Source organism: Natator depressus, chromosome 1 (assembly GCF_965152275.1).
Source record: "Natator depressus isolate rNatDep1 chromosome 1, rNatDep2.hap1, whole genome shotgun sequence".
NCBI lineage: Eukaryota > Metazoa > Chordata > Testudines > Cheloniidae > Natator > Natator depressus.
This window is the reverse complement of record NC_134234.1, coordinates 209,773,212-209,845,300: the sequence shown is the minus strand read 5'-3', so window position 1 is coordinate 209,845,300 and position 72,089 is coordinate 209,773,212. Positions and strand designations below refer to the sequence as shown.

The window sequence follows — 72,089 nt, the reverse complement described above, 5'->3', positions numbered from 1 at the left end:
TGTTTTTTTTTTCCTCTTCTGCTGGTAATAGCTCACCTTACCTGATCACTCTCGTTACAGCATGTATGGTAACACCCATTGTTTCATATTCTCTGTTTATATAAAATCTCCCCCCTGTATTTTCCACTGCATGCATCCGATGAAGTGAGCTGTAGCTCACAAAAGCTTATGCTCAAATACATTTGTTAGTCTCTAAGGTGCCACAAGTACTCCTTTTCTTTTTGCGGATACAGACTAACACGGCTGCTACTCTGAAACAGATTGAGTAGTAAATTATTAGCAACTAATAGACAAAACAGTAGCTACACTGAATTGTTTGCAAACAATCCCTTGGTCACAAAATCGTGACTAGGTTACATTCAAAATATTAGACATAGTCTTAATGTGAATGAACAGATTCAGCAAGATGGAACTCTATATATGGATTATTTGCAAAGAGTAGGAGAGGCTAAATGTGCTGAGTAAATTGTCCACTGTGAGCAGTTTAGTCAGGTTTACTTCTACATAAATAGTTGCAATTATTAGATGAAGCATTAATTTGTTTGTAGTCAGTTGCATGGCTCTTAGTGTGTGTCCATGGTAATGAAAGTCAGTAATAGAATCCAGCCCTGATTTGCATCCTTCAGAACATAGCTGAGCCTTGCTGGATCAACAAATGGAAAGAAAAAAACCCCCAAACAAACAACAACAACAACAACCTATCCTTCAGCATTTTTTTCTCTCTGTAAAAAGGACAAAGGCTGTGTTCTAGCAGAGAAGTACCCAGGATCTAATTTCTTCTCAGACTAGTCAAAGCAGAATGGCACTACGGTCAAAGAGACATTTTTCTAGCCAGGCACCATCACATCTTCTGGAACAACATCTTCCCCAGGAGTTTCTCAAAGTTACTAGTTGTACATTTGTGGTGAAGGATCCATGTGTCCTGAGTTTTCTTTTCCCCTTTGTCCAACAGTGTGACACAAACTTCAACTCTCTACCAGGCCTACCAAGTCCACCATACTTTCCAGGAGGGATGTAGGATTTATAATGTGTGTATGTTGGGTAAAGGATATGCAGATTGCTATTTTTCAGGGCTTTAGTGTGGGTTTAGCAAAATCTGAGCTTTTTCTTAAATCGTCAGTGCTTGAAGCCTTGTGAATCTACCAGAAGTTCAGCTTTCATTTAAAATAAAAAGTTTCTAGCTCTCAGAGTTGCAAAAAATAAGCTTGAAACTGAGAAACCTAAATATTCTAAAGCCAGAAGGCAAAGAAAAGAACACTAAAATGGATTATTATTAAAATGTCATTGGTTTTTGAGCATTTTGGATTGGAAATACTGGGAATAGTGTTAATAATTTTGATAGGCTGATGGGTGAGGAGAGTCCATGGGTTATGATTTTTAATTGTCTACTTTGTAATGTTGGCTAATATTTTGACTTGTATATACACCGAGGCATAAAGAAATGACAAAAAAATTAAATTAAATGTTTATAGGCAGGAAATTAGAGGTTGAAAAAAGTTAATGAGTGTTCATGCATTAAACCAACTTCAAGCATTGAAAAGTCATGAGTCAAATCCCCAGTAGCATGAGATTGGGTTAAAAGTTATCAGATTTAAAAAGAATACTTTTTTTTAGTTTTGGGCTCATGTTTTCAAGTTTTTATTTGCAACCATGAGGGCTAGAAATTTACTCCAGACAAACAAACACCCCCCCAAAATCAAACCTGAGATTCTCATGTAATCACGTGACTCCAGGAGCTGGGGCTTCAAGATAATCATCAAATATTGTGAGCCTCATTATAAAATTATGAGAGGAGACCACACTGTCTTACATACTCCCACAAACACGGATATGCCCACAGGCACTAAAATGCGGAAATTAGAGGGGAAAAAACCCACAAAACCAACGAAAACAACAGCAAGGCCAAAGAGAAGCATGTGGCAGTGCTAGGCAGAGGAAAGTTAATGAGCTGTGAAGTCCCTGACCCGAGTCAGTTTGGAGACTGCCTGAGTCTCTTGCCTTCCCTGGTTTTACTAACCATGGAACATGGCTCTTTTGTTCAGAGACTTGCATTCTCTCTCACCACATACTCAAATTGTGCTTTTATTCCCAGGTGATTTGCAAAGGCAATAAAATGATGGGTTTGTGCTTTTCTTTGCTTCTTTAGGATTAATAAAGAAGGCCTGTAAGACTGCTTGTTTGAACTTTTTTAACACTACATTTTTTCTCCCACATCTTTTATTTATGTATTTGGAGGCAGAGGCATTAGAAATTCAGATCTTCTGCGTCCTGGAAGGATTTATGTTAACTAGACACTTGCCCTCATTATTGATAGTTGATACTATGCTGATAGTTTTGCTTGGATGCAGTGCTGATATAGGCTGTACTGAATCACTGTGGGAGGTTTATGGACTTCTATGTTGGGTGTGCAGGCAAAACACATCTTACAAGGGGGCTTTAAAAGTCTTTGTTATTCAGGAAGAGGCAAGGAGAATCTGTATTGCCATTAAACAATAGTGAAATTTTTGATGTTTCTGTATTCACTGCTCACTTACAATGACTGGTGAACAATGTTGAAGAGCTCATAGGCATCTGCTGCACCTTCGGAATATTTATAAAAGCAAAGGTGAGGTATTCGGTGAGGACTGGAATGCCTCACTTTTGGGATTACTGCAACTACTGGCTTCTACCTTTCAGCTGTGGAAGACACCTGCTGCCAGACCTTAGAATCTAAATAGTGAGCACAGCAGATGTGCATCACAGGCCAAAGATATTCTGTTCTTCCATTTTGTACTTATTTATTGCATTTTCAATCAGTTCAACCAAACTTGAAATTGTATGTCCATATCTTTGCATTGCCTGATGGGAATTGTAGTTCAGGCCCCAATTCTCTCCTACAGGCAGGGCTCCTTGGAGAACTATATCTTCCCATAATTCCCTCTGTGCTGTGTGTGACACTGGCAAACCAGATGCCAACTTGTGTCTAGGTCCTCATGTCACACCTGGATATTGACAGTTACATAGGGTTAGTGCTGTACCATTTTATTGATGCTTCAGGGTTGTTAATGCTGAGAGTGCTGCTGTTCTTGGAACGCTAATGTCTGCTGCACTAGCAGACAGATCTTGATGTTATTCATAAGAAATACCACAGTTCAGTGGTGAAGGCACTTGACCAGGTTTTTTGTTGACAAAGCACAGTCCTGGAAGCTACGGGTACACTAACACATGCATGCCTGCGATAAGGTACCGCTTCAGTCAGCCATCCCCAGACTAGTACAAAGTTTCCCCTCCTATGATTTTACATTTTATATGTTGATACAACCAAGTTACATATTGCACTCCAGATGCTGTTAGTTGCCACCTGCTAGTTCGAACAAAACATCCTCATTATCCATTATCCTGTCATCCCATCCTTATCTTTACAAGGTGTCAGAGTGTTCTTGTACCATCTCTTAGGAATGTGTTTATGTAGTGACCTGAGATATGTGTGTGTTTTTGTACCATCCTCTCTGGTTAGCAATGTGCTTACTTGGTTAGCTGACACCAAGCGTGTTACTGTTCTGCCAAGGCCAGGCCTCCTCTGGTTCACAGCATTTGGTTCATACTGCTAGTTACGCCTAGGGTCCAGCAGTGCCAACACATAGCTTGTCTGGTTCACCTGTTAGTATTATTAAAATGGTTATTAGAGTTATAAAAATGTGCTTAGTGTTTAGACTTTATTGAATGCTTGTAAATTGCTGCATGCATTAATCTCATTTATAACATTTGTATCCCATTGTGACATTCCCCTCTGGTGTTATGGTGATTTTGTGCGTGTGTTATTCTTTTTTTTTAGTTTTGGGCTCATGTTTTCAAGTTTTTATTTGCAACCATGAGGTCTAGAAATTTACTCCAGACAAACAAACAACCCCCAAAATCTGGAGGATCTATGATGAGTGCTGCATTGGTGGGGGGGAGGGGTGAGGCTGTGTTGTGAGCTGGTGGGTGTGACATTCCCTTCTGGTGTTATCTGGACCAGTGATCTGCTAGGTCACTCCAATTCTTAACTCTGGGAGCCAGCCTGACCCTGCCCTGCTCTGCTGTGAGAACCCCCACTCCTGGGCTGTTCACGCACAGCCTCTAGCATGTAAGTTGCTCCTTGGATTGTGCAACTGAAAGACACTAGCCACTATCTCTGGTCCCAGACACAACCCTACGAACCTCCGTCTTGCAGTGTCCAGTTATGCCCGCTGGACGCTGCAAGCTTATATGAGTTTGTCAATTTAACAAAGAAATTGATATGAACCAGGCTTGTTATCCCAAGGGGAGTCTCTGACGTGCTCCAAACCAAATGCACTGCTTCAGGTAGAATAAACAAACAGATTTATTAAGTACAAAGATAGATTTTAAGTGATTATAAGTCAAAACATAACAAGCCAAATTTGGTCAAATGAAATAAAAGCAAAACTCATTCTAAGCTGATCTGAACACTTTCAGTGCCCTTACAAACTTAGATGCTTCTCACCACAGGCTGGCTGGTTGCCCTTCAGCCAGGCTCTCCCCTTGATCAGCTCTTCAGTCACTTGGTGGTGATGTCTGTAGATGGATGTGGAAGAGATTGGAAGAGCATGGCAAATGTCTCCCCCTTTTATCATGTTCTTTCTTCCTTCTTGGCTTTGCCCCCCAGAGTCAGTGGGGTATTAACGCCTAGGCTGACAAGGCCAAGGCCTAGGATGGCAAAATTGCAGGGGTGGCAAATTTATAATAGCAGCCAGAGGCTGCTTCCCCTGGCGTTAGTTCGCGCCCTCTGCCCCCGGCCTGGCCCCACCCCAACTCGCCCCCTTCCTTGCCCCTACTGGTCCCCTTCCCCAAATCCCTGCCCTGGTCCGGCCTCCACTCCTGAGTGCACTGCATTCCCCACACTTCCCGCCTCCTTTGCGAACCTGTTTCATGCACAAGCACTGGCAGGGAGCGGGGAGAAGCAGGACCTGGCGGCGTGCTCAGGGGAGGCGGTGGAGGTGGAGTCAGAGCAGAGGTGAGCTGGGGCGGGGAGCTGCTGGGGGGGGTGGCAATTATTTCAGGGCCTAGGGGCGGCAAAATCATTAATCCGCCACTGCTCAGAGTCAGGTGAGCATTACCTCATCCCATTCCCGAATTGATCAAACGAAATGGGGTGACTCACTGGAGAGTCCAACATATCCTTTGTTGATGCCTAGGCCAGTGTCCTTTGTTCCTGTGAGGCTGGGCTGGGTTTGTCCCATACAAGCCCTGACGAGGTGTGAACTGCCCCTCTGCTCTTGGGGAGTTTTCACCCGGGCTTGCTTTAAGCCTCAAGGACTCATTTTCAGCCTCATAACTATATACATGAAATTACAACCTATAACATTACTATAACAATGATTACTACAACAACAATGCTAAGTACATCATGAGCCTTCTGAATACACCTGACATGACACACTTTGTGTTACATACCACACAGTCATATTATAAGGATTAACATGGGGGTGTAGTGTGTTCCTACAAGGTACAGAACATCACACCCATATTGTAAGGTAATATTTGAGCATTTGCATTGTAAGGCTTTCTAACTATATAAATCACCAGAGGGAAAAAAGACAGTAATTAGTGTGGAATGCTAGCCTACAGTAAAAGGGGTTATGTTCTGCCCCACAGATAAGGCCCATCAACACCAGCTTGTGGAATATCAAAGAGGACAAAAGACTTTGCTGATTGCTTTCTCTCCCCTGCCTCATGAAGAGAAGTGAATGTTAGGGGGCTTATTCCTTCACCCACTTACTTCCCTGGTTCTTCTCGCATGAACAGAGAGCAACAATACCCGAAGTCCAAAGGTGCAAACAATTCAATGTTTATTGGGGTGAACTTCCAGCAAGCATGATTCCAGTTTCCTTCCTTAGTATCCTCCTTCCCAGCTCTGACACCACAGAGCCTTACACCTGTGTCCCTGTTCCCATTTCTCCCTTTAGCCAAACAGGATTCCAGTTTCCTTACTCCCATTCCCTGTTCCCATTTCCCCTTTAGCAAAACATGGTTCCAATTTCCTTACCCTCATTCCCTGTTCCCATTTCCCCCTTTAGCAAAACATGGTTCCAATTTCTCCACCCCCATACCCTGTTCCCATCTCTCCCTCACACACACCCACCCCCTCCCACCAATGCCCACTCACTTCCTCATTGACTACAGATTATATAGTAAAACTTCAGTTCTGCTTAGCTATACCTTAACCAATCATTTTCCTGAAATTTAACTAACCAATCCTAACATATTGTAACATGATTATGTAACCAATTATATCCCACCACCTTAATTAGTTTACACCCAGCAAAATTAATTATACAGCAGACAGGAACAATCACAGAACCAGACAGAGATTATACAGACAAACAATAGCAAAGTGGGAACTATAATGACAAAACAATACAGAAGTGAGGATTTCACATCCCAGTATTGATAAGTGAGTTCTTGCCAGACAGGATGCTGTTTCCTTTTACATTTTCTAGGCACTTCCCTTTCTCTGGAGGTGATAGGCATTATCAGGACAGGATTGTATTCAGGACAGGATTGTATTCCTAACAGCCCAATAGCACCTTATTTCAATGTGACTAGTTTGGAATGTGAGGATGTGACCGTTCGCTTCCTAGCTTATGGCTGCCTCTGCTGCTTAGCCAAAGGCCTTAGCCTAAGCACAGGGCCTCAGACTGTCACAGTAAGAGAAGGCCCTTACACCAGCAGACAGTGATTTTGATTCTTTCTTTTATACTTCTAGAACTAGCCAAGTGATAAGAATACCCCTAAATTCTTAAAGTACAGGCCTTTACAGACAGGCCTGAATATCTATATCCTAACAGTGAATTCCTCCCATCAGCTGAGCTGGCAGCTCAGAGAAGGGGCGGGATGGGAATAAAAGTCCTTGACAAGGAGAAACTGTATGTTTCTGCTTCTTGGCCTCTGAGAGGCAAGGATTTAATAATTTTATTAAGATAATGTAGAAATAAAAAGAAAACGGTACAGAGTTTAGGCATAGAAGTTTCTGGTTATCAGGGAATAAGGTACAGATTATCAAGGGGTGCGAAATTCGGTTTAGGAGCTGGTGGCATAAGGAATACATAATCTGCAATCTCCCTGATTGGGGTTAAAAGTTTAACCGGTCAAAGTACAGACATTGAGATATGGGAGTATGTTGTCCATATAATGGCTATGTTCAGGTGTGGAGTATAATGAGCGGATAGGATGATAGGGATGGATCTACCCTCATTTGGTGGGATTTAATGTTCAGTGAGTTTATGGTTCCAGTTCATACGGTCCAGTGGAAAAAGCCTCTCAGTCCCTTTCCCATAGTGGATGCACGATGTCGTACCAGCTCACACCTCCCGGTATTGTCGGTGGCCGGTGATGGGTTCAATGTAGATGTCCCTGGACCATCGAATGGTGTCCGAGACCATGAGGCGCCGCATGAGCCGTGCGTAGCGTCGACCTATCCCACAGGTCCACAGCACACACTCGTTGCAGGGGTCCCAAGCGCCCAGGGCTCCAACGATCAGGGCATCCATCTGCACCTTGTAGCCCTTTGCTCTCAGGGTGTCGGCCGGGGGGCGTATTTTTCCAGCTTACGAGCTTGGGCTTCGTGGAAGGCCGGGGTCCTGTTCTCAAAGGAGACATGACGTCGACAAGGATGATCTTCCTCTGGGCCTCGTCGGTGACTACCACGTCGGGTCGCAGTGGGCTGTCAGTATCAGGGATGGCGCCGTTCACAGCGATCTCCCCCAGGTGCGGTGCGATGGCTTTCACTAGGCGGTTCTGGATGGCATTGTGGCGCAGCTGCCAGGCTCTGGAGTGGGGCTTGCAGCTGCACAGGACGTGGGGCAGGGTCTCGTTGGAGTAGCCGCACTTCCTGCAACGCTTGTCTCGGTTCCTGTGGCGGACTGCTCCGTTGAGCAGGACGCAGTTGAGCCGGGCGCGGTGGATGAACCACCAGTTGGCGAAACGAGTGAAGCCGCCCCTGGCGAAGAAGTGGTTGCTGGCGTCCCACTTGCTGGTCAGTTCGAAGGCTTTACCCTGGTCCGGCTTACGCTTCAGGGCTTCCATGTACAGCCAGTGGATGGCTGCCTTCAGGGTCCTCTCCAGCATGCCCCTGGCGCTTGGAGTGACGATGGTGTTGTCCTCAGACCTGATCTGTGGCACCAGGACTCCCAGCTCCTGGCGCTCCTCGCACCACTCCCAGTGGCAGCTGATGCGCTTCCCCAGGCGACGCGTGGCTTTGCAAGCGCGGACCACAGTGAAGCAATGTCGCGCCCATCCCATCCGAATTCGCCATCCAGGGAACCGCTCAGGAAGCTGGCGGTGTCTTGGTTGGAGGGGGCTCTGCCGATCCGCTTCTTTGTTGCGTCATGGAGGGTGTTTGCTGCGATGTTCCTTACCATGGCGTCGGGACACGTCAACAGGCGGAAGGCGTGGGTGATCACTGCGATGTCGCACAGGTCATCCATGCGGGGGACATTGGCACCGCCATGCCTGTGGGCGATATAGACCAGCTCATTGCTGGCTCTCTGGGGAAGGAACAGCCACTTCTTCACCAGCTGCCGGATAATCTTGTCTGCCTTGTTGAGGGGTACCTTCGCCACGGCGGATCCCCGTAGGACAAACGAGATGCGGGGGATCAGGAAGGTGTTCAGGGCGTTTATCTTCTGCCACAGTGCTAGCAGGGAGGCGTCAATCTTGGCGGCATCCTGCAAGATCTCCTGGATGGTGTCCTCGGGTGTCTGCCGAACACGTAAATCCGTTGGTGTGCCGAGGTGCCAGTAGGCCTGCCCCTCTGCCAGGGGGATGACGGGCTCGCCCTGGATCTGGAACCCTGTCGACTGCACCGAGTCCCTTTTGCTGCCGTCAATGTGGAGAGATGCACACTTCTTTGCATTGAAGTGGAGCCCCATCCAATCGGCAGTTCGACTGGTGGCATCTAGCATACGTTGGAGGTTCTCTGGGTCGTCCGTGGTCAGGACCAGGTCATCCGCGTAAGCCAGGATGCTCACCCTCTCACCGTGGAGGTTGAAGCCATCTGCATCATTGGAGATTGCTCGCAGCAACGGCTCCATGGTGAGGTTAAAGATGATGGGGCTGAGGGGACAGCCCTGCTTAACTCCACTCCGGATCGGGATCTCGGTGGTCTCCCCTTCAACCGAGCGAATGGTGGTGCTGCATCCCTCGTACACCTCTCGGATCACACGGAGGAAGTTCTCTGGCATCCCAAACTCCTGGAGCGTGGCAAAGATGTGGTGGTGGGGCATGGAACCAAAGGCATTAGCCAGGTCGAGCCATGCTACCGTGCATTGTCTCCGCGCCCTTCTGGCCGTTTCGATGATGGTTTAGAGGACAAAGTTGTGTTCATAGCAACCCTCACAGGACATGAAGCCTTTCTGGGTGGAGCTGATGGCTCCCCCGCTCACCGACCACTCCGTGGTCCTCGATGCCAGGCAGCTGGCATAGAGCTTGTACATCGTGGAGCAGAGGAAGATGGGCCTCCAGTTGCTGGGGTCATCCCGCTCACCCTTCTTGTACACCAGTACCGTCATGGCCTTCTTCCAGGAGCTGGGAGTCCGGCAGAATCGCTTGCACTGGTTGAAGAGCGTGGCGAGGACCAGGCAGCCGGGATCTCGCTTTTTCAGGAGGCTGTAGCGGATACCGTCTTTCCCAGGAGCTGTGTTTTTTGTTTTTGAGAGTCTGGCCATCACTTCCTTGGGCGTAAAGTCAGTTTCCAGGACACCTGCTTCGTCGACACGGGGCAGGGGGTGGAGGCACTCTGGGCGCTGCGCGTCATTCTGGGCTATGCGGTCGAATACATCCTTGAAGTAGCTATAGAGACGCTCAGATGGGATCGTGCAGTAGGGCGAAGGCCCGTCGAGTATCTCCCTCATGGCTTTGGAGCAGTTTGCCCGGTACAGCTTTTGGATCCTTGAAGCCGCTGCTGGATCTTAGCGGCGGCTGGCGTCTCTGCTTCTGGCTCCCCTGGTGGTGGTGCTGAGGTTTGGAGCAGGCGTTCTGTGGGCAGGCGGGGCGTTCTCCTGGTTGGAACTTCTCCTGGGAGTGGTTTCCGCAGACAGTTCTTGGGTGAGCCTGTCTACGAGGAGGTCGAAGTCGTCAAAGGAAGCTGTCGTTTGTAGCTCCTCGGTCCAAGCAGTCTGCGATGGAGTGGCAGCCCTCACCATCGGCTGCTGGCCCTCATGGTCCTCGACCTCGTCTGGTGCAGGCTCAAAGCCTGCATGGTCGGCCTGCCGTAAACATAAGATAAAGATCTCCAGTGCTTAAGAACATAAGAATAGCCCTACTATGTCAGACCAAGGGTCCATCTAGCCCAGTATCCTGTCTTCCGTCAGTGACCAGTGACAGGTGCCCAAGAGGGAATGAACAGAACAGGTAATCATCAAGTGATCCATCCCCTGTTGCTCATTTCCAGCTTCTGGCAAACAGAGGCTAGGGACACCATCCCTTCCCATCCTGGCTAATAGCCATTGATAGACCTATTGTCCATGAATTTATCTAGTTTTTTTTTTTTAACCCTGTTATGGTCTTGGCCTTCACAACATCCTCACAACATTATCTGGCAAGAAGTTCCACAAGTTGACTGTGCGTTGTGTGAAAAAATACTTCCTTTTGTTTGTTTTAAACCTGCTGACTATTAATTTCATTTGGTGACCCCTAGTTCTTGTGTTATGAGGAGTAAATCACACTTTCTTATTTACTTTCTTCACACCAGTCATGATTTTATAGATCTTTAACATATCCCCCTTAGTTGTCTCTTTTCCAAGCTGAAAAGTTCCAGTCTTATTAATGTCTCCTCATACGGAAGCCATTCCATACCCCTAATTATTTTTGTTGCCCTTTTCTGAACCTTTTCCAATTCCAATATATCTTTTTTGAGATGGGGCGACCACATCTGCATACCGTATTCAAGATGTGGGGGTACTATGGATTTATATAGAGGCAATATAATATTTTCTGTCTTATTAGCTATCCCTTTCCTAATGATTCCCAACATTCTGTTTGCTTTTTTGACTGCCCCTGCACATTGAGTGGATGTTTTTAGAGAACTATCCACACTGACTCCAAGATCTCTTTCGTGAGTGGTAACAGCTAATTTAGAGCCCATCATTTTATATGTATAGTTGGGATTATGTTTTCCAATGTGCATTACTTTGCATTTATCAACACTGAATTTCATCTGCCATTTTGTTGACCAGTTCACCCAGTTTTGTAAGATCCTTTTGTAGCTCTTCGCAGTCTGCCTGGGACTTAACTATCTTGAGCATTTTTGTATCATCCACAAATTTTGCCACCTCACTGTTTGCCCCTTTTTCCAGATCATTTATGAATATGTTGAATAGGACTGGTCCCAGAACAGACCCCCAGGGGACACCACTATTTACCTCTCTCAATTCTGAAAACTGACCTTTTTTTTTTTACTCTTTGTTTCCTATCTTTTAACCAGTTACCAGTCCATGAGAGGCCCTTCCCTCTTATCCCATGACAGCTTACTTTGCCTTAAGAGCCTTTGATGAAGGCTTTTGGGAAATCTTCCCCAACAAATTATGTTCATCTGTGTGTCTGACAATTTCATTCTTTACTATGGTATCAACCAGTTTGCCCGGTACTGAGTCAGGCTTATCAGCCTATAATTGTATCTCTGGTGTCCTTTTTAAAAATTGGAATCACATTAGCTATCCTCCAGTCATTTGGTACCAAAGCTGGTTTAAATGATAGGTTACAAAACCACAGTTGGTAGTTCTACAATTTCATATTTGGGCTCCTTCAGAACTCTTGGGTAAATATAATCTGGTCCTGGTGACTTATTACTGTTTATTTTATCAATTTAGTCCAAAGCCTCCTCTAATGACACCTCAATCTGGGCCAGTTCCTCAGATTAATCACCTAAAAAGAATGGCTCAGGTTTGGGAATCTCCCTCACACCCTTAGCCAGTCAACCTCAGAGTTCTTACTATTCTTCCTATCTTTTCTTTTCATCAGAATACTTTGCTGTTGTACCTTTAATATTGCCTCTTTGAGAAATTGCTAACTCTCCTGAATTCCTTTTCCTTAGATTTTCTTCCCATTGGACCTTACCTGAGTCTGTGGTAGTCTTCTTTTTTAAAGTCCATTTTCCTTATTCTGCTCCTCTCATTTCTTCATTTCCTTATAATTTATAATTTAATGATCACCTGCACCCAAATTGCTTTCATCCTTAAGATTTGCAACCAATTCTTCTCTCTTACTCAGAATCAAATCTAAAATGGCTTTCCTCCAGTTAGTTCTTCTAGCTTCTGAAACAAGAAATTGTCCCCAGCACATTCCAAGAATTTATTGGAGACTTTTGTTATGCCACATTACTTTTCCAACAGATGTCTGCATAGTTAAAATCCCCACTTGCTACCAGGTCTTGTGTTTTGCATATTTCTGTTGTTTGCTTTAGTATGATGACTGGAAACAGTCAAGGAAAAGTTGCAGTTTTGTTGTTTTCTGTTTGCTTATTTCAGGTGAGGGAAATAGAAACAGTAAAATGTAAAAATGAGAGATGATGAAGCAAAGGTAGAGCAGGCCAAATTGAAAGCAGCAGAAAAGAAAAAGGAACGCCAGCGTCAGAAATGGCAAGCAGAAATGAGACTGAAAGCAGAAGCAGTAGCCCATAGAAAAGCCAAAATGGGACTGAAAGCAAAAGAAATGGAGCCGAAAGATAAAGAGGCAGCTGCTGCTCTGGAGGCTGAAGCCCAAAAGCAAGCCAGGGAGACTGAAGAGGCAGCGCACAAGAGAGCCATGGAACTGAAAGACAAAGAGGCTGAGGAGAAGGAGAGAGAGAGAGAGGAGATATCAGAGGTGATGTTTGTGAAAAGTTGATGCCTTTTTATTCTGTGTACTGCACATTTATGTGTCTAAAACCTCTACCTATCTGCAGAGTTCAGCATCCATATTGTTCTCAGAGATGGAGCATCCTGTGCAAAGGAAACACACTTACTGTGCTCTATCGTGTGGAGACTTTACTTTTGTTCTTTCTTATTATTTTCCTTAACTGAAAATAAAATCCATCCAGGCCTTATCTACTTGAGAAAATGGTATCAATTTCACTAAATGGGTGAAACTGCTTTACTTAAATCAGTGCAATCTCCTTTAGTGGACACTCATTTTTAAACTCAATTGATATAAGGCACTATCAAAGTGAAATTAGTTTCAGAGTAACAGCCGTGTTAGTCTGTATTCGCAAAAAGAAAAGGAGTACTTGTGGCACCTTAGAGACTAACCAATTTATTTGAGCATAATCTTTATTTGAGCATAAGTGAAATTAGTGTGTCCACATGAAGGATTATACCAATTTAATGAAATCAGTGTCTAAACCAATTAAGTGAAATCAGTACCATTTTCTCTTGGTGACCGGGACTTATACTGAAAGTATTTGTTTTGCTCTTTATGTATGGAAACTTAACATTGTCCTCATTTGCCAAATGACTTCTCTGTTTCTTCAAAGGTACCTCAAAATGAAATTCCTGTTCTTCTCATTATTAATATCCCACAGACACCCCCACCTTTGAGTTCCTGGCTTGTGTCTTCCCTTCTTTAGATTATCTGGGGGCAGGGAACAAGACTACATATTCAGTAAAGCATTGTATCACACATTTCCAATGCTTTATACAGAGCTTATATGTAATAATCATCTTTAGGTGGAAAGGGAATTTTATAGACTCAAGTAGGGATCTTTGCTCACCCAGAAGTGGGTTTGAGATGGAATTCCCTTCCCTCCCATCCTCAAGACATAGTGGGTTAGGGTTGTAGGACTGAGTGAGGGATAGTCCATTGCCAGATCAGAGTAAGGGATTTAGCTCATTCTGGCAAGTTTCCCTGGACTGCAATGGGAGTGGGAGGAATGATGAACATTCATTCTTACTGTCTCATTCTGTGTTACAGTTACCTGCACACACTTCTACATGCAAAGCTGCAAGATTAGGAAATGACTGGCAGCTGCTGTGCTCTGATGAGTTGCACAGCTCTGAGGGCTTTACAAAGAAGTTTGTAAAGCCACCACATACTGCCAGTGCATTTCTTGACTTATGTCTTTATACACAGGGCAGGGGTCTGCAGGTGTGAATTTTCCAACTGCTGACCCACTGCAGCACCGGAGGGGTGAATGTAGCTGCTCTTGAAAGGCAGGGAGGGCTGCGTGGCCTTTTCTACAATTCAAAGAAAGCTGTGTGAGCAGGGCACAAAGTGAAGGGTGATGTGGAGAGAAAATAGATATAAAAAAACACACATTCCCTCCTGTTAAGCTGCTCCTGCCTTGGGTTTCTTTAACGTACAGAGAAAGGCAGATTCACATGCACTTCTAAGGACTCCCCTCGCAGCTGGTTTAGAACCTGAAACTTTCAGCACCAAGAGCACTGTCCTCTCTGTCTTGAGCTAAAGGAGTAATTCTACTAGCTGCTAGCAGTAGCTGCTTCATAGACTAGCTGATAAAGAGAGAGATGTTCATATGGACAGACACCTTCAAATATATGAGTTTCAACAGCACTTAATCCCTTGTACCTGCAAGTCTTTAATTTACTATTGTGAAAACTTTATTGATGTACAATTTCTAATAAAACCATCTTTCCACCAGGATATAAAATTCTTGACCCTATGTGGCCATTAAATATCTGCTGATGTGATCCCATAAAATCAAAAGGGTGTTGTAACACAGAGTAGCTCTGAGGTTGTGGTAAAATTCCAGTCTGCAGTTTCACTTGTTATTGATTTTTGTATGCTGGCCTAAGATGTTCTATAATGTGGCTTGTCAAGGTTCCTTCCCCACTCTGAACTCCAGGGTACAGATGTGGGGACCTGCATGAAAGACCCCCTAAGCTTATTTTTACCAGCTTAGGTTAAAACTTCCCCAGGGTACAAACGTTTACCCTTTTGTCCTTGGAGCTTATGCTACCACCACCAAAGTGTTACACAAAGAACAGGGAAAGAGCCCACTTGGAAACGTCTCTCCCCCCAAAATATCCCCCCAAGCCCTACACCCCCTTTCCTGGGGAAGGCTTGATAAAAATCTCACCAATTTGTGTAGGCGAACACAGACCCAAACCCTTGGATCTTAAGAACAATGAAAAAGCAATCAGGTTCTTGACAGAAGAATTTTAATTAAAGAAAAGGTAAAAGAATCACCTCTGTAATCAGAATGGTGAATACCTTACGGGGTAATTAGATTCAAAACATAGAGATTCGCTCTAGGCAAAACCTTAAGTTACAAAAAGACACAAAAACAGGAATATACATTCCCTCCAGCACAGCTTATTTACCAGCCATTTAAACAAAACAGAATCTAACGCATATCTAGCTAGATTACTTACTAAGTTCTAAAACTCCATTCCTTTCTGTTCCCAGCAAAAGCATCACACAGACAGACAGACCCTTTGTTTCCCCCCCACCTCCAGATTTTAAAGTATCTTGTCTCCTCATTGGTCATTTTGGTCAGGTGCCAGCGAGGTTATCTTAGCTTCTTAACCCTTTACAGGTAAAAGGACTTTGCCTCTGGCCAGGAGGGATTTTATAGCACTGTATGCAGAAAGGTGGTTACCCTTCCCTTTATATTTATGACATGGCTGCACACACTTAAAGAGTTTCTGTATTCCACTGCAGAGAATGCAGCATATCAAACACTGTTGCCAGCTCTCATGATATTTAGTTTCAGAGTAGCCCAAACAGCTGAATTCAAGAGAATGCTTGAGAATCTCAGCTTTCATTCTGTAAAAAGAGCAGGCTGCTATCCTTTATGGTTGTGGAGAAAAGTTTGAAAGAGTGAAGTAAGTGCACCCAAATGATTGAGCAATCAGAAGGTAAAGAACCCCAAATTGAATATTTTTTAAAAATCTCATTATTTTCATGTGCCTGGGGTTGGAAATACTAGCAATGAGTAAAGTGATCCCTTACCTGTTTCACTGAATATTGTAATAAGGAAGTTGCTGGTGAAGAAATATTGCCACAGCTTCACACTTGGGAGAGGTGTGGGGATGAGAAGAAGCATCCTCCTAGCTGGATCCTGTGGGAGGCTCTAGGAAGCATGTGGGAATGTAGACTCTGCATCAGGGGTGAAAGTGGGCCACTACGGTGTACCAGAAAGAAGCCGGCACCAGCCCGTACGCAGTCGAGGGTAAAGCACTGCCGTGGCAGTGCTATAACATCGTTGCCCCTTTTGCCCCCCTCCCCGGGCTGCCAATGGGAAGGTGGGGGGCAAAAGGGGCATCTGCCCTGGGGTTGGCAATTTAAAAGGGCCTGGGGCTCCCGGCAGTGGCCAGAGCCTGGGCTGCGTGGGCCAGGCAGTGCAGATGGGATGGCTGGGGGAGGCTGACCCCCCATCACCCCGCATCACCCCGCATGGTATGATGAGAGCATGAGAGCAATTTGCCAGTGTTTATGTGTTCTGGCAGCACCACAAAGCAGTGGGAAAGGTTGAGTCAGACATACTTCACACTCAGTGCCCTTTTGAGCAAGGTGCCAAACCAAGGTGGGGCTCAGACTCAGTGACCTTGGAGGAAATGGAGTCTCAATCCCTTTAATGACAGTTTAAACCAGTTCAGGCTGGGCTGTTTATTTATCACGTCTTCCAAACAAATCCAGTGCCTTGTAAAAAAAGGTGAACTGAGAACAAATCTCTGTATCCACAGAACAGGAGCAGCACAAGCAGCAGCCTCTCAGTCCCCTCTTAGGTTCAGTCTCCAAGGCCCATGCAGTCTTTGGACCTTCCACGGAGCCTGCCAACAACAGGCTGCTTAGTGATGTCTTTTGTGACACCCACTCGGAACATGACAGAGACCCAAAATGACTTCACACGGTCCAGCAGTCATCCCTCAGGTGATAACATTTTTCAGTTACCGCCAACATGAACTGGACTTGAACTAGAGAACCTGTTGGGTCTAAGTGCTCTATAATCACATTATCTGAGCCAGACAGTCAAACTATTTCAGAGGTCTCCTACTCCACAAGTCAGGGGAGTCCAAGGCAATTATGGGGGTTGGGAATCAGACGCTGCTGACCTCAGATCCTAGCACTGCACTGTTTTGCTGTGTGCCTTGGACAAGTTATTTGATTGCTCTGTGCCTCGGTTTCCCCAGCTGAAAAGCAGGATAACACCTCCTCAGCACGAGGGGGCTGGGAGGGTTAATTAGTTACTGTCTTTGAACATGTAAAGGCAGAAGTATGAACTAAGTGCTCTTAAGCTCTGAAGTGGCAGGTTTGGGGGAGGAAACCAGGCAGAGGGGAACGGAGAGGGAGCACAGAGGGTTGCTGAGGGATGTAAACTAGAAAGAAGCACAAAGCTCTGTGGGGCGGAGAGGGGAAGGCTGATACCAGCTCCCTGCTCGGGGGTTGCATATGCTGGTGAGTTTTAGCTTATTTTCTTAGATGGGTGAGTTGAAAAGATAGAGAAAACTGCTTACAATTCACTAGAATACAACAGACATGGAGAATAGCATCCCCTTTGCTGTTATTTCCTTAGAGGCAGGGCCCAGTTTATTCTGTGTCCATGGGATTTGTCATGAAGTTCACCACTTGCTGCAGAACCATATTGCAGAATCTTAATTTTATATAAAAAATTGTGTATTCGCCTTTATTGTTGCAGCGTGAAGCTTGGAAATGTGAGGAGAGAGTAACTGATACAGCGATGGTCTCCTGAGTTTGCAGGGGGCCTGAAACAATAGCGCCAAGAAATGTAAACTGCCCGATTCATCTCAGTCAGCGCTCCGTGGACTCTGCAATTAAACAGCCAGGGAATTTGCCATCTTTTTCACAATATCATAGAAATTCAGCATCCCTTCCATTTTTCTTCAGCCAGGCCCTGACACTTTGTTTTCTATCTCTGCCTACAGCTGCCTCTTGTTCTCCAGTTTTCCCTACGAGGGGACATTAATTGGGTTTGAGTGCATGTTCTCTGCACTGTTCTTTGGAGCCAGGCATTCAGGGGCCAGGGAGATGGGTTTGGAGCCCCTCTTACAGCGGACAGCCAGACATGGAGGCTGGCAAGCTGGGATTTCAGCCTGGAGACCAGAGCAGTCACGATCTGGGAGTTGAATGAGCCACTGAAGCCGCTTACAAACTCCCTCTGTCCTTGGTATGCATAAGGATGGAAGATGCTTCTAAGCCAAAGTTTACAGACCAATTCTCAGGAACTAGGCCTCAGGCAGCGGAGCCAGCTGCCCGAGAGCATAGTGAAAAAATACATCATTAGAAATAATCCCTGCCAAATTTTACATCAATAAGTATTTTTAACTGAGCTATAACTGTGTTTGTGTAGGGTGGGTGGACGGAAATGGCGGGTGTTTCTTGGCAATCTAAATTGAAATTAACCAGGTCAGGTTTGCAAAAGTTGGGAGCACAAGCAGCTATGGAGACCCCTTCTCTAGAGATGAGAGGAAATTTCATCCTCCAGCAGCCATTTGGTCCTTGGCCTCTGCGCTGAGGAAGATAGCCAGGTGGTTTTTGTGCTGGGGTGTTGGTTTCCCTAGGAACAAGGCTTAGACTGTGTAAATATTTCATTTCTTACTATTTTAAATCGAAAATCCCCAGCTCAACTGAGGACAGCTCTGAAGAGTTTATAAAATCATTAGCCCTGGAGTTGCAGGCATGAAGAACATTGCACTATCACCTCACCCTGCTTTGCTCTCCTAGCAAACATTCATCTCTTTCACAGCAGAGAAAGTACCAGCCAACAACAGGCTTCAATACACAAAGAAGGAGGTGACCCTGCAGACAAATTTAAATTAGTTCTTCAGCCAGGGAGACAGAATGATGCACAGTCACTGAAACAACTAACCGTGGAACACACCCTCCTTGCATTGATCAACAAGTCATAAAGTAGAAGCAAGGTCAGATAACTAGTGATTGTCCTACCTCTCTCTTAATGTGCCTTTTGTCTACAGTTCTTGCTTGTGTCTTGTCTGAACTGGGATTGTAAGCTCTTTTTGACAGGGAATTTGTCTTTGGTATCGAGAAGTACCTTGTGGCAATATGGGTGCTCAATTATAAAATGCCACCCTTCAAAAACAAAACAAAAATGCAGCAATGGCCCAAACACTGCACTAACATTATTGAAGGTGGAGTGTTCGGGGGCATTACTGGAGTGTTCGGGGCTTCTTAAACTCAATTAATGTTTGGAAAAAAAGGTTTCAAAAATCAGAAGTTAGAAATACATCTTTTTATTGCTTCATGGAATATGGGTGAAGTGCTGTTGCACTTCTTAGCTGTATTGATTGTATTCTGGAGGATTTTCTCAAAATGCCTACAGTATCATGCTGGCACTTTGTTATTGTTGTACATAAACCTAAATAAATAGTGGAAACAAAAGAAAAAGCAAGTATCAGTACAAGGACCCAATTCTGCTTCCATTTAAATCAATAGGAATTTTACTAATAATGAGAGCAGGATCTGGCTCACTTAGAGCTGAGGCCTACTGAATGCCCTTCAACAGGAAGGGGGGCTGAGCTCCACAAAGGTTTGCATGATTAGGACCTGACCTTGCAAGTGTTCCCCCAGGATCAATATGCTTACTCTTCTAGGTAACAGCTGAACAGGAGGGAAGGTACTGTGAAAACGAAAAATTGACAATCAAATCCATAGGTTCATCTTTTTTTAAAAAAAGTCCAATATTGGGAAAGAAAAACACTGTTGTCTGTATCCAGTTTTGCAGATGCATGACTCTTTCTACAAAGCTCAATACCTAAATTTGTGAGAGTGCCCCCAAACTCAAATCAGGATAACGGTGTTCCTAGTGATGGTTTGCCAGAAGCTGGGAATGGGCGACAGGGGATGGATCACTTGGTGATTCCCTGTTCTGTTCACTCCCTCTGGGGCACCTGGCCTTGGCCACTGTCGGAAGACAGGACACTGGGCTAGATGGACCTTTGGTCTGACCCCATGTGGCCGTTCTTATGTTCTTATGTCCCATTGCGCCACATGCTGCACATGCATGAGCACGCACATACATATACACACACAAACAGAGAGGAAAATGTGGTCCAGTCCCATTCGGTTATTCCAAAATCAAGCAAATAAGGGACCTTGATGTTACCTTCTGGTGATGATTATTTGAATCCTTTACAGTTACAGTTTGAAGCAAGGATTTTCTAAAATGCATTGTAATCAGTTTTTTGATGGGGGAAGAGGGTGGGATAGGATCATAAAAATAACCAGAAACACACAAAAGACTCAAGTAAAGTCTAGTACTCACAGTGGCTGATGAGGGGACAATCACAAGAACTGTCATAAATTATTACTCTTATTCAAACAAAAAAACAAAAACACACACAAAGCCCATGCATGCTTAATCTCTACATTTTTATTTTGAACAAAATTTACTTAATCAACAAAATCAGATCAAATTAGTTCATCCATCTTATCTCATTTTCTGACCTACCAATTTTCCAGATACAAGACAAGATCTTAAAACCCTGAAGTTGCTTCAGTAGCAATTAAAGATTGTTTGAGGTCAACAGTTGGCAGAGTGGGGGAAAGAGGAAGGTCTGTTCTGAAATGACAACACTGGAGGAAAACAAACTGAGAATTATAGCAATAATGATCATCTGTTCTAATCAGTACCACATTTCAGAGTCTTGGGGCCGTATTACATCAGTGTAAGTGTTAATCCATGTTTACAGAGGTAGAAGAGAATACAGTACAAATGTGCAGTTTTGATACAAAAAGTTTTAGTATAAACTTACCCAATGTATTTGGCCCTTGATCTGAATCATTTCTGCTGGCTTTCCTGACCCAAACAAGTTTCTGCTTCTGCAGAGTCAATAAAGCTGTGGAAGAGTGAGACTGCTTCACTCATCACCAACAGAGCACTTAGCAGAATTATGATTGTGGAAGCTTTATGAATGATGAATAGGAAAGACATAGAAAAAACACAGCTGGATTTTCAAAACCCATGTGTAGTTGGTAGAGTTACCAGTTAGAAGAACTTTTTGACTGGAAACTGAATCAGCAACACAGACCATGAAACACAAAATATCATTGTTACGGAGCCACCATAAAAATCACACTTTAAATTACAGCAAAAGGTAGTTCAGAAAAACAGATCATGGGAACATGTTTTTTTATATAAAACCCTTTTTAAGATTCAAATTGGTTAAATAATAATGAGATGGCTTAAAATTGCATTTGAAAAAAAGTCATCCTTACTAGATTAGAATCCTCTTTTAGGGCCTGATCCAAAGCGAATTAAAATTAATGGGAGTCTTTCCTGTGTAAGGTTCTGAGCCTGCCCAGAGACCTGATGTCATTGCAAGAATGTCAGCTTCATTCTTCAGCTTCATTCAGCTGAGCACTGAAGTGAACAGAAGTTCAGGGCACTCACCAACTCCTATGAGGAGCTCAGTTTATGGCTGGTTTGGGCCCCTAAAGCAGAGCATTTACACACTCCCAGCCCAGCTATTGCGGCCCAACCTTATTCCTATTGCCATTAATGGCCAAAGTTCCATCAACTTCCATGTAAGTTCTGGTTATCAGGCATTTCTCCTAATACCAAATGCTGAGCCCACAGTTGGACAGGTAAGGGACTGAGGTTATTATTTTACAATTATTTTTAAAATTACAAGTATCTTTCATTTTAAATTCTACACATACCTGATGATTGACTGGGATATTATACTTGCTTACTTAGATATATTGTAAAGATATTTAGGTTCAAAATGTAGGGCTTGTTATTTTAAGAAGTTTCACTAACTCTCAAAATCTAATTTGAACCAAACCATTTGCATGAAGTGAAAATAATTAGGGGGTTTGGTTTTTTAAATGTGAATGTTCCCTTGCTCGGTTGGAAGCCCAAATGCAATAGCATTGCCCAAGTTACAGGAGACAGAATAAAGCCGGCAGGTCAAGCCTTCCCATTCAGTATGTGTGAACTGCAAATTAAAGTCAGTAAAAACAGCAGGAACAGCAAAAAGTCAGTTAGATTTTGAAATTCTTAAAAGATTTCTAAGTTGTTATAATTAGCAACATACATAAGGACATTTTAAAAAAAAGATTCTTTTCTCCTTCATAGTATCCTTTGTGTGTTTCACAAAAGCTTCTCAGACCTCCATATTATATTTCCCCCTGCCTTGCTTTGCAAGTTTCTGATGTAAGAAAGGAGGAAAAAGGGAAGAAGGAAAACCCGGGGAACTACAGCCACACCTCAGTCCCTGGAAAAATCATGGAGCAGGTCCTCAAGGAATCGATTCTGAAGCACTTAGAGGAGAGGAAAGTGATCAGGAACAGTCAGCATGGATTCACCAAGGGCAAGTCATGCCTGACTAATCTAATTGCCTTCTATGATGAGATAACTGGCTCTGTGGATGAGGGGAAAGCAGTGGACGTGTTGTTCCTTGACTTTAGCAAAGCTTTTGACAAGGTCTCCCACAGTATTCTTAACAGCAAGTTAAAGTATGGGCTGGATGAATGGACTATAAGGTGGATAGAAAGCTGTCTAGATTGTCAGGCTCACTGGGTAGTGATCAACGGCTTGATGTCCAGTTGGCAGCTGGTATCAAGCAGAGTGCCCCACGGGTTGGTCCTGGGGCCGGTTTTGTTCAACATCTTCATGAATGATCTGGACGATGGGATAGATTGCACCCTCAGCAAGTTCATGGATGACACTAAGCTGGGGGGACAGGTAGATATTCTGGAGGGTAGGGATAGGGTCCAGAGAGACCTAGACAAATTGGAGGATTGGGCCAAAAGGTGAGGTTCAACAAGGACAAGTGCAGAGTCCTGCACTTAGGACGGAAGAATCCCATGCACTGCTACAGGCTGGGGACTGACTGGCTAAACAGCAGTTGTGCAGAAAAGGACCTGGGGATTACAGTGGATGAGAAGCTGGATATGAGTCAGCAGTGTGCCCTTGTTGCCAAGAAGGCTAATGGTATATTGGGCTGCATTAGGAGAAGCATTGCCAGCAGATCGAGGGAAGTGATTATTCCCCTCTATTCGGCACTGGTGAGGCCACATCTGGAGTATTGCGTCCAGTTTGGGGCCCCCCCACTACAGAAAGAATGTGGACAAATTGGAGAGAGTCCAGTGGAGCACAACAAAAATGATCAGGGGGCTGGGGCACATGACTTACGAGACTTACAAGGAGAGGCTGAGGGAACTGGGCTTGTTTAATCTGCAGAAAAGAAGAATGAGGGGGGATTTGATAGCAGCCTTCAACTACCTGAAGAGGGGTTCCAAAGAGGATGGAGCTCGGCTGTTCTCAGTGGTGGCAGAAGACAGAACAAGGAGCAATGGTCTCAAATTGCAGTGGGGGAGGTCTAGGTTGGGTATTAGGAAACACTATTTCACTAGGAGGGTGGTGAAGCACTGGAATGCGTTACCTAGGGAGGTAGTGGAATCTCCATCCTCAGAGGTTTTTAAGGCCCGGCTTGACAAAGCCCTGGCTGGGATGATTTAGTTGCTTTGAGCAGGGGGTTGGACTAGATGACATCTTGAGGTCTCTTCCAATCCTAAACTTCTATGATTCTAAAGAGATTATGAATTGGAGGATTCAATGAGGCAAAGTAGCTCCAGTTAATGTCATAGTGAAAAACAGCAGAACCAATCACATTGGTCTACATTTCAACCCCATTTTATATACAGAATTTAGAAGTAACAGGAACAACAATTCATAGAGGTTTTACACCTACTGATCTCACTTGTCTTGTCCCTGGGGCACCAGTTTTGGCTAGTGAGTCTTTACGAACACACAGGACCAACTGGAGTCTCCTCTCATTTACTCCTGCGCAATCCCAATGGCTTTAATGAAATTGTGCAGGCCTAACTGAGGAGAGATACTGGCACTAAAAGTTTAAAGCGTGATTATGGTGACACCAGAGACAGAAAATGCACAGCTGACACTTAGAACAATCATTTTTTGATTTGCAAATAAAGCCAGTCACAACTGGGAAATGCTAGGTAAAAATGACCTCATGGTGTTCTTTCTTAATTGTTTCTCAGTCAGACTTCCAACTGGTTGAAGAGCACAGGCAGATGTGGAAAGATTAAGGAAGACTCCACCAACCCCCTTCCCTTCTCTCCTCCATTGATTAAGGAAATTAAATTACAATTAGAGCAACAATTCACAGTTTTGGTACATGTGCAAAATCACATATTTCCCATTTCCATAAACATTTAGTGCAAATCCCTGTGGTTCAACAGGACGGGCTGGGAGTATAGAGATGAAAAGAAGACCAACTCACATGACTTCAATTAATCACAGTGTACCTAATACAAGTATTCGTCTTAACCCAAGGGGAAAAATCTCCTCCTTAGGACTCAAGCACGCATTCAAGTAGGGGGGAAATAGTACATGTAATAAAATGCACATAACCTCAAAGGCCATGCATCTGGATATGGCACTAAAGTCTGCAGCAGTCCCATGCAGGGGACAGTTGCTGTGAAGGGTGGGAATAACACCATTAATAAGAAAGCCACTGGTTTCTGTTCCTTCACTCCTTGGTTCTGGATGCCAAGGAGCAGTAAAGGATGTCCTGTTACAATGGTAGGGTCTAATGCAAGCAAGCTACCTTTGGGTTCCCCTTAGACACAGAGTTTGATTCACAGGACCTGTTACAGAGGAAATGTCAGGCTACAAATTGCATTCCAATTAGTTCTGCTATTGGGATTACACTGTGAGTTGCTGAGGGCATGAGGCCCTCCAAAAGGGCACCTCATTTCTTCCCTGTAGTCATTTTCCTGAAGGGACATCCTGGCAGAGAACTAAAGGAAGAGGTGAAAAAGCACTGAACCTGGAGTGGGGGACCGTGTGGATGAATCAGAGTCATTGTGGACCAGGCATCATTATATGTTGTTAAAAGAGACAAGACTTGTTTCCAAGTTGCCTAGCAATACCTCCCACTGTGTCTCACCCAGCACTTGCTTCCCATGTTGATTGACAGTGGCCATATAGCTCCCCCTTCTCCTCATGACATAGCACAGGGTGAGTTGGAGCTGGCATGCCTCACCACAGCAGGCCCACAGCTGCACCACTGATCTCCATGAAGACAAGGACCAAACAGCCTGCAGTCTCAACACAGCAAAGATAATAGATGGCAGGCAGATATCAGACCATGAGCCAGAGATTTCTACTTTTCCATCGGAAACACTGCTCGGGACCAATTCACCTGGGATCTCTTTAGGGAGTCATCTCACCAGCCCCTGCACCCTCTTAAAACTGGGTAAAAGTCCCAGCACAGAATGTGTGACATATCCTTAGGAAACCAACAGTCACATTTCTGTAACAAATATGATTAAAGTGCATTCATATGGCAGAAAAACACTCAGTCCCTCCTCGAGTAGCAGTGTGGAAAATGCCACTAATAGAGGTTTGTCTTTCTTCAGGGAGGGATATCTGGCAGCTTCTTGAATGCCAGCTGTATGGGGACATTCCCTTTAATCACCGCAGTGTCAGCTGCTACTAGTTTCCTGAGTTTAAATATTGTTTTCAGTTCTGTACCAAAAAAATCTCCCAAGTCAGCTCTCCTCAATTCAGAAAGCACTGTGGTCTTTGTGGGACTGAGGGAAGGAATATACCATGTATCACAGGGCGAGAGAGGAGTTACTGATCAGTTCATAGTTGCCCTGTGGTCAGGATCTCCTGTAAATGGATGAAACCCCAGGGCTGGAACATTTTTCTGTCTGTTTCTGTGGAGAGTTACAGAGCTGGACAAACACCAAACCCCTCAACTCAGCTCCTAGCCAACACAGCAACAAGGACACATGGAAGAGGGGGAGAGGAGACTTGGGCAGCAGTATCCATCCATCCTGCAGCATGGAGCAATCCTGTTGCATCTGGAGAGCTCTTAATAGCTATGGAGTGTGGTGTCCATACTGGAGTTTCCACTGGCATCTGGAGAAGGTAATTGCTTCAGCACAGGGCATCCACGTTGTGGAGTCAGGAGAGATGTGTCTCAGACATGGTAGACCTCCTCCTCTTCCATGGCATGGTTGACTTCCCCTTGAAGTTGTCTGAAGGTGGTACGCCTCAGGATCTCCCAGCCACGGTGGGAACTGCTCTGGGATGTGCTCCGGGACACTGAAGCAGCAACTGGTGCTAGGTCCTTCTGGTAGGGGATCTCCCCATCCAGGTTCTCTGAGTATTTGTCGAAGTTCTCTTTATCCTGGGTCTTAAATGCTTCTGTGTAACGATGCATCTTTTGCTTGTTGGGATCGACCCTGTCTTCTACCCTGTAGAAAGATGAGAAGAAGTTGAATACACCAGAAACATCCCCGCTTCTCAACAACCACTAGCAGCTCCACCAAGCAGCCCTCTCCCAACATCACACCCAGCACAAGGCTTAGCACATCCATGGGGGAACTTGTCACAAGCAGAGCTCCTTTAGCTTCCTCCTGTTCACACACACACACTATTGAAGGAGACCCACCACCTCCACTGGCTTCTATCCATTCTCCCCACAGCCCCAAAACCTTCACTGGCATTGTTTCCTCCCTGCTCCCCAGTTCTCTATCCCCTTCACTGATTTCCTAACCACACCTTCTCCTTTCCCTTTGACCAACTGCAAATTCTTGGTGGACTTGCTCGACTTGACCCCACATCTACTTCCTCTTCCCAAAAAGAACAGGAGTACTTGTGGCACCTTAGAAACTAACAAATTTATTAGAGCATAAGCTTTCGTGGGCTACAGCCCACTTCATCGGATGCATAGAATGGAACATATAGTAAGATATACACACATACAGATAAGTTGGAAGTTACCATACAAACTGTGAGAGGCTAATTAGTTAAGATGAGCTGTTAGCAGCAGCAGAAAAAAAACTTTTGTAGTGATAATGAAAATGGCCCATTTAGACAGTTGACAAGAAGGTGTGAGGATACTTAAGGAAATAGATTCAATATGTGTAATGACCCAGCCACTCCCAGTCTCTATTCAAGCCCAGGTTAATGGTATCTAGTTTGCATATTAATTCAAGCTCAGCAGTTTCTCATTGGAGTCTGTTTTTGACGCTTTTCTTTTGCAAAATTGCCACCCTTAAATCTTTTACTGAGTGGCCAGAGAAGTTGAAGTGTTCTCCTACCAGTTTTTGAATGTTATGATTCCTGATGTCAGATTTGTGTCCATTTATTCTTTTGCATAGAGACTGTCTGGTTTGGCCAATTACATGGCAGAGGGGCATTGCTGGCACACGATGGCATATATCACATCGGTAGATGTGCAGGTGAACGAGCCCCTGATGGTGTGGTTAATGTGATTAGGTCCTATGATGGTGTCACTTGAATAAATATGTGGACAGAGTTGGCATTGGGCTTTGTTGCAAGGATAGGTTCCTGGGTTAGTGGTTCTGTTGTGTGATGTGTGGTTGCTGGAGAGTATTTGCTTCAGGTTGGGGAGTTGTCTGTAAGCGAGGACTGGTCTGTCTCCCAAGATCTGTGAGAGTGAGAGATCATTTTTCAGGATAGGTTGTAAATCTTTGATAATGCGCTGGAGAGGTTTTAGTTGGGGCTGAAGGTGACAGCTAGTGGCGTTCTGTTATTTTCTTTGTTGGGCCTGTCCTGTAGTAGGTGACTTCTGGGTACTCTTCTGGCTCTGTCAATCTGTTTTTTCACTGCAGCAGGTGGGTACTGTAGTTGTAAGAATGCTTGATAGAGATCTTGTAGGTGTTTGTGTCTGTCTGAGGGATTGGAGCAAATGCGGTTGTATCTTAGAGCTTGGCTGTAGACAATGGATCATGTGGTGTGTCCTGGATGGAAGCTGCAGGCATGTAGGTAAGTATAGCGGTCAGTAGGTTTCCGATATAGGGTGGTGTTTATGTGACCATCGATTATTACCACAGTAGTGTCCAGGAAATGGACCGCTTGTGTGGACTGGTCTAGGCTGAGGTTGATGGTGGGATGGAAATTGTTGAAATCATGGTGGAATTCCTCAAGGGCTTCTTTTCCATGGGTCCAGATGATGAAGACGTCCTCTTCCCAACTGCTAGTTCATCTCTTCTGATCTTGGTAATCTGCCTTTCCCTGTGATTCTCCAAGCTGAGTCCCTGGGAAAGACACTTTTCCCCTTGTGTTGCGCTTTGCACCTGAACTCACCCCTTCTGATCCATTTCCCCTCTTTTGTTCCACCCAAGAACCTTCCTACTTTGCTTAGCTCGCTGCTGTCTCTCTGAGGGTAGTGCTCTGCCATGCTGTGTGTTGGTAACAGGCACACGATAGGACTACACACACGATTGGATTGTGTCAGTACCATTCTCTGCTTGTGGGGAGCACTTGGGGTGTGTGGTGTACACATGTGTGCGTGTGCAGGGGAAGGGATGGGTGGGTGGGCTACACAGCACTCTCAGATGGAAGCTGTTCCCCATCAGTGACACTGTATAGCTAAGTTTTAGAGTAGCAGCTGTGTTAGTCTGTATTCGCAAAAAGAAAAGGAGTACTTGTGGCACCTTAGAGACTAACAAATTTATTTGAGCATAAGCTTTCGTGAGCTACAGCTTATGCTCAAATAAATTTTTTAGTCTCTAAGGTTCCTCTAAGTACTCCTTTTCTTTTTACTATATAGCTAAGCTGCTCATTGTCTCCAGCAGGCTTGAAATCCACAAGCATCCATCTGCTGAAACCTGCTGAGAGCCACATTGTATACTGGAATGGCTCCCCCTTGGGGCCTGATCCACAAAATGCAAACATGTGAAAGGATAAATCCGTACATTGGTCTTATTCTCCTCTCACAGTGGTAAGAATCAGGAATAAAACCAGCGTGAGAGAGGAGAATCAGGTCTGATTTTATCCAGACCAAAAGAAACAAGTTATATTGAAACCCTAGTACTGGACTTAAACCAAATTCCTAGATCTAAACAACTTGAAACTTTGAGGGTGGCTGTTGGAATTTGGTCCACCTTTTGTGTCTTGTGTCCACTCCTGCTGAATACATTCTACTTTGGAAACATACAACATAGTAACTTGACACTTTGGGGATCATGTTAGACCCCAGGGTCCTGTCCAAATGCCCCCTTTATTATTCTTGTCTCGTTTTCGAAATATTTAAAGTGCATTTCAGTGCTGGTGAAAGCTACTAGGCTGACAGGCCCAGGGGCTGAAGCCTTCTGCTTATCTAACGCAGGGGTTCTCAACCTTTTTCTTTTCAAGGCTATAAAAATGATAAAAACTCCACAGCCCACCTGTGCCACAGTAACTGGTTTTCTGCATAAGAACCAGGGTTGGCATTAAGGGGTAGCAAGCAGGGCAACTGCCCAGGTTCCCACACCACAGGGGACATCGTGAAGCTAAGTTGCTCCGGCTTCTGCTTCAGCCCCAGATGGCAGGGCTCAGGGCCCTGCGCTTCAGCCCCCTGCAGCGGGACTTTGGCTTTCTGCCCTGGGCCCCAGCAAGTCTAACACTGGTCCTGCTTGGTGGACCCCCTGAAACCTGCTCGCAGCCCCCCAGGGGGCCCCAGACCTCTTTTTGAGAACCACTTATCTAATGCACAGGGACAGGTAAGTAACCGTTTTCATGTTCTCTCCACAGGTACTAATGCAGAGAGTGAACTAGATGATACATCTGAGGGAAGGGAACAGAAGGAGACTCCGCTGATTGGAAGGCATGAGATGCACTGTCCTAGGGTTGGGGGTTCCACGACCACCGCTCCCAAGAGAAGGAGGTGGGTGGTGGTGGTCGGGGACTCTCTCCTCAGGGGGACTGAGTCATCTATCTGCCGCCCCGACTGGGAAAACTGAGAAGTCTGCTGCTTGCCAGGAGCTAGGATTCACGATGTGATGGAGAGACTGCCGAGATTCATCAAGCCCTCGGATCGCTACCCCTTCCTGCTTCTCCACGTGGGCACCAATGATACTGCCGAGAATGACCTTGAGCGGATCACTACAGACTACATGGCTCTAGGAAGAAGGATAAAGGAGTCTGAGGTGCAAGTGGTCTTCTCGTCCATCCTCCCCGTGGAAGGAAAAGGCCTGGGTAGAGACCGTCAAATCGTGGAAGTCAACGAATGGCTACGCAGGTGGTGTCGGAAAGAAGGCTTTGGATTCTTTGACCATGGGATGGCGTTCCAAGGAGGAGGAGTGCTAGGCAGAGACAGGCTCCACCTAACGAAGAGAGGGAAGAGCATCTTCGCAAGCAGGCTCGCTAACCTACTGAGGAGGGCTTTAAACTAGGTTCACTGGGGGAAGGAGACCAAAGCCCTGAGGTAAGTGGGGAAGTGGATACCGGGAGGAAGCACGAGCAGAAGCGCGCGAGAGGGCAGGGCTCCTGCCTCACACTGAGAAAGAGGGACGATCAGCGAGTTATCTCAAGTGCCTATACACAAATGCAAGAAGCCTGGGAAATAAGCAGGGAGAACTGGCACAGTCAAGGAATTATGATGTGATTGGAATAACAGAGACTTGGTGGGATAACTCACATGACTGGAGTACTGTCATGGATGGATATAAACTGTTCAGGAAGGACAGGCAGGGCAGAAAAGGTGGGGGAGTTGCACTGTATGTAAGGGAGCAGTATGACTGCTCAGAGCTCTGGTATGAAACTGCAGAAAAACCTGAGAGTCTCTGGATTAAGTTTAGAAGTGTGAGCAACAAGGGTGATATCGTGGTGGGAGTCTGCTATAGACCACCGGACCAGGGGGATGAGGTGGACGAGGCTTTCTTCCAGCAACTCATGGAAGTTACTAGATCACAGGCCCTGGTTCTCATGGGAGACTTCAATCACCCTGATATCTGCTGGGAGAGCAATACAGCGGCGCACAGAAAATCCAGGAAGTTTTTGGAAAATGTAGGGGACAATTTCCTGGTGCAAGTGCTGGAGGAACCAACTAGGGGCAGAGCTCTTCTTGACCTGCTGCTCACAAACTGCGAAGAATTAGTCGGGGAAGCAAAAGTGGATGGGAACCTGGGAGGCAGTGACCATGAGATGGTCGAGTTCAGGATCCTGACACAGGGAAGAAAGGAGAGCAGCAGAATATGGACCCTGGACTTCAGAAAAGCAGACTTGACTCCCTCAGGGAACTGATGGGCAGGATCCCCGCGGAGAATAACATGAGGGGGAAAGGAGTCCAGGACAGCTGGCTGTATTTTAAAGAATCCTTATTGAGGTTACAGGGACAAACCATCCCGATGTGTAGAAAGAATAGTAAATATGGCAGGCGACCAGCTTGGCTTAACAGTGAAATCCTTGCTGATCTTGAACACAAAAAAGCAGCTTACAAGAAGTGGAAGACTGGACAAATGACCAAGGAAGAGTATAAAGATATTGCTTGGGGATGCAGGAGTGAAATCAGGAAGACCAAATCACACCTGGAGTTGCAGCTAGCAAGAGATGTTAAGAGTAACAAGAAGGGTTTCTTCAGGTATGTTAGCAACAAGAAGAAAGTCAAGGAAAGTGTGGGCCCCTTACTGAATGAGGGAGGCAACCTAGTGACAGAGGATGTGGAAAAAGCGAATGTACTCAATGCTTTTTTTGCCTCTGTCTTCACGAACAAGGTCAGCTCCCAGACTGCTGCACTGGGCAGCACAGCATGGGGAGGAGGTGACCAGCCCTCTGTGGAGAAAGAAGTGGTTTGGGACTATTTAGAAAAGCTCGATGAGCACAAGTCCATGGGGCCGGACGTGCTGAGTGCTAAAGGAGTTGGCGGATGTGATTGCAGAGCCATTGGCCATTATCTTTGAAAACTCATGGCGATCCGGGGAAGTCCCGGATGACTGGAAAAAGGCTAATGTAGTGCCCATCTTTAAAAAAGGGAAGAAGGAGGATCCTGGGAATGACAGGCCAGTCAGCCTCACCTCAGTCCCTGGAAAAATCATGGAGCAGGTCCTCAAGGAATCAATTCTGAAGCACTTAGAGGAGAGGAAAGTGATCAGGAACAGTCAGCCTGGATTCACCAAGGGCAAGTCATGCCTGACTAATCTAATTACCTTCTATGACGAGATAACTGGCTCTGTGGATGAGGGGAAAGCGGTGGACGTGTTGTTCCTTGACTTTAGCAAACCTTTTGACACGGTCTCCCACAGTATTCTTGTCAGCAAGTTAAAGAAGTATGGGCTGGATGAATGGACTATAAGGTGGATAGAAAGTTGGCTAGATGGTTGGGCTCAACGGGTAGTGATCAATGGCTCCATGTCAAGTTGGCAGCTTGAATCAAGTGGAGTGCCCCAAGGGTCGGTCCTCAGGCCAGTTTTGTTCAATATCTTCATAAATGATCTGGAGGATGGTGTGGATTGCACCCTCAGCAAGTTTGCAGATGACACTAAACTGGGAGGAGAGGTAGATACGCTGGAGGGTAGGGATAGGATACAGAGGGCCCTAGACAAATTAGAGGATTGGGCCAAAAGAAATCTGATGAGGTTCAACAAGGACAAGTGCAGAGTCCTGCCCTTAGGACGGAAGAATCCCATGCACCGCTACAGACTAGGGACAGAATGGCTCAGCAGCAGTTCTGCAGAAAAGGACCTAGGGGTTACAGTGGACAAGAAGCTGGATATGAGTCAATAGTGTGCCCTTGTTGCCAAGAAGGCCAATGGCATTTTGGGATGTATAAGTAGGGGCATTGCCAGCAGATCAAGGGACGTGATCGTTCCCCTCTTTTCGACATTGTTGAGGCCTCATCTGGAGTACTGTGTCCAGTTTTGGGTCCCACACTACAAGAAGGATGTGGAAAAATTGGAAAGAGTCCAGCGGAGGGCAACAAAAATGATTAGGGGACTGGAACACATGCCTTATGAGGAGAGGCTGAGGGAACTGGGATTGTTTAGTCTGCGGAAGAGAAGAATGAGGGGGGATTTGATAGCTGCTTTCAACTACCTGAAAGGGGGTTCCAAAGAGGATGGATCTAGACTGTTCTCAGCGGTAGCTGATGACAGAACAAGGAGTAATGGTCTCAAGTTGCAGTGGGGGAGGTTTAGGTTGGATATTAGGAAAAACTTTTTCACTAGGAGGGTGGTGACACAGTGGAATGCGTTACCTAGGGAGGTGGTGGAATCTCCTTCCTTAGAAGCTTTTAAGGTCAGGCTTGACAAAACCCTGGCTGGGATGGTTTAGTTGGGGATTGGCCCTGCTTTGAGCAGGGGGTTGGACTAGATGACCTCCTGAGGCCCCTTCCAACCCTGATATTCTATGATTCTATGACAAGCTTTCCCAGCCACACACAACACCCCACCAAATGCTCTGCACACTTGGTCGTATGTGGGAGAAAAAGAAGAATTCAGGCTCTGTAGCCCATTCAGGCCTTGGCCTCTCTGTTGAGACAGCCAGGTAGGAAAGTAGCTTCTGGGATAAGAGCTGGACTGAACACATCAACTAATTTCACATTGAGTGAAATGGGACTAATGGGACCTCTAATGGGACCAGTGCTTAGCCAGCTCTGTCCTAAGCCAGGTTGGAATCTGTATGGCGGAATGGCTTCATGGACCATTCCCTGAGCTACTGGAGCCAGCTAGTCCCAATCTCATTCCTTGCATTGTGACGCTGTCCCCTTCTCTTTCTCTGTGCTGCGCAATTTCCTCACAGGTGGGTGTATCATAGAATCATAGAAGATTAGGGTTGGAAGAGACCTCAGGAGGTCGTCTAGTCCAACCCCTGCTACAGCTGGCCAGAATGTTTTAGTCAAACCAGCTTTTCACTGGAAAATACTGTTTCGATTAAAATGATTTTTTTTTTTTTTTTTTTTTGCAAAATCCTATTGATTTCTACAAAACATCCTTTTGGGAAAAAAAATGGAAATCTGTTTTTGTGACCATGTCCAAGTGTCCCATTTTGAGATTCCAGGGATGAAAAGTGTCAATTTTTCATGTTGAAATTACTTTTTGTTTGAAATTTACTGTATTTTATATAAAAAATAATGGAAGGGTCAAAATTTAAGCAAAACATTTCAAACTTATCAAAACAAATTATTTCAATTGACTTGAAATCAATGTTTTTTGAAATTTCATTTTGTGAAAAACGTCATAATTTTGGTTTTTCGTCTTGATTCAGTATGAACATTTTTTTGAAATCTTGAAACTTTTCACAAGATGGAAAATCCATTTTCTAACCAGCTCTTGTGTGTGCACACATGCACATGCATGCACATCCACAAAGGACATGTCGGAGAGGGGAACTCACCTGAGGTACCACCGGTCCCCTAGTCCATACTCCCGTCCACAGATCCCAGAGCGAGGCCAGAGGCATCGTGGGAGTTTCCGTTCCAGCATGACAGTAGTGGCAACAACCTTTTCAAATACGAGAGAGGAAAGTAAGAAAAAAAACCCAAAACACTATCTGAAAAACCTCATTTTGAAAATCATTGACACCTCCATGAGCAGAGTTTAGAGCAGAGGTGGGCAAACTATGGCCCGTGGGACCGTCCTGCCTGGTCCCTGAGCTCCCAGCCAGGGAGGCTTACTCCCCGCCCTGCCCCCACTGTCCCCCCTCCCCTGCAGTGATGCCGCCGCGCGGGCAGCACGACTTGCACCTGCCCACCTCCCAGGCTTTCCAATAAGCCTGTCCTGCTGCTCTGAGTGGCCTGGTAAGGGGGCAGGGGGAGGGGGGGGTTGGATAAGGGGCAGGAGGTCCCGGGGGGCAGTCAGGGGACAGGAAGCGGTTGGATGGTGTGGAGGTTTGGGGTGGTGGTCAGGAGACAGGGAGCGGGGGGGTTGGATGGGGGGGCTCCCAGGGGGTCCCAGGAAGGGGGGTTGGATGGGGGAGGTCCTGGGGGGGGTTCCCAGGAGGGGCGGCCAGGGGACAAGGGGGGGGGCGGGTTGGATGGGTCAGGGGTTCCGGGGGGGCCTCTCAGGGGGCAGGGGTGTGGATAGGGGTCGGGGCAGTCAGGGGACAGGGAGCAGGGGGGGGTTGGATAGGGGATGGGGTCCTGGGGGGGCGGTTGGGGTGGGGGGTTCCGGGAGGGGGCAGTCAGGGGACAAGGTTGGATGGGTCGAGGGTTCTGGGGGGGCAGTCATGGGGTGCGAAGTGGGAGGGGGCAGATAGGGGGCAGATAGGGGGCAGGGGCCAGGCTGTTTGCGGAGGCACAGCCTTCCCTACCTGGCCCTCCATAGCGTTTCGCAACCCTGATGTGGCCCTTGGGCCAAAAAGTTTGCCCACCCCTGGTTTAGAGGCACTGAAGGAAAGAGAGGCAGCATCTCTATCCTGTCTACTAAATGGTTGCTCACTATTTTTGCTTTAATTTCACCAAGGGTTGAGCAAACCATGGACCATCTTCAAACAACAGAAAATGGAATGTTCTTCCCCCTTACACACGGTGGCAGGAAATAAGCCAGTCAGTGCACAGTCTATAGGAGATGCCACTGTGCTTATGCAAATATTACAGCCATGAGCAGGGTGAGTGTCTAGTTACCATCAGGAACTCAATACCCTGCAACATCAGGAAAGTCAACCATTAAACTTCCTGGTCTGTCTTGGAAAGGCAGGAGGTAGCAGAAAAAGGTATAACATGATCCAATGGCTAAAAATTGAAGTGAAACAAATTCAGACTGGAAATAAGATGTACATTTTTTAATGGGGAGAGTAATTAACCATTGTAACGATTTACCAAGGGTCGTGGTGAATTCTCCATCACTCACAATTTTTAAATCAAGATTGAATGTCTTTTTTTCCCTAAAGGATCTGCTTTAGGAATTATTTAGGGGAAGTTCTATGGCCTGTGTTCCTGTAAGAGGTCAGACTAGAGGATCACAATGTCCCTTCTGGCCTTGGAATCTGTGAATCTATGAGGAGTGTTAGTGAGTGAGGAATATAAAGGGGTTGGGATGGACAAGAGAGGACAAACAGGTTTCTGGATGGTGGTTTGAAATGATATGGAGGTGTGGATAGGGCACAAAGAGACAGAAAGGCTGGTCCAGATGTCAGGAGCTTCAGAGGAGAAGGCTCTCACACCGAGAGTGCCCCTATTATGTGAAGGGACAGAAAAGATGGTACTTGATATGCAGAGGGAATGAGACAGGAGACAGATAGGCTGGAGCAGAGCTATCGAGGTGGTGGTGAGTTAAACTGAATCTTGACATGAATGGGAGGCCCAGCCCATGGAGCCGTGTAAGGATGGGGGTGATGTGGCCATGCTTCTTTGCACTGCAGGAGCGAGTAGCTGCACCTATCAGCACTTCCACCAGGGCCAACTCTCCTCATTCTGTATTGGAAAGATTTCTCCATTGCATGGCCTAACACGACAGGGCCCTCACCTGTGCTCTCCAAAGCTCGTCCCGTTCATGGGCCACGCGCCAGTGGGTGTCACCCATCATGGCGATGAGCAGGTTGAGCATGAGGAGGGTGGCAATGACAGCAAAGGCAAAGTACACCACACTGTACATGAAGGGCAGGTCCACGCTGTAGTTGGCAGGCCCGTCAATGATGGTGAGGAAGAGCTCGAAGGTGGTGAACAGAGACATCGGATAGCTGTAGAACTGGCCCAGCTCTGTGGGGTTCTCTGTCTGGAAGATTATGTAAAAGGCTGGAGGGGCACAAGGAAAGGAAGAGAGAGAAAGTTAAAATAGGAATAATGCCCTGTGGTCAGCAAAAGAGAATCTGATGGGTGGGATCAGAATGGGGATTCTTGGACAGGGACTATGTCTATCTCTGTGTGCAACTCACAGCATGATGGGAGCTAATTCCTGACTGGGACCTTTGGGCTTAACAGTAATATAAGCAATTAATAATAAACAAGCTGTGACATAGCAGAAGGCCATGCTGGGGAAAGTTCTAGCATCATTTCCACAGAAATATACTCCTGAGGAAATTCTGCACCAAAATAATTAAAAATTCTGTGCCAAAAAAAAAAAAATTCTGTGCACAATATTTTAAAATTCTGCAAAATTCTGCAATTTGATTTGTCCACAAATAAATGCGGAGACTCCAGCACAGTAGTGGGGAGCACAGGCCACTGGCTGCATGGAGGTAGGAGATCACCCTGCAGACCCCACCACCCCCAGGACATGGACTTGGTGGTGAGGCTGCACCCAATCCTGACACAGCGTAAGGCCCGGACCTGCCCCAGAAACACCTTGGGCCCTGCCCCTCCGCACCAGGCACATCAGATGGGGGTGGGCAGGCAGGCTCAGCCCAGCAGGATACAAGTATGGAGGGGCTTAGTGTGGAGGAATCCAGGTGTAGGGTGAGAGGGTTCTGTGTGGGGCAACCTGGGTGTGGGGGATCTGAATGCACAGGAGCTCGCTGTGGGGTTCCAGGTGCAGGAGCAATGGGACTCTGCAGGGGGACCCAAGTGAAGGTTGGTGGAGCTTGCCTGGGGTCTGGGTAGTGGGGTAGTGTGGCTTAGTGGGGTGGGCATCTGGGTGCAGCTCGGAGCTCAGTGGGGTTGGGGGTCCAGGTGCGGGGGGGGGTTCATTGGAGTGGTCGAGGTACATGGAGGGTGAGGCTCATTGGGGAGGGGGTTCGAGTGCAGGGGGCTCAGCAGGGGGTGGTCTGGGTGCACAGGTGGGAGTCTGGATGCAGGGGGGTGGGCTCAGCAGAGAGGGTCCAGATGCAGGCGGGTGGGGCTTGGCAGGGGAGATCTAGGTGTTGGGGGTTGGTGAGTCAGGGTTTGGGTGCGGGGGTCCGTTTGCAAGGAGGAGGGGTCCAGATGCGGGGGGAGTTGGGTTCTGGGGGTGAGGCTCAGCAGGAGGGTCTGGGTTTGAGGGCCCTCGAATGCACGGATGGTGGGTGGATGGGGGAGCAGCTCTCCATACAGTGACCCCTTCCCTGGTGGCTGAGGAGTGATGGGAGCAGGAAGGTGTGGGGGAGGGGTTGCGGAGCTGTGGGAGGTTTCTTGGGATGGGTCTTACCCCTCTCTGGCACCAGCTACTCCATGCAGGGGAAATACGCTCCTCCCCCACCCTCAGCCCAGCTGGGACTAGCAGCTGATCCTAGTGCAGGATAGGAACCACTGGTCAGGGTGTCCCGTGAGCTAGGTGTGTGAGGGTGGGGCTCGACGGGGGTGGGGTGGTCCAGGTTCAGGGGGCTCCAGATTCAGGGGTTGAGGCTCGGCAGAGGATCTGGATATAGGGAGTCTGGCTATAGATGCATGGGTGTTGGGTGGATGAGGGGTGGGTCTGACCTGGCACCAGTTGGGGTGTCCCCAGTCCTGACCCCCCTCAGTGATTTACCTCTTTGCTGGCTGCTCCAGGCACATGAAACAATGTGCCCGTGCTGCTGGGGAGGGGTGCATGGCCACTCTTTCATTTTCCCTTTGCTTCCCCATCAGAAAGTCATTTTTCTGTGCGAAAGCAAAGAAATCTACCGCAGATATTAATTCTGCATGCGAGCAGTGGCGCAGAATTGCCCCAGGAGTAGAAATAGAAGCCAGATGTTGTCACAGCCCTAGCTGGCTCTCTCACAGAGGACAAGGTGATGCTGAATTACCCAGATAAGACATGGAGAGACAGCAGAGGGAACACAGCCTGGTTTACAAATTATGGTCTCACCTGATGAAAAGCCAAGTATCACCACCGCCATGAGCCAGCAGAAGCGCATGAGGTCTCCAAATATCATCTGCAGAGCAAAGCGACAGGTATAGTTGCCATGAGACCCGACTTTCCCACCAACCCAAAGACCTTTCCCCTTCTCACTGTGTGATGCTAAATATATCTGATGTTACAGGTATGTTGAAGAAAGGAGCATCAGAAAGCCCTTATGGCTAACACCTGTGTCCACTGGAAAAGACATGCATCTTTCCCATATGGGCAAGACCCTGAGTTCTTCCTGTCACAGAAAAGACCTCATTCCGATGTTCTAATATAAATGCTGTTGGAGGAAGTCTGTTCTTCTGGTTTCCCCATTCTGGACTTGTGTACTGGGATCAGTCTCTGTGTAACAAGGCTGTGTTGTCCTTACCTTCTGAATCATGATGGTGAAGGGTCCCAGCATCTGAAAGCCTCGTGCAAAGTACATGACATTGCACCAGCCCAGCACCAGGGCGAAGGACATGGGGACCACCTCTCCAGTGGTGCTGGTGAGACGCATCACCATGGTCACCAGGATCATACAGGCATAGGTGATGCTGTAGAGGAAGAGGGAGAGCCAGGAGGATCAGCATGGGAATCAAATCATCCTTCTTTCCTTTCTGTTCACACACAGGTACACTCTGTCCCACATGTAGATGAAAACTGGCTAGTGATATCTTTATGCTCATCTGTGCTTGCTCACTTGCCTGGCTGTCGGCATCTCTCTCTCGGTGTCTCTCTCATGCACATAAACTGATGCAGAAAGAGAAAGAAGCAAAGAAAAGCAACACCCAGAAGGGGAGAGAGGGCAGGTCTAATGACAAGGTAAAGAACAGATGGATAGAAAATGAGAGACAAGCTATTTATGAGATTTGGAGAGGTGGAACCTCACATGATGACGTGGAACGGTCCTCCCAGGATGGTTTGTCCGAAGTACTTGGTGGCTCCAACTCTAAGGATATCTGGAATCTAAGAGGAACACTCTGTTAAATTTGGGAATCAACTGGGTTACGCACAAGGAGATGATCAGAATGATAATTCCCAATCTACATAGAGTTCTGTTCATCCATTGATCTTAAATTAACAGCTAATTGTCCTGGATATTCAGGAAATACAGCAACATATGGGGAGGAACATGGAAGCTGTTTAAGAGCACAGAGCATTACACAAACATCCCAGATCCAAGTGGAGCTACATTTGGCCAAAACAGTGGGGCCAACACCCTAACTCTTCTCTGAAGTGCCTGAAATCCTTACTGCCAAGTGGTCACAACATCAGTTTCAGGTCTTATCTGATAGATGGCACTTCCAGTAGCATAGTGCTCCATAGGACCCTGCTGAGGCACTAAGGTTCAAAGAATGGCCCCTACTGAGTCACCAACACAGGCCAGTCTCTGTTTAGCTTAAGTAAGAGCTCTCTTGATTAGAATCCAGGGCTGCATGACTCAGAGTGTTGTCCTTACCTCCAGGATCAATATCACTACAGCTCCAATTACTGTGATCAGCTCACCGACCAGCCTTAGCTCATCTTCATATGTCACATAGGATTCCTGAAAGGAGAAAAAGAGGGGCTACTGATTGGTATGGGGGAACACTATAGTGTCTGGAGAGGCCACAAGAGCCATCCAGGTCCAGCCTGAGCACCCAAGACAACAGGACACAGAGAATTTCCCCAACTGTATTCTCGCTCTGAAAAAGAGTACAGGGTGAGGAAATGAAATAAGGCCTAGCTGCAGCCACTGAGGTCAGGAGACAGTAGGATTTCCCCGATAGGTCAGACTGGTGCCCATGTGGCCCGCCAATCCCCATACACAATGCACCTGCAGCATTTTCTGGACGTAGATGGTGTTGTCTCTGTCATTCGTTTTGTTTTCTGATCGAGCTTTCAGAGGTCGGTAAACACAGCACATAGTGAAGCAAATCATGTACAGCACGTAGAACAAGGCCAGGAAACAGAAATAGGGATGTCCATACATATTCCACTTCAGGCTCACCAGCTCCTTCACAGGTGTCAGGTCTAAAATCTGACGGGCCTGAGAGAGAGAGAGAGAGAGAGAGAGAGAGAGAGAGAGAGAAATCGGTTGTTAACTGTGAGAAACATTGGTTTATGGGCACTCTCTGCACTAGTTCCTGGGAGGACATTAACACAAGCTAATTTCTCCAAAGGCATCTCAGCATGAGGACACTACATTCATCTCATACACAAGCGAATTCTCAGGTCAAGTTGCGTCATTAGCCCAGCTAAGAAAAGAGGGAACACCCTTGCACTCTGGTTTTATTCGTTTTGGGGGGAGGGGAGGGGAGAGGAGAGAGAGAGTGTGTGTGTGTGTGTGTGTGCACTTACTATCCTGATGTGTTGCTCTGTACTGCTAACTTACTACTGGGTTCTAGCCCAGAGGTGGATATATTTCTGCAGTGATTGAATGACCCCTATAAAATCTGTGGGGATGTAAGGCACTGCAGAAAAGAAACTGTATTCTTGAAAACAGTAATCTATTTTTTTATGATCTCCTCCATCTAGAAAGATCTCTACCTCTTTTATGAGTAATTTTACACACTGTATGATTTGTATACAATAGGGATGGGCTAACCTCACGATGTGAGTGGTTTTTGAACCTTGCGAACTGTTCTGGAGGTTCATAGGGTGCACAAAACTAGTTCAAGTTTGTGAATCTTCTTTTCCTGTGATTGGAAGTTGTTTTGAAGACTGACTCAATTAAAGCTAAAGGTAACCTGTGTTATATAAGAGACAGACACCTTCCACTGTGAAAAACATAATCCAGTCATTAAAGGAAAGGACTGGAAGTCAGAACATTGGGTTCTATTTCCAGTAGTGGCACAGATTTCTCAAGTGATCTTGTGTAAGTCACTTAAGTCAGTTTTCAGACAGTGCCTAAACTTAGGCTCCTAAATAAATGGTATGTTTTCCAAAGGCATTTCTATTGACTTCACTTGGAGTTGTGTGCAATGTAATTGCAGCTGTGTCAGTCCCAGGATATCAGAGAGAAAAGGGTGGTGAGGTAATATCTTTTCTCTCTCACCAACAGAAGTTGGTCCAACAAAAGATATTACCTCACCCATCTTGTCCCTTGGAGTGCTGGGAATTCTGCATCTGTGGAAAACTTGTCCCCAAAGCTGAAAAATTCTGCCCTTAATGTCTCTGCCTCTTTTTCTCCTCTGTAAAGTGGGTAGATACTTCTCTTAACTTACTGGGTGTTGGTGGTTTGAAAGGCTTGTGGCCAGAGCTTCAGAATTGCTTAACTCCCCTTTAAGTCCCTAAATGAAGATGTCAAATTTTCAAATGTGCTCATCACCCAACAGCTGCCACTGAGAACATTGCAGTGCATCTCCTCAGCAGCACAGGTTATTGTGAGCATATGAGGCCTGTTCTCCACACTGGCTTCCCATAGAATCATGAATCAAATTCAAGATCTTGGTCCTCCTCTTCAGGTCACTCGTCCTTAGAAGATTGGCTAATGTTCCAGGATGAAGACCATGCTCAACAGCCGTGCTCCTCAGGCACAATGGAACTTTCTACCATCAGGGTAAAGCTCATCTGCACAGGAGACAGAACTTTCCTGGGGTTTGGTCCCAGACTGCGGAATGAACTTCCACAAGAATCAAGGACCATCACAACCTCACCATCATCTTCCCCAAGTGCAAGGCGCACTTCTTCAACCTGCCTTCTCTGACACAAACACAGAACAGTGTACACATTGTAAAAAACAAAACTCTACCACAACGAAACACTCCACTGCACACATACTTCTCTACTTCTCAGGGGATTGAGAGAGAATGAACCAAACGTGACAAACATTAGTCCCCTTGATTAATGCATTATTGACAGGCATTCACATATAACAATGATGAAGGTAATATAAGAACTTAAATTACACAGAATAGAGTACATAGTAACTGTTCGCTGCTGAGCTCTTTTGAATACCTGGCCTGTAATTCTCTAATATTTGCAAAGTGTGCAGAGATCCTCAGATGGGAAATGTTCTAGAAGGGTCAAGCATTGTTTTTATTACTATAAATGGGGTGATGTTGACCCTGATCATCAATCAACATTTGCTAATGGGGAAAGGTCCATCAAAACGTAGGATAATTGACTCCAGGAAATGATGGCAGCTCTGTCTATTTGAGCCAGTTGAAATAGCACTTGAAAAAAGCATTTCTGCAATGGCTATGAAGGATGTATTAGGAATGAGGGCATGGAGAAATGCAAATAAGAATATATTGTAATCATATTCTCTCCCTCTGGCCACCTTTACATTTTTAGGATTTCACAAACAGAATTTCCAGTGGCTCCTGCTGGATGAAGTTCCTCCTGCAAAGGAGCAGGTTTGAGTCTTGCCTTAGCAGGTTTCTAAAGTCCTCACATCAAAGATTTTGTTGGCATTAAACCAATTATCTCCTTTAGGAGAAGAAAGGGAGAGGGCTGGAAGACAGCTGACTGGGAAACACATCAAAAGAAAAACAGTCCAGAGAAAACAAGAGAAACAAGTGATAACTATACAATGGGTTTGGCTTATTTGTTCACCAGCCAAGGAGTTCATAGATATAAAATAATCCTATAAGTGTATGGCAATCTTTTTATTGAGGTTTTAACTGCAAGAGTAAAAATAACACTGCACTGTTTTTTTAGTTTTCATATGTGAGTTTTTTCCACAACAGTAATAAGGCACCTACAGGCTATTACAAAACTGAAATCAAGCCTGTAACTACAGAATGAAAAGAAGAAAAAATTTCATAGATCTGCCATAGGATCAGACTGAGAAAATCATTTACAGCTTTTCAGTAATCAATGCTTAACATATCCTTTTGCAAAGATTCTGAATTATAGATAGTTCTTTCATGGGAACATTCTGGTACATACTGTTATGGGAAAAGCCCATAGAATTTAAAAGGCATGAGACAATAGGATTCTATAGAAATGTCTCTAAATTTCCTGTCCAATGTAACAGAGAATGAGACACGTTCTATAAAATTTCTTTACTAATATATAATATTTGTTAGAGAATTCATAGAATCATAGAATATCAGGGTTGGAAGGGACCTCAGGAGGTCGTCTAGTCCAACCCCCTGCTCAAAGCAGGACCAATCCCCAACTAAATCATCCCAGCCAGGGCTTTGTCAAGCCTGACCTTAAAAACTTCTAAGGAAGGAGATTCCACCACCTCCCTGCTTCACCACCCTCCTAGTGAAAAAGTTTTTCCTAATATCCAACCTAAACCTCCCCCACTGCAACTTGAGACCATTACTCCTCGTTCTGTCATCTGCTACCACTAAGAACAGTCTAGATCCATCCTCTTTGGAACCCCCTTTCAGGTAGTTGAAAGCAGCTATCAAATTGTGTCCCTGTTCTAGAATTGTACACTTTGGTTAAAAGTTTTTAAAGGAAGATACACACAGACTGTCTGACTTCATAGACATGGCCCATAGAAAGGAGATATTTTATATATTTGAACTGAAAAACAAAGCCAAAAGATTGACACAGAGGCCATTCTCGTCAATAACTTCGCTGTAGTGATGTAGGTCCTGATCCTAAGAGGTGTAAATCAGTATAGCTCAACTGAAGTAAATGGAATTATGCTGGTTTATTCCAGAAGGGCCTTGCGGCCCAGTTTTTCTCTCCCATATGTGAACGTAACTCCCACTGACTTCAGTAGAAATTACACCCATGTATTCAAAGGCAGAATTAGGTACATAGCTGATACGTTTATGGTGGATCAAAGTCTGCTTCAGAGGTCAAGAGAAATAGTTTATACAGACATCAGTCATAACATGCTAAGGCAAGAGTCAAAGCCAGCTGCATACTGCTTCAGCAGAAGTCAGCATATGATGTTATTTCACTTGAAAGTTATCCACATATTAAAAAATGAACTTCAGGGAATTTATTTGTTTGCTCTCAAAGAGAGTTGGCCAGGTTAACAAGCTCCTCACTGGCAAACAATTTATGTTTCAAAGAGTTCACAGTTGGTTTACCACTGAAGGTGAATGAGTTCTTTCTCCAAAAAGGAAGATGGATGGCAGATTTCTAACTCATTTAGAATTAGTCTGAGTTATGACAGTTCTTTGCAGAGACAGCAAGAGAATGAGATCTATTATTGTTCTAGGAAGGACTTTAAGAAATCCTATGATTCCCAAACATTTAGGATCATGATACATTCCTATACACCCTGAAATACAGGAGTTCCTGATATCAGATATTTTTAGGGGCAAGAAGCAGGTAAATCTTTCCTAATTTGGTTAGCAATGGACAGCAAGTAAGATTCTCAGGCCAATGAAATATTATATTTGCATATTTTAAACAATCTGTACATTTGTTGCCCATTTGTTGCCAATACCCATTTGCTTCAACTATACCAAGTCCTAGGTGTCTTCTCTAAGCCTGAGATTTTTGTATGAGATACGTGGAGACGTATGGGGCTAAATTCAGAAGTATGAGCTAGATACCCTTACACCCAGTTCACACTCCCCAAAATCTATTTACAGGTGTACAGAGTCCAAGTTTGGGCAGCTTATGTACCCAGAAGCAGGAAAAAAGGTGTAAATTAAATTAAGGACTGAGAGGCTACTTTAAACTACACATTCTTACAATACCCTATTTTTGTTTCTCTTGCTACACTCCTCTTCCAAGCCCTTACATCATTCCAGCTTAGACTCCCTTAGACGTGGTGGGTGCTGTGCATGGGGTGTGCATAGCTAAGTTACATGCTGGTAAGTAGGTGTGAGTCTAAGGGCTTGTCTAGAGGATGAGTTAAGTGCGTGGGAAGCTGGGCTGTAAATCTACAGCGCACTAACTGGGTATATGGACCCTGTCCCTGTACCATGCACTAAAAGTTGCTTAGTGCACTGTGATCTACTCAACTTTGAAAGAGAGGTAGATCAAAGGGCACAAACTTTAAGCCTGCATCTGAGCTAGGGGTGCGATTTCCTTGTTTGCGTATACACTAGCTCTCATCAGGTTAGCGCGAGTATAAATAGCAGTGTAGCCACAGTACATAGAATATTTTCTGTTTCATACACAAATTACAAATATTCACCTGAATACAGGCTTTTGTCTTGAAAACAATCTATAATAAGCTTAAAATCCTCTAGTTGCCTAAAATGGTGGCAGTGTATCACTGATATTGAACTAGTCCAGTTATGGTAGCAGAGGTGAGGATTCTGTGAGCCTAGTATGGAGCTGAACCTAAATGAATATAAGGGAGTCTAAAATGAGGAGATTTAGCTTCTTCTGACCCCCACCCCATCCCTTGCCCAGGGCCTGATTCTCCTCTCACATCAATGTAAACCAAAAGTAACTCAACTGATGTCTAAATCCCACTGAACTGAGTGTCAGTGAAGGTTCTGCTCCTGACTTCCTCTGCGACCTTGGGCAATGCACTTAGTGCAAAATTGTCAAAAGCACCTAAGTGATTTAAGAGCCTAAGGTCCATTTTCAAATGGGATTTAAGTGTTTTTTTGAAATTTTACCTGTAATCTCTCTGTGACTCAGCTCCCAGACATAAACATTTCTCCCATTCTTGTCCTTTTAAACTGTAAAAGGACAAGGATTATCTCTTGGTATGTATTTGTACAGTGCCTAGCATAATAGGGCCTTGATCTCAGTTAGAGCCTCGAGATACTACTGCAGTGCAAATAACTTATAATAATGGCGTTACAGCAGAGCAAAAGTGGGTGTGTACATTACAGAAGGGTGTGAATGGGAAATAGTACTTTAACAGTATGATCCATATATGTATGAGATAGAAAAGGAAGGGCTAGTCTGACAAAAAATGTAATTTTCAGTGTTTGAGAAAGAGTGATTACATAGTATGAGCCCATCATGTTTTCCTCTATTTGGGAAAATGGGTTTCTGGACATTATTTAGCTCATGGCATCAAGAATTGTGGATCTGCAAATGTTATGCATGTCTTTGGAAGAAAGGGAGTCATCAGAATTTATTTTAAATGTTTGAATTAGTCTCCTGGACTGGCTCTCAGGTACTTTTTATAGATCTATTTCATAATGTATACTGTCCTCTCAGTGCTCACAGATACCAACTCATTCAGGGATTTAAGGGATGCTGAATATAGGGAAAAAAACATAGTGACGTCAGCATATTTTCCCAGGGTTTCTCGTAGCTGGAAGAGGCATCATTCATTTTTGATCTAGGACTATCTATTTCATAAATGTTTCTAGACTTCTGTTGTATGGAAATTAAATAACATAACTAACAATGTGCTGGATTTGTTTCCCCTTCTTATAATTTCAGTTTCTATTGATATTTTCCATATATTAGGAGGTCTAGCTCATTGCTTGTTGATGTCATTACAATTAATGCTTTAGGACACTAACTGAACCTTGAAGATGTTTGCGTTTTCTCTGTAAGGAAACCTGTTGTTGGAGGGTATCTTTTTTTTCCCCAACATCAAACCTGGATGGGTTTTATCCATTTTTGTTTCAGAAGATAATTCGGAATATTAGTTAATGAGGGACCTAATAATCAAACTTTGCATTTCTAAAGCACCTTCCAGCCCAGGATCTCAAAGCACCTTGATAACTGTTAAGGAAAAGCTCACAACACCCCCATGATATAGGCAAGGAGTATTACAGCTGCACAGAATACTTCTTATTTATGTCTCTGAAACTACAGAATCAGAGAGCACCTTCTGCTGAATCAGCGACATCGCCTCCTGTAGCTTTAGCATCCTTGGGCATATTGAACATGGCACAGAGCCTAAGGCAACATTCTTTAAACCAGCCTCTCAGACTGCAAGTCTATGGTGTAACTGCCGTGTAGAATCATATTTGCTGTGTCACAAAGGGTTTGCTGCATTTCACTTGTTCCCTGTCTCAAATGGGCAAGAAGTGCCAGACCTTGTGGACTATATGGAATAGCTGCACAGCTGGAACTTTCAATGTCCATTTGGATTTCTCTTTTCATAACAAACATTTTCTGTACAGAGAATCTGATACACACACACAAACACACACACACACACACACACACCCCCAGTGTACCTCTCTCTTCTTGGTTGAGACAACGAGCTCCAGGAAGGACTGGTCTTCACCCCAGGAGTCAATTTCCGTGAGGTCATAGAGGACAGAAGTCACAGGGCCAAAAGTCCACAGAGTGTGCTTTCGTTTCTGCATGAGGTGCTGAAACATCTGAGGAGTAAGGAAAGGGATGGTGCGGAATCAGTCAATGCCCAGGAATTCAACTTACAGTACACATATGCCAAACTGGGTAAAACAAGTTCTGCACTAAAATTTGGCACTGGATCTTTTTGCAGTTTTCATATCTTGCAAAGGTTTGCTTTTCTGTGCCATTGACAAAATGGCTGCTGCTGCATTAACAAACTCTACATCCAACCATCTGCCGCACACAAAGTGCTGAAGCCTCCTCTAGCTCAGATGTCATTTTTAGCACCTTCAAGCAAAAATAAAATCACAAAAAAGGCAATTTTGGGGATGAAACGAGCTCATTTGTAAGAAAGTGTTTTTTAAAAATTATCCCGTCTCCCCCACAAGTTCGAGCAGTTTCACCTTTTGTCACAAATATTTCACACAGATCTATCTAGGGCGACACAGGGGGCTGCTATTCTGGAAGACATCAATGAACACTCAGCCTAATACCTTGCCTACAGTGGTGGCAAATAACAAATACTCTGAAGAGAGGCATTAAGCCCCAATATTTACATCTGTGTATTTTCAAGTATCTAGAAATGCAATATTATGGCGGGAGGGGAGGAATTTCTTCTTGATCCCCAGCTGATGATCAATTCATGCCTTGCGGTAGAAGGATTAGCCTAGCCAGCTGGTGTAAATTAGCCTAGCTCCATCAACTTGAGCTGAGGACCTGATTCTCAATTCTCATTTGTGTACGTGTCTAATCTAGCACTGAGCCTGTATCACCAAATTGAGATCTAGATCTGAATTTCATCCAAACTGGCCTTACCTGTTTGAAATTTACTAAGATATCTGACTGAATGCCATCTTGTGGCCATGGATTCCACAGCTTAATTACACGCTGGTCGCAAAAAAAATTCCCTTTACTTTGTTTTAAAGGCAACCTGGTAAGGGGGGGAAGTGTTCTTGTCTTATATTGTTACATAAAAAGAGTCCTGACATTTTTGTGTGTGTTTGTTTAGGGGAAAGTTTGCATGATTTCCCACCATTTTGTTTTTATTAGGGCTGTCAATTCATCACAGTTAACTCATGCGATTAACCAAAAAATAATAATCATGATTTAAAAAATTAATTGTGATTAATTGCACTGTTAAACAATAGAATACTAATTGAAATTTATTAAATATTTTGGATCTTTTTCTACGTTTTCAAATATATTGATTTTTATAACAACACAGAATAGTGTACAGTGCTCACTTTATATTATTATTTTTATTACAAATATTTGCACTGGAAAAATGATAAACAAAAGAAATAGTATTCTTCAATTCACTTCATACAAGTACTGTAGTGCAATCTCTTTATTCTGAAAGTGTAACTTACAAATATAGATTTTTTTTTTGTTACATAACTGCACTCAAAAACAAAACAATGTAAAACTTTAGAGACGACAAGTCCACTCAGGCCTACTTTTTGTTCAGCCAATCACTAAGACAAACAAGATTGTTTACATTTACAGGAGATAATGCTGCTTGCTTCTTATTTACAATGTCACCTGAAAGTGAGAACGGATGTTCGCATGGCACTTTTGCAAGGTATTTACATGACTTTGCAAGGTATTTACATGCCAGATATGCTAAACATTCGTATGCCCCTTCATGCTTTGGCTGCCTTTCCAGAAGACATGCTTCCATGCAGATGATGCTCATTAAAAAAATAATGTGTTAATTAAATTTGTGACTGTACTCCTTGGGGGAGAATTGTACGTCTCCTGCTCTGTTTTACCCACATTCTGCCATATATTTCATGTTATAGCAGTCTCGGCTCCTGAGCCAGCATATGTTCATTTTAAGAACACTTTCACAACAGATTTGACAAAATGCAAAGAAGGTGAGATTTCTAAAGATAGCTACAGCACTCGACCCAAGGTTCAAGAATCTGAAGTGCCTTCCCAAATCTGAGAGGGACAAGGTATGGAACATGCTTTCAGAAATCTTAAAAGAGCAACACTCAGATGCAGAAACTACAGAACTCGAACCACCAAAAAAGAAAATAAAGCTTCTGCTGACTCAGATGGTGAAAATGAGCATGTGTTGGTCCACTCTGCTTTGGATCATTATTGAGCAGAACCCATCATCAGCATGGACGCATGTCCTCTGGAATGGTGGTCGAAGCATGAAGGGACATATGAATCTTTAGCACATCTGGCACGTAAATATCTTGCGACGCCAGCTACAACAGTGCCATGTAAATGCCTGTTCTCACTTTCAGGTGACATTGTAAACAAGACGTGGGCAGCATTATCTCCTGCAAATTATAACCAAACTTGTTTGTCTGAGCTATTGGCTGAAGTAAGACTGGGTGGATTTGTAGGCTCTAAAGTTTCATATTGTTTTATTTTTGAATGCAGGGGTTTTTGTACATATAATTCTACATTTGTAAGTTCAACATTCAAGATAAAGAGATTGCAGTACAGTACTTGTTTTAACTGAATTGAAAAATATTATTTCTTTTGTTTTTTACAGTGCAAATATTTGTAATAAAAATAATAATATCAAGTGAGCACTGTACACTTTGTATTCTGTGTTATAATTGAAGTCAATATATTTAAAAATGAAGAAAACATCCAAAAATATTTAAATAAATGGTATTCTATTATTGTTTAACAGTGCTAATTTTTTAAATCACTTGAAAGCCCTAGTTTGTATATTAGAAATTCAGTTCTTGTCTACACTATTTTTCTTGGAAGATTGTGGCTGACTGGAGAACTGCTAAATGTATGGCATCAAGAGTAATGAAGGCTAGGTAATGGAGAGAAGTTCCCTGGTCCTCCATGTCCGTGAAGATCCACAGCAAAGGAAGAAAGACAAGACTTGATATTCCTTTTCTACACAATTAATAGGCTACCTGGATGCCAGTCGCCTTAGACAGAGAACACTTGAGCTACCCATTTCTGAAAGCCTTCTTCTGTGAAGAGCTAACTGTGCTGTGAATGAACTTACCACAGTGTTGCCTTCCACTCCAGCCAGTTTGAACGGAGTGAGCCCCTCACTGTTTGGAATTGAGTCCAGGGTTCCCAGACTCCCATCGCTCTTGTCATAGGAGAGAAGCAGGTTGTACATTTGGCAGGCAAAAGTCTTGTTGGGCTGGAGAACAAGGATGTGGAGAACAGTGTTCCCTATGGAGGAAGCAATGCAGAGACCATGAGACATGATATAGACTAGAACAGCTGATATGCATTAAAAATAATTCTTGATTAACAAAACTAAGGAGCATATCATTGATTGATAACATTAACATCTTCTTACATTTCCCTAGCACCCTCCATACCAGAGACTGCACATGGAGTAACGTAACTGCTCAGTGTGTGTAAGAGTGGCAGAACTTGGCCATATGCAAGTCACTTGGCCCATGAAGAACTCTTACCCAAAGAGTCTTGTGCTCTGATGTCAGCTCCATTTTCAATGAGCAACCGGACGATCTCCTCACTCCCCATGCAGGCAGCAAATGATAGAACATGCTCCCCTGAAGAGGAAGCGATAGAGGGAAAATACAACTCAGACCACAAGGAAATAAGCACACAAGCCAGACGGAGACATGTATGGGAATCTATGCATGCTGATCAGTCTGAGCTTGGGAAGGGAAGAGAGTTACCCAGAAGTTCAATAAATCCCACCCCTCAAAAAAGTCATACTACTGAGTGAAACACATTCCCCCCCCCACCCCTCCCCCGTCAATATGACAGGATGGGTCACAGCTAGGGGAGACCTAGGCTCTTAGAAAGGACACCATTTAGCTAGTTGAGAGGTGAGAGAATTGCTGCTATGTTGCTAGGATGATCTGTGTTTAAAATGAATTGACGTGCCTGATAAAAACTGTGTAACTGACAGCCCTGGAGAGCAGAGCCCTGTATTTATCTAGAGTGGGTATAGCATGGGCAGCCTCACTGCAAGCCTTCCCCACACTCCCTCCATCACCCAATCCTCTAGTAAGAGAGAAGGAGAAGAAACCCAGTCTGCCCTGGGAGCTGCAGACAGGACGTACCAAAGTAGATAAGGTTATGGGCACTGCGCCTGAAGAAGAGTCCAGTGGCCCGTGGGCTGGAGACGTTGGCCCCCTTCTTGAGCAAAGCCTTCACCAGATTAATGTTCTGATTCACTGCAGCGATATGAAGAGCTGTCTGCCCTGCAACACACGTGCACCCAAATAAAACACATCCTCTGGGAAATCCACCTCCAGCCATTAAAGCAGAAATCAGTGATCTGCGCCCAGGTTTATTGTGTGTACATTGTGAAGTTTAATAGGCTTGTGCCAGAAAGAGTTCTGCCACTTGCCAAGAAGATGCACAGGCTGCACATTTGAGATGTTTTCCTAGTGGAGACAGAAGAGACACTCGGGCAGCTTGAACGATGGCTTTCAGTGAGGCAGAGAGGTGCCAGGCTCATCTGGCAAGTGAACTGAGAGCCCAAATGCTCAGATGAAGACCCTGGTATTTCTCACGGGGAATGAATAGCAGGTTAAGTTGTGACTAGACAGGGACACCAGCTTCAATTCTCAAGATGGAGATTGGGGTAAAAAACCCTCTTTTTTAAAAAAAAGTATTTTGGAGAGGAACATTGTTGTTTTGAATCCTAGCTTGGCATTCCTGTTTCTGCAATTGCACTTATTCTTTCAGACATGGCTCCATTTTCCTTCCCTATTTTTGAATCTGGCCATTTAGCACCATTTGAATCTTTAAAAAAATTTCAGCTGTATATGCTTACCCTCACTATCTTCCTAGCTCTTGATGCTTTAGAGCCCTTTCCCTGAGTAGTTGTGCAAGGGGAGGGAGGAGTTAACCCTGGGATCACTGAGGACCAGATAACTGAACATCAAAAATCTAATATAGTATAAATAGCATGATAATCATTTTCCACATTCCATTGCACAGCCAGCTGATCCAACAGGGACCAGAGCCTGTCCTTTGTGTATCTGTGTGACTGTTCCTATGCAGAGTTCAACCCCAGGTTACACCAAGCAAACAGGAGACATTTGAGGACTTGTTTCACAATGCTATAGTTTAGCAATACAGCAAAACAGGAGATCTCTAACCCACTGTCCTCACTGGGTAATATTTATTTCTTGACCCTCCAGAGGGATCCCAGTTCAGTCTCATGTCTTGGTGATGGTACCTTCATATAGCTCCGATGTCATCCTCTCATTAACGAGTTCTGGAGCTGCCTCCATCAGAGCCTGAGCAGCCTCCATATTATCATACAAGGCAGCCACATGAAGAGCTGTTTCTCCCACTGCACCTGGACAGAGTGGGAGAAGCATACAAGTCATCTAGTCATTCATATGTATAAGACAAAGCTGAGCACAGATTTCATATTAATCGTGGGAGCTTTTTGAGTGGAAGTGAAGTCTAGCGAATAGAGTGACTCAGGAAACCTGGGTTCTATTTCTGACTGCCACTGGCCTGCTGTGTGACCTTGACTTTCCCTTTCCATGCTTCTGTTTCCCATCCCATCCTTTGTCCTTCTTGTCTTGTAAGTTCTTTGGGGCAAGGATTACTTCTTACTGTGTCGGTGCAGTGACTAACACAATGGGCCTCTGATTTCAGTTGTGGCCTCTAGGCACTATTGTAATACAATAATATTCCAATGTGGAAGAGAGTTTCTCAAAGGTGATGGGCGGAGATATTTATTGCAGAGAACAGTCCTACAGTAGGCTGGGTAGGGCAAGGGAGAAGAGAGGCCTAGACAAACTATTACCCATAGGTCTTTTCCAACTCTAAGTTTCACAATACGAGCTGAATAGTTCTTTGATAGAATAATTGGGACTGAACTAGGAATTTTACTTTGAGGCAGTACTTAGGCCATTGGATTCCTCCTTTCCTCCTGCTCCAAAAGCCCAGGACTTAGACACTCTCCTTCAGCTGTTAGCAGTAAAAGGGCTAAGGATATACAGTCAGGCAGTTCTGATACCACACACGGGAAGGTAGTGGTGTGCACAAACACTGCAGTAGTGTCTTGGCTTCCCAAGGAAGAATGAAGAAACTAAGGACAAATAACCACAGACTCACACTGGTAGGGCCTGGATGTCTGTCATGGGTAGAGAGCAGGAAAGTAAGGGACAATTTACCTCTTTGATAGACATCGCAGGTGCCATCAGAGATCAGTTTCTTGATGGCCCGGAGATTATTCTCCTTGGCAGCCTGGAGAAGTGGAGATTCCCAGATTCTGCAACCAAGAAAAAACAAACAAATGTTAAAAACCACAATTTCACCCACTTCTCTCTGACCTAGAATTTAATTCTTCAAGATCAGCATGGCTTTCTGGAGCCAGTAGCAACCCTCAGGCTTAGCACCTTCCCTGATAGGTAAGTGATTGTTATGCGCTGGTGCTACTCTTTGAATTTCCTCCCCTGTACAAAAAGAAAATCAACAACACTGTGATAGAGAAACAGAGCTCAATAAAAGAATAACAAGAACCAGGAAATCATCAACTCTTACTGCACTGACATGAGACCACATGGTGGCAGCAAAGGGAAAGAGATGAGAAAGAGTCAGTTATGCTTTGGAATAAGTGATTCCCAAACTGTTTCAATTTCTAGATTGTTACCCACATTTAAAACAGATAGTTTCTTTGTTTGAAAGTGTGTCAGTGAAAGAGGCTCAGAGACTGCATTGCCAGTCATTAGAGACCTTTGCTATCAGTAGTCCAGGTAGCTTGGGAGCAAAAAAGCCAGCAACTACATCCCCTTATTTTGGGGATCCCTATACAAATGGTGTCTCTTCACTTGGAAACCTAAATTGTCACCATGATGGGTAGGAAGGAAAAGGAGATAAAAGGGAAAATCCCCTTGTCAACACCCCAAAGCTCCAGAGGCACAATGAATGGACTAAGAGCTAAACGGTAATCTCATGCTGTGTGGGAGCTAACGACCCAAATCTTAAGATGAACAATCTTTCCCCTGTTGCTGAAGGGAATTATGGAAGTTATGGAGCACTGAAATTGTGCAGCCTGGTTTGATGCCAGCTACGGGAAACTGAGCCGGTAAAGCACGTGCCATCAAACAAGCTCCAGACAAAGTGGAACAACTCTAGGAGAAGCATGTCCTTGGCTGGTTTTACCCACACCCAAGGGTCTTGATTATTTCAGCATATTTGTTGGGGTTGACTAAGAACTTGCATCCACACAGTGCCCTGGGTTTCACCTATGGCAGGGTCCCATGATAAGATCAATCTCCTGAACTCCACAGAGCCTTGCCAAGAGAGGGCCGTCAACGCCCACCAGTCTTGCAATATTTGGTTCTTTTCTTCTAGCCCCAGCTCCACATGATGATGTGAAATTCTCAGCATTCAATTTTAAAGCAGCAAGTTTCTAGCCCTCATGGTTGCAGGAAAGAGTTTAAAGCATGACCCAAGTGTCCCCTAAAGGTTCAAAAGCCGGGCGGCAAAGAAAAAGAACCCCAAATGTATTATTTTTAAAAATCTCATAATTTTTAAGCTGGCCTCAGGATTTTTGGGTGCCTGGCTCATGATTTTTGAACTGGTGGGGGGATGCTGCAGGCCCAGTCTGCCAACTGCTATTGCTGTTTTCACATACAGTAGCTCACTGTTGATTCAACACAAGGAGGACCATCAATCTGACCCAGTACAGCCGGAGGTGGGATGTTGGCTTAGATGGACCAATGGTCTTAGGTCTTATGGCAACACCTACATTCAATAATTAGCAAACATGGTAAGAAAAATTCTGAGAAACAAGCAAATGGGGAAATATGCTCAGTGAGTTAGCCAGTAGTAACTGAAAGCCCCACCAGACCCAAGCGTGGATGGCTGCCAGGCCAGCATTCTTCCCAAGGTAGAACGGCTGCCCTGATTGGAGTTGATGCACAGACTCTCAGTGTGAGGAATGAGTCATGGTGCAGCCCCTCCACCTCCACAGAGGGCTGGGGAAATTCCACAGGCCACCCCTTGAAGTCTGCCTGTGTCCCTCCAACCTGAGTATAAGAAGCGGCTGGCTCTATCCAGCCTTGGGAATCTCAGTAGAAAGGGGTCAAGGATAGTCAACAGGAGTGTTACCTTTAACCCTACTATGTGGGCTTCAGTCTCTGGAGGAGGGGGCAGGAAGAGGTTTACCTTGTGACAGAGACAGGCTAGAGCTTAGGCCCATTTGTAAGGAAGAAGTATCCGGTTTCCCAGGGGGATTAAGGAACCCTGAGACTGAAGGGTTAATGATCACAGTTTTCTGGATAATGAATGAAAGAAGCACACACAGAGAAATACAAATGCATACAGAGGACTAGAAGGAGCTGGTCTCCCCTCACCCAGTCACTTCCCAAGCCCTTTGCAGGCTTGCTTCTCCACCCCACCCCACATGCAGAGTTTTAAATTTAACTTTTCACTAGGTGGGACTGAAGGTTCCCCATCATACCAAATTATTACATTGTCAGATGTCTCCTGGGTCTAAAAGAAATAACCATACCCAAACCCTTCACACTGTGATGAAGTTTGGATGAGAATTGAAATGGTCATGCCTCCATATAGCAGGCCCAAACAAGAAACTAGTATTGTCAAACCCCAAGTGTTCAAAATTCATGCATCAGACATCCAGAAAATCATGATTTTTTTAAAGGCTAATTTTGGATTCCTTTTTTTTTGCCTCCCAGTTTCTGAGCCTTTGAGGTGCACTCAGAACATGTATTTTTATTTCCTCAACCACAAGGCCTAGAAACTTACTTAAAAAAAAAGAAAAAAAAAAAAGAAATCTGAGTTTGTCAGAGTCACTTGACTCCAAGAGCTGAAGCTTTAAGACAAAAGACCAAGTATCACTAAACTCATGATGACATTGTGAGATCTGGCAACACTGATAATGAAATCCCCATTGGGTAAATTCCAATTTAAATCTGAGTCTGGATCCAAACTCTGTAACTTTGTCTGATCTCTACACTCATGTAATACATTCATTACACTTATTCTGTTTTACCTAAAAGAGGCCTTAGGCCATGTTGTATCTCATTTACACTGGTGTACTAGTGAGAGTAAGTGCCACTGATGACTGTGGAGTTACTCCAGAGTCATGCTGATGTGAGAGCAGAATCCAGCCTCTTTTGTCTCTTATATGGCACTGGTGCTTCTTTGTCTCTTCTCATAATCTAGTCACTGTTGGTGGAGATCCTTGTAGCCTGAAATTCAAAATGAAAACAAGAAAGCAAAAACCCCTGTAAATCAAAATCATAAAGTTTGGGACAATTCTAAAGTTACCTCCCAAGTCTCTTACTCATGGTTTACTATTTAGCTCTATGCTTTCTGTGGGTTCAGGGCTCTGTTTGTATGAAAGGTGCTGCACAAAACAAAAGGTGCTTTGCATTGTTAATAGAACTGGTGGAATTTGTCAGAACACATTATCCAATGAGTTTACCCCTTTTCTGTTTGTGAATCATACAATACCCAGTCCTGGTTTCTGCGAATCAGTGGTTTATGGGAACAAATTTCAGCCTATGCAGTGTCTACATACAGTTCTCTTCAACTCTTCACTATTCATGAGGAGCCTCTAGTAGGTAGTCCACAGAAGATAACCAACTACTAATGTTAGCATCTAGCAAAACTTCTCCTTTGGTTTAAGTAGTTCTATCGCTCCTATGGCCCATGGCAGGGCATTACAAACTGGCCAATGAGTTACATACTGTTAAGTCTTATGGTATCATTTCCACTCCCTGATGGGATGACCAAACCATTTTAAATATATAAGAAATAGCTGATAATGAACTATGCACTTTGTGGGATGAATTTCTGGATTCTAACATTTTTGAAACATTTGGGACTCAAGAACATATTCACCAATACACCCATGGTCAGTCACATAATCACAATGAAAGGAAGTAGCCTTGTTTATTCACAAAAATCACCTTGCAACCCACTCTGATTATTAGAATGGGCAGTCCCAGAGATGAGAAGTAGCACACAGCCAGGGACTCTCAACAGTAATCCATTGAATGGAGAACTGACATGCAAATCCACACCACACCATTACCAGGGAACTTGCAAGGAAACTAATGTTTTAAGTTGGAGACACTGTAAAGTGTAAAAATCAGATTTCTTTTCTTGATGAAATTTTTTATTTCAGTCTCTCTGTTGCTAGCACCACCTTAGAGCCCTGAAACTAAAAGCTCTTTTGAAATCCACTTTTTCATTCTCTCATCTAGTCACACCTAGAATGTGACATTGAATTTTGAGTATCTCTGTGCCAGAAGGATGTCGACAAACTGGAGGGAATTCAGAGAAGAAAGAAAAATCAGGAAACATTAGAAGAATAAGTGGAAAAAACAGTCTGATTAAGTCACAACTAAGAAGGGTGTGTGGGGGGATGTAACTACCTATGCATATTTGATGGCTGCAAACAGCAGGGAGGGGAGGAATTGAGTACAGATAGGACTTGGAATAAAGTGGTGAAAGTGAACAAAGGGGTGTGTTTCCTACTGAATATCAGGAAATATTTCCTGTCACTGAGGAAGCAGTGTGAGCCTCATTGCCTAAGTTATAGAAAACAAGGATGAACAAAGCCCTGGAGAACAGACTATAGGGAACAATCCTGAATAAGCCAGGGAGCGGTTAAAGTGTGATCCTGTAAGTGTCTTTCTGACCCCTAGCACAGGGGTTCTCAAACTGGGGGTCAGGACTTCTCGGGGGGTCGTGAGGTTATTACATGGGGGGGTCGAGAGCTGTCAGCCTCCATTCCAAACCCCACTTTGCCTCCAGCATTTATAATGGTGTTAAATATATAAAAAGGTGTTTTTAATTTATAAGGGGGGGTCGCACTCAGAGGCTTGCTGTGTGAAGGGGGTCACCAGTACAAAAGTTTGAGAACCACTGCCCTAGCACATATTCAGTTACAGGAATGCTCTGTTTAGCCTACTTGTATGTTGTTGCTTAAAGCAGGTGGACTTGATGACATTATGGCTAGGACCAGACAAGGTGGGAGGAAATCACTCTCCAGGAACATAACCTTCAGGACAAATGAAGCAAGGTTGCAAGATGTAGTACTGTGATGTCAGGATTTTGGCCCAGGAAGATCCTGTGCTCCTGGAAAAGTCTACCCCCCACCCCCCCAAAAGCAGGACATGGCTAAGAAGACATTTGGACAATACTAACAATGCTATAATTAACATGTTGATGCTTTACTGGGTAGCCCTCTGCTGTTAGAATGAACTGTAGGAGAAGGGAGGATTGGGCACCAGACTGTTCTGGGAGGGCATGGACGCAGATGAGCTTTTGTAGCACCTTTCATACAAGGATCTGTATACCCCTTGCAAACTACTAATGAAGCCTCTGAGAGACAGCCAAGTATTAGCGGCAAAGAGTCCTGCGGCTCCTTATAGACTAACAGATGTATTGGAGCATGAGCTTTCGTGGGTGAATACCCACTTCTTCAGATGCATGGAGTGGAAATTTCCAGAGGCAGGTATAAATATGCAAGCAAGAATCAGGCTAGGGATAACGAGGTTAGTTCAGTCAGGGAGGATGAGGCCCTCTTCTAGCAGTAGAGGTGTGACCATCAAGGGAGGAGAAACTGCTTTTGTAGTTGGCCGGCCATTCGCAGTCTTTGTTTAACCCTGAGCTGATAGTGTCAAATTTGCAAATGAACTGAAGCTCAGCAGTTTCTTCTCAGAAAAATATTAATTATTATCCTCATTTTATAGAGATTAGGCCAATTTTTTTCAAAAATACCCTCTAATTTTAAGGGTCTTGAGTTGGGCACCCAGATCAGTGGCCACTTTTCAAAATGTGGACTTACCCACAGGAAAATCAGTGGCTCAGCCAGGACTAGAACCTAGGAACCTTGACTCCTAATTCCCTGCTGTAACCACTGAATTATACTACCTCAACCTACATACTTGCTCCACATGCATCCTCATTTAATTTTCTGGCACCTAACAGGGGAAATTGGCAGACATCCAAACCACATAATTATAACTATGAACCAGACTTTTATAAGCTACAGCAGTGTTCCAAGTGTGTAAATATCAGGAAAGGGGTGAACCAGTTCAGATAATGGGAGAAACAAACCAAAAAAAGTCACAAAATCTTGGGCCAGTTGAAAATATTAATTCTTTCTGGAATATTTTAAATGTCAACTAATTTTTACTCCCTGTTTCACTGAGCTGCCTCCTCTGGCTCCACTTTACATGACTGGAAGACAGGAAGGCTGTTTCTGCGTATTTCTGGTCTGACCAGTGGCAAGAAGAGGGAATTTCACAAAGATCCCGCCCAGGATTTCTAGCCTGCTTGCCCAGTCTCCAGAGGTTTGGAAAAGCCGAGGAAGTTGAGGGTGCCTCCTGGGAGCTGCAGAGACTTGTCTTTAATTAGTGAACACCCCTTTATAAGACTGGATTGGGACTGTCCCATAAGCTATAAGGAAGCACAACCCCACCACACCACAGTGTAGTGGGCAATGAGGAAGATCTTGAAACTTAAACTGGATTCCTTGTAGCAAGGGAAGGAATGTGGCTGTTTGCAGGTACTCCTTGAGCCTATGTCCTGTGTATCAAAGCTGTGCAGTATTTATTAGATATAATTATTAGTAAATGACTCAGTAATATGTTGCAGAAGTCACACTTTGTTTTTCATCAGCTGGATGGGGGTAAAGTAAGGAGCAGGGGAAAACCCAACAGGAAACAGTGAGGATAGGAGCATGTGGGTCAACTACTGACTGGGAGAGTCACTGTATCCTCCTAATAGAAATGGTTCCAAACACGGGATTTCACAAACATCTTCTGCTAAAGCGCAAGAAGGGGTGGCTTCCCTCTGTACTGACAGCTTCTTAGCCAGTTCTTTAAAGAGTCTGCAAGCTGAACCCTGGCTGACAGGATAAGGAGGGAAAGGATATGGGCCCAAACCATCCCTAAGATAACCCCATAGAATTCAATGCAATTTACCCCAGGGGAATTTGGCTTTGTGGGGTTTTTTTGAAAATAAAGAATTTATATTTGCAAAGCCAGTGTATTGATTGAAATGAAACAAACCATCTAGTGTGTAGTCAGGGGTTTTACATCTGAGACTGGGCTCACCACAAGGACATGAGACTAGTCCAAAGGGTGAAATCTGAAAAGAGGAGCAGCAAGGGCAGAGAGAGATCCCTGATGCTGGATCCACCCCAAACTCCTGCTGTACCTCTGAAAGCTGCAGATAAAGCCTCAGACAGAATCTTGAAACCTACCAACCTTTACTCCCTGGTCCTGTGGTAGCATGTAATACCACGGCACAGCTCTAACATAAACAGGGTTAACACGCATATTCAGAAGTAGCCCACTGGCCCAAGCTTCACTCCTCTGTACCTATGGTCCCCAGCACAGCCATGAGAGCAGAAGCAGCTCAGCACTATGGAATCACCCACAGACATCCCTCCCCCTCCTCCCTGCTACCACCAGAGTCCCTCCTCCTCTTGTCCAGCAGCATGTAGCCTTCAGGTGAGTTATAGAATGATGAGAAAGGCAAAAAATATGAAAAGGAGCAAAACTACTTTTCAATTAGAAAGCCAAGATAAGAAGGGAAAGAACGGAATGAAAAGGAGAGAAAATGAATGGGTAACCATTTGGGGTATGGAGAGATGGGACTAAGGGATGGGGAACCCAAACTTCAATGCTTTGGAACAAGGGCTTCCAGGAAAAAGACTGGGAACTGTGTGTGTGTGTGTGTGAGTGTGTGTGTGTGAGAGAGAGAGAGACTGGGAACTGTGTGTGTGAGAGAGAGAGTGAGAGAGAGAGAGAGAGAGACACTGGGAACTGTGTGTGTGTGAGAGAGAGTGTGTGTGTGTGTGTGTGTGTGAGAGAGAGAGAGAGAGAGAGAGAGACTGGGAACTGTGTGAGAGTGTGTGTGTGTGTGAGAGAGAGAGAGAGAGAGAGAGAGAGACTGGGAACTGTGTGTGTGTGTGAGAGAGTGTGTGTGAGAGAGAGAGAGAGACTGGGAACTGTGTGTGTGTGAGAGAGAGTGTGTGTGTGAGAGAGAGAGAGACTGGGAACTGTGTGTGTGTGTGTGTGAGAGAGAGAGAGAGACTGGGAACTGTGTGTGTGTGAGAGAGAGTGTGTGTGTGAGAGAGAGAGAGACTGGGAACTGTGTGTGTGTGAGAGAGTGTGTGTGTGAGAGAGAGAGAGACTGGGAACTGTGTGTGTGTGTGTGAGAGTGTGTGTGAGAGAGAGAGAGAGACTGGGAACTGTGTGTGTGTGTGAGAGAGTGTGTGTGAGAGAGAGAGAGAGACTGGGAACTGTGTGTGTGTGTGAGAGAGAGAGAGAGAGACTGGGAACTGTGTGTGTGTGAGAGAGAGAGAGAGAGAGAGAGAGAGAGACTGGGAACTGTGTGTGTGTGAGAGAGAGAGAAAGAGAGAGACGGAGAACTGCCAACTGCATGTCAGACCCCATTCTGAAGTGTTGGGGCTTGTGCTTTTGGGCAGGAGGCCAAGAATCCATGTTTTATCCCTGATGTTACTTCTAAGCACCAAAAAGCCATAGTGTTCCAGCACAGTGACAAATGTGAAGTCTTAGGTGGCCTCAGGTTTGTTACAATAAGTATGTTAGGTATTTCTAAGGTGCCTATCAGCATGAATATGTGAAAACAAAGTGTAGCAATAAAACTCAGATTAAATAAAACTCATTGTGTTTCTGAGTTACTAATTACAGATACTTACAGACAAGAAGTTGCAAACCCAGGCGTCCCCCCTTCAAAGGTTAAACTACTCACCTGGCTTGCAAACAGAAACTCCTCCTGGGGGATAGTATCCAGTCAGGAACCACATCCCAGGACTCCTCCACTAGGGGACCTAAGGTGTGTACTAAGAGACTAGAACTGCGCCAGCTATTCATCATTTGTACATTCACCAAGACAATAGCAAGTGAAATTGTTCTCTGAAACTTATCTCCCATCCTGCAACACAAATCTTAACCCCCTCAGTAAGAACCAGCTAGTCCTGAATCACAGGACTCACACAGCTTCCTTGCAGGTCTTCATTAACCTTACCACCCAGTCCTAGAACAGGCCCACTCCCCTGACAGCTGCTTGTAACGGAGAAGCACTTCCACACCTTTCCCAGAGAAAACATGAAGGCCGAGATTTTAAAAATTTGGCTGCATAGAGCTAAGCTCCTAAATCCATATTTATTTAGATTAAAAAAAAGAGATAGAGGACTGATGTTCACAGGTGTGGAACACAAAACAACTCCCACTCACTTCAGCGAGGGCTGCTTGCACAGCACCTTTGAAAATCAGGTCACTTCTACTTCTGAAAATCTTGGCCTACTGTTTTCATTGGGGTGCAGACACAGGAGACGTAAGAAGAGAGGTGCCTATCCCACAGCCTGTAGGTGGAGTGACAGGCCATTTGTTTGTGTTCTGCAAACACTGTGACTGACTTCAGGGGAATGGAGCTCAAGGGGGCAAGCATGTAGCTCTATCTCCATGGCACATGTAGGCCTTAAGTCGCTGATCATTTCGCTTAGGCCAATGAAATGCTAAGGGCTGATACTAACTTTCAGACACTGTGGACTAGCGGCTAGAGCACTGGAGTGGTACTCAAGAAACCTGGGTTCCGTTCCTGGCTTTGTTGGTGACCTTAGGCCAGTCATGTGCCTCAGTTTCTCACTCTCTAAAACATTACCAACTTCCTTTGAAAATGGCATTGAGAACTACAGATGAAAAATGCTATTATTGTTGCCAGCAGCACAGGGCAGATTGGATCCACTGATCTAGAGGCAAAAGGCTCTGTGTATGCCTTCACGAATCCTGAGCCATCCAACCTCATGGCATAAAGCTGAGTTTATTTCATACAGCTATGACACTGAGTACACAGTAATTAAAATACTTCAAATGGAAAAAAACTGCATGGATGAGACTAAAGAGTCACACAATTCTCTCTCCCCCTTCCCCCCTCCAATAAAGCAAGGCAAATATGTGGCATTACCAAGATATGTTGATGTAAACTTTGTATTGGCACTACTTCAGAATGACCTGCATAGCTCTCAGCAAGTTAGGTAGGTTGTCCCAAAACTCATGGCAACAGAATCTTTATAACGCCCCATGCTCTTTACATGTAATTATAATAATGCCTTTAATTCCTTTTGTGCCTTGTAACAGATGATCTCAAAGTCTTTTTACACACGTTAATTAATTAAGCCTTACAATATTTCATGAGGTACAATAGGCATTACTGTTCCTATGGCACAGATGGGGCAAATGGGAAGTGTGCAGAGGTGAAATGATTTTCCCAGCCAAAGTCATGTAGTGAGTCAGTAGAAGAAATGGAAAGAAAACCCAGTTGTCCTGGTTCCCAGTCACCTGCTTGCTCTAACTCCTAGTCTGCACTGTATACCCAAGTTTTATGTATTGGAATTTTTGGGGGTGTTCGGTGGAATTCTCTTATGGCGTAGTTTCTATAATCAGATTCCAGAGATTTTGTATAAATTTATTACTTATCCTGGAGAAAGCCAGCTAAGATTAAATAAATACTGCTGCTATTCTTGGGATATTGTACCAAGTTCCTGTAGGTGTGTGATTCCCCTTAGATTGCCACCCCCTTTGAATTACCTGAAACTAAAGAGTCACACAACCACCCTCCCCAGTAAACTAAGGCAAATATGTACATTACCAAGATACGTGATGATGTAGAGGGATATAAACTTCATATTGCGACTACTTCAGAATGACCTGCATATCTCTCTGCAAGTTATGCAGGTTGTCCCAAACTCATGGCAATAGAATCTTTATAACATCCCATGCCATTTACATGTAATTATAATTATACCTTTAATTTCTAGTGTGCTTTTTAACTGATGATCTCAAAGTCTTTTCACACACATAAATTAATTAAGCCTCACAATGTCCCATGAGGTAAAATAGGTATTATTTTAATATGAATTATTTTTAGTTCCTAGCTCGCTAAAATCCCAGGCTAAATGTTACTTTTTATCAGTTCTCCTTTTTCACCTTTACCATGTCCCATCAGTTGGGATTGGAGACTTTTGTTCTTAATCTCCAAACATTCTTGTCAAGTGCTTCTTCCAAACTGACACCAACCTTCTTCACGTCACCCTTCAGCTTCTCAAACCACCTTTTTCTAGGTCTTCCTCATGGTCTTTGTCCCATGACTACCGGTTCTTGTACTATCTGGCCAACATATCTCAGATTTCATTGTTTCACAGACCTATCATCTCTATTGATACTCCCTCAGCTTTTCCATGATGGGGCCTATCTGCATTATGGCTCATACTGTTTTATTGCATAGACTATCAGCTCTCGTCTTGTCCGGTGTCCACCTGTGCATTGTCCTTTTGGGAGTGTGAAGTAGTTGTTTTTCTCTCTTCCTCATTGGCCAGCACTCTGACCAGTACATACAGGCACCATCAGAACAATTTTCTAGGAACTCTGTCATGAGCCTTCTCTAAATCCACAAACACTCAACGCAGCTCCATGCATTTCTCCCTGTCCGCCTCTTGCACGATTCGGGATGCAAACACTACATCCATTATTAACTTTCTCGGCATAAACCCAAATTGACTCCCCTCCATAATTCTTAATGTGATCATAGAATATCACGGTTGGAAGGGACCTCAGGAGGTCATCTAGTCCAACCCCTGCTCAAAGCAGGACCAATCCCCAATTTTTGCCCCAGATCCCTAAATGGCCCCCTCAAGGATTGAACTCAGAACCCTAGGTTTAGCAGATCAATGCTCAAAACACTGAGCTATCCCTACCCCAAGGTAGAAAAGTTAAGGTGATGGGCTGGTAATTGCTGCATTCTTGCACATCTCCTTTATACTGGCTTTTTATAAGCTAATACACCTAAATCCTATGCAAATTTCAGAGTTCAATTAAACAGATAACCTCACAAAGCAGACACATGGATGAGAGCTGCCAAGTTCCCAGTATCCCATGCCCAGTTGCATGCTGTTCAGGGGAGGAAATGCTGCTTAGCAATAAAGGAATGGTAGGGGAGAGGAAAAGTGAACTCAAAGACCCTTCTTTCTCAGTGTGAAATGCTGTCATGTTTGCTACACTCTGATACTTCTATGGGAACTGTTATATAATGCAAGATTAAGCTGTGGAAATAGCACAATAAGATTCAAAGAAGGATGGACACACATGAGAAATTACTACTGCTATAAGAAAAGGAATACATGTGGCACCTTAGAGACTAACAAATTTATGTGAGCATAAGCTTTCGTGAGCTACCGCTCACTTCATCGGATGCATTCAGTGGAAAATACAGTGGGGAGGTTTATATACACAGAGAACATGAAACAATGGGTGTTATCATACACACTGTAAGGAGAAAGAAAAGGAGTACTTGTGGCACCTTAGAGACTAACGAATTTATTTGAGCATAAGCTTTCGTGAGCTACAGCTCACTTCATCGGATGCATTCAGTGGAAGATACAGTGGGGAGATTTATATACACAGAGAACATGAAACAATGGGTGTTATCATACACACTGTAAGGAGAGTGATCACTTAAGATGAGCTATTACCAGCCGGAGGGCGGGGGGAGGGGAGAAAACCTTTTGTAGTGATAATCAAGGTGGGCCATTTCCAGTAGTTGACAAGAACGTCTGAGGAACAGTGGGGGCGGGGGGGGGGGAGGAGGGAAATAAACATGGGGAAATAGCTATCAATCCCTCTGCTTTGTCAACTGGAAGAGATCAGGAAGAAATTCTGTTATTGTCCCATCATACAAATATTACACAACAAGGCAAATTATAAAATCAGCTGCTATCCTAGATAGGCTTGTGGACTAGACAGACAAATAGAGCCAAATTCTGCACTAGTTTCAGCACTGATTATAATGGGATAGTCTGGAGTTTTGAAAGGAAAAGGAGAAATATTATTGTCTATCCAGTATGTGTTTTCTATTGTAGTAGTAGAACAAGTTAATCAAGAATGGTCCACTAAGACTGCAAAAACAAAATTACCCAAATGCGGTGCAAGCCTCAATGGCTTACACTAGTTTTTTTCCCCAAAACTTGGAGCAGTGAAGGATTTCTAGGGACAGTTCAATGAGTAAGTCACCAAAGCAGAAGTTTCCCTTCTGTTTCTGCCTATACATGGATTACAAAACTGAAATCCACAAAGCAGCCTCCAGCTCCTTGTAAAACATTCCCTCCCTCTCCCCAAAGGAAGGAGTTAGATCTATTTGGAGAGAAAAAGATAATAGAAATGCACTGGACAGAGCTGTTATTGAAAGGACTGGGTAGGTTTATATATTGTCCCTATTTCTGAGAGAGAATTTCCACAGGCTAGTATGACTTAAAACTTTTCTACCTTTAAAAGCATTTTCTCTCTCTTCTGTAATATTACCTCTCTGTAATATTTTGTATTAAAGGCTTGATCAAATTCAGTGGCACCTTATTCAGAAGCGAGAAGATTAAGCTCTAAGGGCCATCTTTTTGTTCTCTGATTGTACAGTGCTTAGCACAGTGGGGTCTTGCTATTTTAATACAAATAATAATAAAATAATAACAATAATGGGAGAGAATAAAGGTTTAAAGATAAGACTCAGGGCTTCTCTCCATGGGGAAAGCGACTGGCAGAACTCTAGTGGTATAAACATACTGCGTCTACCATAGCTATTCCATAGCTATGCTGGTATAACTCCCTGTGGGGACTTCCTGCCAGTGTTGCTTATATTGCTTCCAAAGTGGCATAAACTGTATGGAAGGGGTATTGGAAAGGAAGGAATGTCCACATCCCCCCACAACTATCAAGTGTGTGCATTTGGAAGGGATAAGCTGAAGAGGGCTTTCATAAGCATATAAGAAAAACAAGCTCTCTGAAGATCTTAGAGATCTCTAAGTGAACGGTGTGCAACACATCAGCCTAAAGACTGTCACCTCTGCAAAGGTCTGTCATACAAAGATTCCACAGGACCACAAACTGAGCATGCACAGCGTACACTTCACACAACAAGCAGCAATGTCAGCAGCAAAGAGCTTGATCCAACACTTATTAAGGTGATGGGCAATATACTTCATACAGACAGAAGCTCTGAGCACCTGTAACTCCCCCTGGAGAGGAAGATTAAGCCCACTGCTGCTCTGCACCTTGGGTAGTCACCTATGCCTGTGCCAAGTGGGTGCAAAACATCAGTCTGATCCAGTAGCATTTTATACCCACTTGGCGCAAGTGGCTGTGCAGGGTGCAGTGTAACCATGGTTTGGACCCGTTGTGCTCAAGGAGAAAAGAAAGGCAAAGGGTTTCAGGGAGGTAGGAAGCAATTCCTCTGAAACAAGCCCTCATTTTTTCAAAGCAAGCAGTTATGGCAGCAGTAACACACACATAATTAGCAAGTACATGAATTTCATGCTGATGCTTCATCAGATGTTTTGCACAAAAACGCTTTCATATTGACATGACCTTTCTGAATGAACGGCAGCTGGAGAGAGAGAGCACAACCGATATATTTTTAAGGGAGTGAAATCAGTACTTGCGAAAGCAAGGAGCAGATACTACTAGTCACAGGCAGGCATAATGCAGACAAATGCTATGTGTTTCCCCCACATACAGTTCTTCAACATACAACTCAATATTGACCTCCAGCAACCCAACTGCTAATCTCTACCTGGGCTCCCCACACAGATGCGTCAGTGGACCCCACACCTATCCTGCAGCCCCCTGTTATTCCAGCCTTGGGAACTACAATCAGTTGTCCCGATTCCCTTCAATACTGCCCTACAGTGCTCGCCCTGGCTATTCCAGTCCTGGGAACTTCACCCAGTTCTGCCAATGCCTCTCTATCCTAACACACACCCTGCTATTCTAGCGCTGCATCCCTCTTGAGCAGAAACTGCATATTGTGCCCAGTCATGCAGTAGGTTTACACAATGAATTCGTGGGGACGAAACTGAGACCCACTAAATTCATTTCACAGATGAGCAGAGATACAATCTGAACTCCAGAGACATTCCTCCTTAAAAAAGTCTGAAAGAAAGGCCGATCGACAAGTGCTGCAAGCACTTGCTGAGTTTATCTACAGCCTGGGCAAAGAGACACACAAGCTTTAACAGAGAAAGCAGCATGCGGAGGAGGGAAAGCAAGAAGGCTGAGCGACACTGTACCTTTTCTGCTGCAGCAGGTGGATTTCATCCAGACGCCGAGCCCAGGATTTTTTGCCCTGTAACTTGTGTCTGAGCCTGTTCCAGAGCTGGATGAAAGGTTTGCTATTCCCAGGCAGGGGCAACCCCATTGTCTTTTCCCTTTCTCCTCCTTTTCTTCAGCTGGAGCAGCCTTCTATACCAAAGCAGAAGCCAGCAACCCTCACCCAGAAAGATTTAAGGCAGTCTTACTGAATGGCCCTGGGCTGCCTCTCCTCTCTGCACTGTTTATTAACTCTGCCCGGAATCTCCTGTGCACAGCTAGCTCAGATGTATCTGTTCAAAAAGAAAAATGTAACCACCTCTGGCTAGCAGGCCATCCTGAGCCACGCCGACCATCAGAATGAAACGAAACAGAGAGAGCAGCGAGTTGATCCCCAAAATAACCCGCCCCAAAAGTGTGTCTGTTTTGGAGACAGCCACTTGGGATCCTATGCTTCAGGTGCTCTGACCCTGCCCAGCTGCTGAGGAATATCTAAGGCTTCAGCTCCTAATATGTATTTTCCATTTCTAAGGTCTAGGATTTAGAGAAGTTTCTTCCTTATCCACCCCGGCTACCTGTGCGAAGGTGCATCTGAGCATGGACAGAGGACTGAGCAGATCAGGCAGAGCAGCATCTAGCTCTGTGAGCATATGAGAGTGTGTCATGAAAGATACTATCTGCCGGGAAGGCACCGAAGCACAGTACAAAGGAGGCCACACCTCCCAACTCTCCTCTCCGCAAATCACATCAGAGACACAGCTTGTGTTTAAGGAGCTGGTCGGCCTGCCCCATCCCCACCTCTCTCTCTCACACACACACCCCCGCGTGCACGCATACAAAATAATTTCCAATCTCCAAATCTTTTAGGAGGTGGGAGAAGAGTTTAAAGATATTTGTATAGAAAGACTTGAGCCTCCGGACTTCCCCTCCTCCCTTTCCTCTTCCTTTTTTCCCTTGCATTCTCTCTTACTTTCTCCCTCTACCTTGTTTTGTCAGTACAATGTATTTAGAAGGAGAGTGAAATTTACCATTTGTCTGTACTATTCTTTCATTGATGGAAAGAAGCACAAAGTGACTCCATGGGCTTGGGGTATTGATAAGCAGGAGCCACATTGTCAGAGAAAAGACAGTAGGGGATATTACCTGAGAGCAAAGAAACTATGGTCCAAACCCTGCAACAAGGCCCTGATCCACAAAGAGAATGGGAGTTTTGTCATGATTCAATGGGAGCAGGATTAGGCCTTTAGTCTTTACTCAGGCTACATTCCCATTGAAGTCAGTAGGGATTTTGTCTGAGTAAGGTCTGAAGGACTTGGCATTGGACATTAAGCAGAATCAGCAGTTAGGAACAGAAATCTGAAGGTGGGGCTTTGGGGAAGAAAGGTGATTAAAACACCAAAATAACCAGGGGAAGGAGGAATAAAGATTAATCTGCAGAGGCTGATGCAGGTGACCTAACAGATCTTTCTGATCTCTAACTCCTAGGATTCTCTGAATCCTGCAGTCTAAGTGTAAGTGTCAAACTGAACTGACCTGGAATAAAACATAAAATCATCACTGATAAAGTTTCAGATGACACAAAAATTGGGGGAGTGGTAAATATTGAGGGGGGTAGGTCCCTGATGCAGAGCAATCTGGATTGCTCGATAAACTGGGCACAAGCAAGCAATATGTGTTGTAATACCCCTAAATGTAAATGTCCATACCTAGGAACAAAGAATGCAAGCCATACTTACACAATGGGGGACTCTGTTCTGGGAAGCAGTGACTCTGAAAAAGATTTGGGGGTCATGGTGGATAATCAGCTCCCAATGTGATGCTGTGTCCAAAAGGGCTGATGTGATCCTAGGATCCATAAACACAGGGATCTTGAATTGGAGCAGAAACAGAGAGGTTATTTACCTCTGTATTTGGCACAAGTGCAACCACTTCTGGAATACTGTGTCCAGTTCTGGTGTCCACAGTTCAGGAAGGATGTTGGTAACTTGGAGAGGGTTCAGAGAAGAAACATGAGAATGATTAAAAGATTAGAAAACCTTCCTCATATTTATAGACTCACAGAGCTCAATCTATTTAGCTTAACAAAGAGAAGGTTAAGAGGTGACTTGATTACAGCCTATAAGCACCTACATGGGGAACAAATAGTGGACTCTTCAATTTGACAAGGAAAGATATAACATGATCCAATGGCTGGTAGTTGAAGCTAGACAAATTCAGACTGGAACTAAGGTGTAAATTTTTAACGGTGAGCATAATTAACCATTGGAACAATTTACCAAGGGAAGTGGTGGCTTCACCATCACTGACCATTTTAAAATCAAAATTGGATGCTTTTCTAAAAGATACTGTAGAATTATTTTGGGGGAAGTTCTATGGCCTGTGTTATACAGGAGGTCAGACTAGATTATCACAATCATCCCTTCTGGTCTTGGAATTTATGAATCTCTGAACTCTGGGGGCATTCATTCCTCACTGCAGTCAGTGAGGGCTCAGCCATTAATGCCAGCCAGGAGAGACAGATGGTGGTGGGAGGGATGCAGCCTTTGGATAATTAAATAAACACACACACCCCTCCTGCTTTTCCTGGAGAGCGGGTGGGGTAGGGAAGCCAGGGTCGAAGTAAGATAAGGCTCTTAGATACCAAGATGATAGGCACCTTACAAATACCTAAGGTAGATAGACAGATAAGTCCCCATTTAGTTGAGCTGTTCTCCCCACCCCCGCTCTTGGGTTACTGGCTCTTGGTGCATAGTTGGCATTCTCTCTCTGGGGGATGAGAGGAGGGTGGGGGGGTATTGTCATACCTGCAGGCTAAGGCTAACAATTAGAAGGACTCTAGTGTGTAAATGTTACACCTCCAATTTAAATAGGTTAAATCCAGTGCTGATTGTACAGCCATTACAGGCCAACAGTGGGAAATCTCTCTCTCTCTCTCTCTCTCTCTCTCTCTCTCTCTCTCTCTCTGGGGGTATCCCCCTAACCCATTGCTGTGTAGGGAAAATGTGTCCATTTTGACTGATGCAGGGGGGAAAAATGTAATTTTGTAACTAATGTCATCGTGCTGCCCAATGGCATAGGGAAGGGGGGGCAGTGCAGTGTGAGTGATATGTCTCAAGGAGACAAGGGCCTGGTTACTTTAAAAGGGGACGTGACTAGGTGAAAGGGAATGGATAGTGGTACACATTCCTTCCCAAAGCTGTTCCAAGCAGCAATAAGCGCTGCCCCTTTGCAGTGGTACCACAATGTAGCCATGGATGAAAGTGGATACAAGGATACATTGCATCTGCAGACTAGCAACATAGTTACTAGCTCAGCCACACACAAACACATACACATGCATACTTGGGGAGCTGGTCCTTCAGCTCCAAACACACTTGAGCTAAAGAAGAATTCCAACAATAATTGTAGGTCTCTTATCCTTTTTGTGGCTCAGCCACTGGAGGGCATCATGACACAACACACATACACACATAACACCCAGACATTGCAAGAGGGCGTTTT

General features: G+C 44.7%; 1 protein-coding gene across 1 annotated transcript; it reads right to left on the bottom strand.

The window, feature by feature from the left end:
- Positions 1-25,910: 25,910 nt before the first annotated feature.
- Positions 25,911-69,112, bottom strand: LOC141984736 (transient receptor potential cation channel subfamily V member 6-like). The gene is made up of 15 exons (XM_074948075.1): positions 68,570-69,112; positions 53,616-53,713; positions 52,664-52,786; positions 51,537-51,677; positions 50,919-51,017; positions 50,495-50,670; positions 47,385-47,531; positions 40,193-40,405; positions 39,836-39,922; positions 39,266-39,342; positions 38,765-38,930; positions 38,356-38,422; positions 36,121-36,389; positions 34,052-34,158; positions 25,911-26,187 (listed from the first exon to the last, which is right to left on the bottom strand). The coding sequence occupies exons 1-15, from the start codon at positions 68,695-68,697 to the stop codon at positions 25,911-25,913; spliced, it is 2,175 nt and encodes a 724-aa protein (XP_074804176.1). The 5' UTR covers positions 68,698-69,112.
- Between the last annotated feature and the right edge of the window lie 2,977 nt (positions 69,113-72,089).

Bases quoted from the DNA above. Each gene is read 5' to 3' on its own strand.
- LOC141984736 (XM_074948075.1), bottom strand. From the start codon at position 68,697: ATGGGGTTGCCCCTGCCTGGGAATAGCAAACCTTTCATCCAGCTCTGG. The intron at 51,018-51,536 runs GTACGTCCTGTC...CTTCCTCTTCAG, and splicing joins CCATAACCTTATCTACTTTG to GGGAGCATGTTCTATCATTT. The intron at 47,532-50,494 runs GTAAGTTCATTC...CTTACTCCTCAG, and splicing joins GAGTGGAAGGCAACACTGTG to ATGTTTCAGCACCTCATGCA.